The sequence below is a fragment of the Scatophagus argus genome, unplaced genomic scaffold (genome assembly GCF_020382885.2).
Source record: "Scatophagus argus isolate fScaArg1 unplaced genomic scaffold, fScaArg1.pri scaffold_37_ctg1, whole genome shotgun sequence".
NCBI classification, from domain to species: Eukaryota; Metazoa; Chordata; class Actinopteri; family Scatophagidae; genus Scatophagus; species Scatophagus argus.
The window spans coordinates 1-57,835 of NW_025421237.1; the positions used below are offsets into that span (position 1 = coordinate 1).

Here is a 57,835-nt window from a genome sequence, read left to right on the forward strand (position 1 = left end):
ATAGTAAAACTAGTGAAACTGATAATTTTGCAGTGGTCTCTTAAGTTGTTCCAGAGCTGGATACACCAATAAGAACATCATTGCTCCTTGCATTAGGACCCCTCAGAGATGTGCATCTGCTTACAACAACATTAAAACAAACTTCTGTTATCCTTTGTTTTTAAACACAGAATAGAAAGCCTTTGGCCAGAAGAACACCATTGTATGTACCTTTTTGTATGGTCCAGGCCCCAGCATGGAGGTCTTCAGATTCCCTGTGAAGTAGAGGTGGAGGTTGGAGCTGCTGAAGGAGGTGCTTGATGCTATAGATCAGGGTGCAGAAGCCAAACAGGGCATTTTTGTCAGCACATATGGTCACACAATTATTATTATCTTTGCCTTTAAAACAAATGGATGCTGATGACATGGATGAGGGAGAAAGGGAGGAGCGGGAATGAGGACAGTGGAAAGAAAAATTAAAAAATAAAAACATATAGTTTGAATTGTGTTTTTTATTATTACAGTAATCACGATTATAACTGTGGCTATTGTCATTCAACATTGTTTAAATATTGAAGTGCAAAAATAATACTCTGCCTATGCCTAACACTGGCAGTCATATCTTGCTGATGTCTCCAGAACAGTCATTTTTGAGAGGAGGAAGCTGAAATTAGTTTTCATGCCAGGGCCACTAGATGGCAGCAAGAGACTGCACATTAAGCCAGGATCATTCACTTTGACACTTGATGAAAAGCCTCCAGAAAAAGACAAACACATTAATGTGACTTGGATGTGGTGGCGGCCTACGCGCTGTGCCACACACTTGCACCTTTATATGCATTTGCAGAGATCACAGAGGTCACTGTTTGTGTGAGGTACAAACGGTTCTACATGGTTCTTGATTTTTATTCTTTGGCACGACAGTGATGCAGTCAGGATCAACGCACTTGCACCGAGGTCCGTTAGCATCGCTTTCTGCTACTTTTTATGTCCAACAGCAAGTAGATCCTCCGTAATGATGGCCATAGCAATCTAGATGTTACTGTGTACACACTGTCACAGGCTCACCACACCAGCTGAGAGAGAGGAGAGACGCATCCAGTGAGGTCAAAGCTGAACAGGAATATCATCCATCCATCCATTATCTATGCTGCTTATCCGTCAGGGTTGTGGGGGGGCTGGACCATATCCCAGCTGACTACGGGCGAGATGCGGGGTACACCCTGGACTGGTTGCCAGTCGATCGCAGGGCTGACACAAAGACAGACAACCATATGCTCACACACTCACACCTAGGGGCAATGTAGAGTAGCCAATTAACCTGATGTGCATGTTTTGGGGATTGTGGGAGGAAGCCGGAGAAAGATATATCACTTCAAGACATTTTTTCAAGACATTTTTAGGGGCTTTTGCTAATCAACCATTCTGTTTTTTTTCTGGGGATTTTTTTGTTTGTTTTAACATCAGGATTATCACAGACTTGTTGATTAAAAGCTGATTCCAGTGTAGGCTTATTTACTGTTTTGAGAGTATGTAGAATTGAAATTATAACTTGTATGAGTAAATTGAAAACAGCGCAAGGTGGCTGAACAAAATAAAAAAAAATTAAAAGTTATTTTATTCATTATTTTTGGATCTTTAATTGTACTTCCTGTTTACACAGGAAGTAGAAAGTCATTTGGTGGATGGCATTTGGACTGCATGGTGAGTTCTCTTTTCTCAGTAATCATACCCTGAAAATTATCAACCAAAATGGCTTAAAATGATAACCAAACAGGCTTATGATGAAAAGTCCTCATGTCTGTAAAGTTTTGTTGACTTCAGTCACAAAATTTTACTGTTTTTCCTTTTTTCTGAAACTCAGTGGCAGCCCCAGCCTGAATGGCACCCTGGGCGAATAGCCTCTGTGGTGCAGTCTGTCAGAGGTGATAGCCAGTCTGCAGGGTCTGTTGAAAGAGGCTCTTCCCCAGTGGCAGTTTAACTTTGTGGGGGTTCAGGCATTTCTGTAGAACAGCACATTTGGTTTGGCACATTATTCAAAGCACACAGCAGTGGAACAAAACAGGGTTTTAAGAAATAGCAAAACTGGATTAATCACAACTAATGGGAAAAAAATGTGTACAGGCAGGTAAGATTCACAGATAAAAACACACTGCTACTTCTACCTTCACACACACACACACACAAATGAGAGCAAAATACCACCCACCTATAGGCTCCTGCTGAGGAGAAGCAGCAGCAAACTCCTCATGGCCTTCCTGAGACATGGCAGGAGATGCCACAGAAGCCATAGCAGCCATAGAGGTGGATGGGATCTCCTGATCCTCTGCTACAGATGAAGCCTCTGTTGCTGGAGACTCATCCTGGGCAGGAGGCGCTCCAAAATATTTTAGCAGTGCCCCTGGAAAAGTGCATCAGTGTAAACATGCATGAACGACACCCTTAAATACATTAGCTATCACTTAATGCCATTACGCCTATTACATGCTAGTAACAGGTAAGTAGAAATGCTACATTGCCCAAATTCTATTAACGTTATACTGAGACAGACAGGGCAACGTCCGTCTTTTTAAGGCCAGCTTACTGCACGGAAAATCCCGACGGCCAAATACAGTACCCAGCGATAACCAAATGGTCACAAAGCAATGACAGCAAAGGTGGTGATAGCTTCACCGTAGACACATTTATTCCTATGTATGTATGTTAACTCAGATAATGTTCAGGTTAACTATAACTAGCACACCAAAGAGCAAACAAACTAATGACCGCTAAACAATTAACGTTAGCCCATTTTCATTACAGTCGTACGCTACAGAGGGAACATTAGCTACATACCTTTGTTTTTGGACCGTTTCTCCTTTTATTCTTTCCTTTTCTTTCCAAAATAAGCACCCGATAGCTTTGGCCTTTTTATGTCCGATATGTTTATTACCTGAATCTGAGTCGCCTCGGGAATCAACAGGTTACCCTACCCATCACCCAATGCCCTCTGACGCGACGGACAGCAGGGGTCAAGACTAAACCAACACATTGGTGGTGTACAGATCTCATTCTCAGTCTCATTTTTGTATAGGAAGGCTATATTATTGGCCGTCGCACAACCCTGACAGACGAAAACAAGAGTGTATGGAAGTTGAAACAGGCAGCTATCTAGTGTTATGGATGAAATGTACTTTAAGCACAATTAGGAGGATCCCCGTTCCCCCTCCTCCTTATTCCAGTGGTGTGACCTCTGTCAGTGATCCGACCTCCACCTCCCCACCTCCCTCTTGCGGAGTTGCAGTAACTGCAGCGGGGTAATTACAACGCCAAGGGACGCCAATTATTATTTATTTATTCATATATATATATATATATATACATATATATATATTCTTTTTTTGCGGGGGGCGGGTCCTCACATGCCGCCCCCGGCAAAGTGCCCTGGAATTGGTCGGCCGCCCAATTCGCCCATATGAGAAACCGCTACTGATGTAACAAAACAAATTTTGTGCAATTATAACAATGATTATTTTGGACCTGGTTACATGAGTACATTAAAAACAATGCAAAGTGTGCAGAGTGCTGATTTGAAATTTTATTTTCGATCTTTAATTGTACTTCCTTTTTACACAGGAAGTAGAAAGTCATTTGGTGGATGGCGTTTGGACTGCATCGTGAGTTCTCTCTCTTTATCAGTAAGCATACCCGGAAAAATATCAAACAAAATTGCTTAAAATGATAACCTACCTAAGGTTACAGACATAACCTTATGTCTGTAAAGTTTTCGGAAACTCATGTTTTGTTGTTGTTTTTTTTTTTAAACCAGTTAGGTTCTTAAATGTAGAAGCTGGGTGTTTTAACCCTTATATACTCACCAGCCACTTTACTAATTACACCTTGCTAGTATTGGGTTGGAGTCCTTAATTGCCGTAATTCTTTGTGCCATAGATTTAACAAAGTGTTGGAAACATTCCATTTTGGTCCATATTGACATGATAGCATCACACAGTTGCTGCAGATTTGTCACCTGCATATCCATTTGTAGAACATGCACTTTAACTGGTAGCAGCAAAGTGTGGTAACTTTTACTTTTACTCAATCATTATTTTATTTTTGCTGTATTTTTATTGTATTTTGTCAACTACTGATGGATACTTCTTTGGGGAGAAGAGTTTATTCAATTGATTCATTAAATTGATTAAATTAATTGATCAATTCATTTTTATCCTGTCTTATCTTATGATGTGAATCTCCTGTTCAACCACATCCCAAAGGTGCTCTATTGGAATGAGATCTAGTGACTGTGAAGGCAAAAGAAGTGGCACCTTCTGCAGCTGTCGCCCATCCGCTTCAAGGTTTGTGTGTTCAGAGGTGGTATTCTGCATACCTTGGTTGTAACGAGTGGTTCTTTGAGTTACTGCTGCCTTTTCTATCATCTCGAACCAACTGCTCATCTCCTCTGACCTCTGACATCAAAATGGCATTTTTGTCCACACAACTACCGCTCACTGGATATTTTCTCTTTTTTGGACCATTCCCCATGAACTCAGATGGTTGTGCATGAAAATCCCCGTAGATCAGCAGTTTCTGAAATACTCAGACCAGCCCATCTGGCACCAACAACCATGCCAGTTTCAAAGTCACTTAGTTCCCCTTTCTTCAGCATGTAATCTCCATGTCTAGATGCCTAAATACACTGAGTTGTTGCCATGTGATTGACTGATTAGCTATTTGTGTTAACAAACAACTGGAACGGGTGTACCTATATATATATACACCTATAAAGTGTCCGGTGAGTGTATACTGAGAAGTTGGTCTTTCATGAAACAGTAGAGTAATTAATATATATTTCTTTCATTTCTTTGGGCAACAGAAATACCTCATAGGATGGAAAACGTCATGATCAAAGTGTCACAGGCACCAGACTTTCCTGTTGCAGTAAGAAAGACACATTTGGCTATGTTGTTGGTCAAGTTGATTAAAGATTTACATGAATCAAATTTGCTTTGATTTTTAATACTCGCTTCTTCTCAAGCCTCCGTATGATGAAGGTCCTCTTCCGTACTCGATGGTCCAACCTCGAGGTCAAGACAGTGCAAACGAGCCAGTGCCAGTTTTTGTTTTCAAAACCACAGTAAGTGCAGTACATTTATCGACAAATTGCATACTTATGTTACAACTAAAACAACTACACTGACAGAATTCTTCTTTCTATCTTTTTCAGTGCTGCCCTAAAAAGTGGACCCAAAGTAACTGTCTGGCCTTGGCATTTATCTTTGTCTGTCTCTTACTCCTGGTGTTGTTCGGGTTTGTTCTTTACTCAGCTTACGTTAAGAGGTAATTTTGTTCAAAATGAAAACTGTTAAAAAAGATCACCATATCATAGTGCAAAAAAGCCTGACATTGCCCTACGAACCCCAAAAGAGAGTTTGTATAAAAGGTTAATTTGTATAATAATAAAAACTGTGGAAAAAAGTTCATTGTATGGCCATACAGAGATGGTGGGTCTTATGGGATGTTAGGTGTTAATGCATGAAAAAAGTTCACCCTATCTGCTGTTTTTCAGTCTGCTGTTGTGAGTGTTGTTGAGTTTACTAAATTTATATATACATGTATTAATCTTGCTCGTCTGGCCTTGTCGTGTCTACTCAGAGCCATTTTTTCCCTTTACCATCTTTATTTTTACACCATTAAGTCATCTTCTTGCCCTGGGTCAGTTGGGGACTTTCCAAAGGCCTCATTTTTGATTTATCTTGTACCTGCTTGTATATTCCTTGGCTGTTCCAGGGGTTTCCACTTATTTATTTATTTTTTAATTACTTCTTCAGCACAGTTTACACCAATGTTTCTGTTCCCCTGGCCTGCTTCCAGTTTTAGCCAAAGTTACTGCTGGCCTCAGACACTATTATTTCCGGGCCTCTTTGTATAATTTTTTTAAAAAAATAATTGTTTTATGCAACAACAACAAGCCAATGAACTACGGAAGCGTATTGCATATTTTTTCGCCCCCTGTTTTTCGGGGTAATTTTTTTTCTGAATTATCGAGATCCTGGAGGAACCAGAGTTTTTGATATGAACAAGAATGCCACTAAAACTGAGATTCTGTCACAAGCTAAAAAACTGTTCTTTCCTAATGAAAAGTGAACGATGGGAAAGTGGGAAGAGTTCAGTCACGATATAGTTAACTTTCAGGAAGCACAAGTTGATGAGGATGTTAGTTTGGGAAACTACTATGAGACACAAATTGGTGTTGTTAAGATTTTATTTGTACACAAAGACCCTGACCAGTGGAGTGGACCCAGAAGAAGGAGCTGATATACAGACAGATGAGCAACATGAAAACACAACAGAATCTGGACGAGGTGTTGAGCAGCTGACATCGAAAAGACATAACACTTTAAATCAAAAACACACAGTCCAAGATGATGAGCAAAGCACTGCCACAATGTCAGCTGTTGTCTGTATTGCAGCTTTGTCTAATACATCAGAGGTCATTTTTGGTGCTTTGACAGGTGGGTCACACTCATAGAATAGAATTGCAATAGAAGAAGAACAAATAAACACCCCCACCTACACCTCAACTCCTATTGATTCTGAGACAGCTTCTGCTAGACCACAAAGTCCTGCAAGTGAACTTTTGCCTGTGAAACTTCACAGAATGACACTCTTAGATCAACTGATTGCTCAGTTCAAGGATGAAGCAATGATGACCTACTCTGTGAAATACAGCTTTGTTGATGAAATGGGGGCAGATGCTGATGGTGTGTCCAGGGATGTATATGCTGCCTTTCGGACAGAATTCCTAGACTGTGCAGCAGGTTCAGATGTGAGGGTGCCATCACTATCCCCAAATTGGCAAGAGGAGGAATGGAAGTCTCATGGTAGGATGTTGGCCAAGGGACTGAAGGACCATGGGTATTTTCCATTTCGGCTGGCACAAGCCTTTACAGCAGCAGTTATATTTGGTGAACACTGTTTCACCTGATTTAATGTTTGATTCCCTGATGTTGTATCTTAGTCAGTCTGAGCGTGATCTCTTGTCCACTACTTTGCAAGAGGCTGTTGTCGGGGGTGACGAGGAAGAACGTCTTGATCTTATGGATCGCATGGGAGTAAGAGCAGTACCAACACAAGACAACTTGAGCAAGCAAGCAAATGATCCAGCACCCAAAATATGCTCAGGAAGTTTTTCCCAAGTGTAGAGGATATGAAGAAGCTGTATGAGGACATTAAATCAACAACTCGAAAGGTGATTAAGATGATAACAGCTTTTCCAGCTAATTCAGCAGAAAACCAGAGTTTGCGATTTTTCCATCAGTGTAAAAGAAATTCAGGTCACATTCACCTCTTTGGAAGGGCTAGCACGGCGGCCAATTGCCCATACTTGTGGCCCAACTGTGGAGCTGTCATCAACTTACAACAGCTACCCTGAGCTTCGAGCTGAAATGGAGGCTATATTGTCCAGCAACACTTATGAACACATACACATTTGTCTCTTCCCCATCAGTTCCAGTGACGTAAGTTTACACTGTGTGCATGTGGGATACAGCATGTAAGGAGAAAATGTGATTATCTCAGGTGCTGTGTGATCAGTGCAAAATTACTTTTATTACATTTCAAGATTTTGGTTTTATTATATCAAGAAACAATAACTTACTTTGTTATCAGAGCATGTAAGGATAATATGTGACTAGCTCAGGGGCTGTGTGATAAGCACAGATTGATTTTTTTATTTTAGATATTTTCTTTCTATCATACCAAGAAACAATTAACAATTTACTTTGATTTAAGACACTTTTGTTGTCAGTCTAGGATATAATATTTGGACATTAAAAATACTTTTGTTATACAGTATTTTCACTGTTAAATCATAATAGTATTTGATGATCATGCCAGATGTTGATGCTAACAGCGTTTGTGAATCTGCTCGTTACATTAAATGGTACTTTGAGGTGTTTTGTTTTATTTAGTTTTTTTTACAAATAGAATCACAGATTGCTGTCTTGTTTTGTACATCTGTCTTCAAACAGATTGTGTCTTTGCTGTTGAGTCATGTGGTTCAGGAGCAGGTTCAGCATTTCTGCATGAGTGAATTCTGTGAGTGTTCCAGAGGGTTCTCTCCAGTTCTCTCTGAAGATAAATAAAAACAGAAAGTGAGATGATCAGTTCACACATGATCATTAAACTAGCCAGTAATGTAATTCAAATCAGCTCCAACTTAAACATCTGCAATAATAAACTGTATTATGCCATTAAAAACATCAAAACACTGACTAGGAACATTTTATTGCATTCTATACTTTTCATACTTTAAGTACTTTGAATATATACTGCTGATAATAGGCTAAAACTGGAAGCAGGCCAGGGGGAGAGAAACATTGGTGTAAACTGTGCTTAAGAAGTAATTAAAAAAGAAATAAATAAGTGGAAACCCCTGGAACAGCCAAGGAATATACAAGAAGGTGCAAGATAAATCAAAAATGAGGCCTTTGGAAAGTCCCCAACTGACCCAGGGCAAGAAGATGACTTAATGGTGTAAAAATAAAGATGTTAAAGGGAAAAAACGGCTCTGAGTAGACACGACAAGGCCAGACTAGCAAGATTAATACATGTACCGGTATATATAAATTTAGTAAACTCAACAACACTGAACAACAGCAGACTGAAAAACAGCAGATAGGGTGAACTTTTTTCATGCATTAACACCTAACATCCCATATGACCCACCATCTCTGTATGGCCATACAATGAACTTTTTTTCAATTCAATTCAATTCAATTCAATTTATTTATATAGCGCCAATTCACAACAAAAGTTTTCTCATGACACTTTCCAATTAGAGCAGGTCTAGACCAAACTCTTTAATTAAACTGTAAATAGAGAGACCACAACATTCCCCCTTGAGCAAGCACTTGGCGACAGTGGCGAGGAAAAACTGCCTGAAACCTCGGAGCAGACCCCGGCTCAAGATGGGCGGCCATCTGCCTTGACCGGTTGGGTTGAGAGAGAGATAGAGAGAGAGAGAGAGAGAGAGAGAGAGAGAGAGGGAGCGAGCGAGCGAGCGAGGCAGAGGGGGTGGGGTGTGAGAGAAGGAGCACACAAGCAGAGATGCATAGCAGCAGTAATAATACAAGAAGTATCGGATTTGATAACAATAGTAGTAACAATAATAATGGTAGTAGCTGTACAGAGTCATAACAGATCTAAATCAGATTATGTCTAAACAGTAGTAATTGCAGTAGGTTTTGAGCAGGACGACAGCAGGACTGCAGCAGGAGGTCCAGTCATGATCGATAAGAATCTGCGGGACAAGAAAGCACAAGGACTCCAGGGAAGAAGTTGAGTTAGTAATATGCATTATGGGACATGAATGTGTGCGGAAGGAGAGGGAGAGGAAGAAAGAGCTCAGTGCGTCATGGTCTTGGTTTTCCACAGATTTTATTATTATACAAATTAACCTTTTATACAAACTCTCTTTTGGGGTTCGTAGGGCAATGTCAGGCTTTTTTGCACCATGATATGATGATCTTTTTTAACAGTTTTCATTTTGAACAAAATTACCTCTTAACGTAAGCTGAGTAAAGAACAAACCCGAACAACACCAGGAGTAAGAGACAGACAAAGATAAATGCCAAGGCCAGACAGTTACTTTGGGTCCACTTTTTAGGGCAGCACTGAAAAAGATAGAAAGAAGAATTCTGTCAGTGTAGTTGTTTTAGTTGTAACATAAGTATGCAATTTGTCGATAAATGTACTGCACTTACTGTGGTTTTGAAAACAAAAACTGGCACTGGCTCGTTTGCACTGTCTTGACCTCGAGGTTGGACCATCGAGTACGGAAGAGGACCTTCATCATACGGAGGCTTGAGAAGAAGCGAGTATTAAAAATCAAAGCAAATTTGATTCATGTAAATCTTTAATCAACTTGACCAACAACATAGCCAAATGTGTCTTTCTTACTGCAACAGGAAAGTCTGGTGCCTGTGACACTTTGATCATGACGTTTTCCATCCTATGAGGTATTTCTGTTGCCCAAAGAAATGAAAGAAATATATATTAATTACTCTACTGTTTCATGAAAGACCAACTTCTCAGTATACACTCACCGGACACTTTATAGGTGTATATATATATAGGTACACCCGTTCCAGTTGTTTGTTAACACAAATAGCTAATCAGTCAATCACATGGCAACAACTCAGTGCATTTAGGCATCTAGACGTGGAGATTACATGCTGAAGAAAGGGGAACTAAGTGACTTTGAAACTGGCATGGTTGTTGGTGCCAGATGGGCTGGTCTGAGTATTTCAGAAACTGCTGATCTACGGGGATTTTCATGCACAACCATCTGAGTTCACGGGGAATGGTCCAAAAAAGAGAAAATATCCAGTGAGCGGTAGTTGTGTGGACAAAAATGCCATTTTGATGTCAGAGGTCAGAGGAGATGAGCAGTTGGTTCGAGATGATAGAAAAGGCAGCAGTAACTCAAAGAACCACTCGTTACAACCAAGGTATGCAGAATACCACCTCTGAACACACAAACCTTGAAGCGGATGGGCGACAGCAGCAGAAGGTGCCACTTCTTTTGCCTTCACAGTCACTAGATCTCATTCCAATAGAGCACCTTTGGGATGTGGTTGAACAGGAGATTCACATCATAAGATAAGACAGGATAAAAATGAATTGATCAATTAATTTAATCAATTTAATGAATCAATTGAATAAACTCTTCTCCCCAAAGAAGTATCCATCAGTAGTTGACAAAATACAATAAAAATACAGCAAAAATAAAATAATGATTGAGTAAAAGTAAAAGTTACCACACTTTGCTGCTACCAGTTAAAGTGCATGTTCTACAAATGGATATGCAGGTGACAAATCTGCAGCAACTGTGTGATGCTATCATGTCAATATGGACCAAAATGGAATGTTTCCAACACTTTGTTAAATCTATGGCACAAAGAATTACGGCAATTAAGGGCTCCAACCCAATACTAGCAAGGTGTAATTAGTAAAGTGGCTGGTGAGTATATAAGGGTTAAAACACCCAGCTTCTACATTTAAGAACCTAACTGGTTTAAAAAAAAAAAACAACAACAAAACATGAGTTTCCGAAAAAAGGAAAAACAGTAAAATTTTGTGATTTAAGTCAACAAAACTTTACAGACATAAGGTTATGTCTGTAACCTTAGGTAGGTTATCATTTTAAGCAATTTTGTTTGATATTTTTCCGGGTATGCTTACTGATAAAGAGAGAGAACTCACGATGCAGTCCAAACGCCATCCACCAAATGACTTTCTACTTCCTGTGTAAAAAGGAAGTACAATTAAAGATCGAAAATAAAATTTCAAATCAGCACTCTGCACACTTTGCATTGTTTTTAATGTACTCATGTAACCAGGTCCAAAATAATCATTGTTATAATTGCACAAAATTTGTTTTGTTACATCAGTAGCGGTTTCTCATATGGGCGAATTGGGCGGCCGACCAATTCCAGGGCACTTTGCCGGGGGCGGCATGTGAGGACCCGCCCCCCGCAAAAAAAGAATATATATATATATATATATGAATAAATAAATAATAATTGGCGTCCCTTGGCGTTGTAATTACCCCGCTGCAGTTACTGCAACTCCGCAAGAGGGAGGTGGGGAGGTGGAGGTCGGATCACTGACAGAGGTCACACCACTGGAATAAGGAGGAGGGGGAACGGGGATCCTCCTAATTGTGCTTAAAGTACATTTCATCCATAACACTAGATAGCTGCCTGTTTCAACTTCCATACACTCTTGTTTTCGTCTGTCAGGGTTGTGCGACGGCCAATAATATAGCCTTCCTATACAAAAATGAGACTGAGAATGAGATCTGTACACCACCAATGTGTTGGTTTAGTCTTGACCCCTGCTGTCCGTCGCGTCAGAGGGCATTGGGTGATGGGTAGGGTAACCTGTTGATTCCCGAGGCGACTCAGATTCAGGTAATAAACATATCGGACATAAAAAGGCCAAAGCTATCGGGTGCTTATTTTGGAAAGAAAAGGAAAGAATAAAAGGAGAAACGGTCCAAAAACAAAGGTATGTAGCTAATGTTCCCTCTGTAGCGTACGACTGTAATGAAAATGGGCTAATGTTAATTGTTTAGCGGTCATTAGTTTGTTTGCTCTTTGGTGTGCTAGTTATAGTTAACCTGAACATTATCTGAGTTAACATACATACATAGGAATAAATGTGTCTACGGTGAAGCTATCACCACCTTTGCTGTCATTGCTTTGTGACCATTTGGTTATCGCTGGGTACTGTATTTGGCCGTCGGGATTTTCCGTGCAGTAAGCTGGCCTTAAAAAGACGGACGTTGCCCTGTCTGTCTCAGTATAACGTTAATAGAATTTGGGCAATGTAGCATTTCTACTTACCTGTTACTAGCATGTAATAGGCGTAATGGCATTAAGTGATAGCTAATGTATTTAAGGGTGTCGTTCATGCATGTTTACACTGATGCACTTTTCCAGGGGCACTGCTAAAATATTTTGGAGCGCCTCCTGCTCAGGATGAGTCTCCAGCAACAGAGGCTTCATCTGTAGCAGAGGATCAGGAGATCCCATCCACCTCTATGGCTGCTATGGCTTCTATGGCATCTCCTGCCATGTCTCAGGAAGGCCATGAGGAGTTTGCTGCTGCTTCTCCTCAGCAGGAGCCTATAGGTGGGTGGTATTTTGCTCTCATTTGTGTGTGTGTGTGTGAAGGTAGAAGTAGCAGTGTGTTTTTATCTGTGAATCTTACCTGCCTGTACACATTTTTTTCCCATTAGTTGTGATTAATCCAGTTTTGCTATTTCTTAAAACCCTGTTTTGTTCCACTGCTGTGTGCTTTGAATAATGTGCCAAACCAAATGTGCTGTTCTACAGAAATGCCTGAACCCCCACAAAGTTAAACTGCCACTGGGGAAGAGCCTCTTTCAACAGACCCTGCAGACTGGCTATCACCTCTGACAGACTGCACCACAGAGGCTATTCGCCCAGGGTGCCATTCAGGCTGGGGCTGCCACTGAGTTTCAGAAAAAAGGAAAAACAGTAAAATTTTGTGACTGAAGTCAACAAAACTTTACAGACATGAGGACTTTTCATCATCCTTGAATAAGCCTGTTTGGTTATCATTTTAAGCCATTTTGGTTGATAATTTTCAGGGTATGATTACTGAGAAAAGAGAACTCACCATGCAGTCCAAATGCCATCCACCAAATGACTTTCTACTTCCTGTGTAAACAGGAAGTACAATTAAAGATCCAAAAATAATGAATAAAATAACTTTTAATTTTTTTTAATTTTGTTCAGCCACCTTGCGCTGTTTTCAATTTACTCATACAAGTTATAGTTTCAATTCTACATACTCTCAAAACAGTAAATAAGCCTACACTGGAATCAGCTTTTAATCAACAAGTCTGTGATAATCCTGATGTTAAAACAAACAAAAAAATCCCCAGAAAAAAAACAGAATGGTTGATTAGCAAAAGCCCCTAAAAATGTCTTGAAAAAATGTCTTGAAGTGATATATCTTTCTCCGGCTTCCTCCCACAATCCCCAAAACATGCACATCAGGTTAATTGGCTACTCTACATTGCCCCTAGGTGTGAGTGTGTGAGCATATGGTTGTCTGTCTTTGTGTCAGCCCTGCGATCGACTGGCAACCAGTCCAGGGTGTACCCCGCATCTCGCCCGTAGTCAGCTGGGATATGGTCCAGCCCCCCCACAACCCTGACGGATAAGCAGCATAGATAATGGATGGATGGATGATATTCCTGTTCAGCTTTGACCTCACTGGATGCGTCTCTCCTCTCTCTCAGCTGGCGTGGTGAGCCTGTGACAGTGTGTACACAGTAACATCTAGATTGCTATGGCCATCATTAGGGGGATCTACTTGCTGTTGGACATAAAAAGTAGCAGAAAGCGATGCTAACGGACCTCGGTGCAAGTGCGTTGATCCTGACTGCATCACTGTCGTGCCAAAGAATAAAAATCAAGAACCATGTAGAACTGTTTGTACCTCACACAAACAGTGACCTCTGTGATCTCTGCAAATGCATATAAAGGTGCAAGTGTGTGGCACAGCGCGTAGGCCGCCACCACATCCAAGTCACATTAATGTGTTTGTCTTTTTCTGGAGGCTTTTCATCAAGTGTCAAAGTGAATGATCCTGGCTTAATGTGCAGTCTCTTGCTGCCATCTAGTGGCCCTGGCATGAAAACTAATTTCAGCTTCCTCCTCTCAAAAATGACTGTTCTGGAGACATCAGCAAGATATGACTGCCAGTGTTAGGCATAGGCAGAGTATTATTTTTGCACTTCAATATTTAAACAATGTTGAATGACAATAGCCACAGTTATAATCGTGATTACTGTAATAATAAAAAACACAATTCAAACTATATGTTTTTATTTTTTAATTTTTCTTTCCACTGTCCTCATTCCCGCTCCTCCCTTTCTCCCTCATCCATGTCATCAGCATCCATTTGTTTTAAAGGCAAAGATAATAATAATTGTGTGACCATATGTGCTGACAAAAATGCCCTGTTTGGCTTCTGCACCCTGATCTATAGCATCAAGCACCTCCTTCAGCAGCTCCAACCTCCACCTCTACTTCACAGGGAGTCTGAAGACCTCCATGCTGGGGCCTGGACCATCTACAATGGTGTTCTTCTGGCCAAAGGCTTTCTATTCTGTGTTTAAAAACAAAGGATAACAGAAGTTTGTTTTAATGTTGTTATAAGCAGATGCACATCTCTGAGGGGTCCTAATGCAAGGAGCAATGATGTTCTTATTGGTGTATCCAGCTCTGGAACAACTTAAGAGACCACTGCAAAATTATCAGTTTCACTAGTTTTACTATTTATGGTATTTAGGTATGTGTAAATTGAAAATTTTTGATTTTTGTGTTATTCTATAAACTACTAACAATATTTCCAAATTCCAAATAAAAGTATTGTCATTTAGAGCAATTATTTGCTGAAAATGACAACTGGTCAAAAAAAAAAAAAGATACAATGTTTTTAGACCTCAAATAATGCAAAGAAAACAAATTCATATTCTTTTTTTAAACAACACAATACTAACGTTTTAACTTAGAAAGAGTTCAAAAATCAATATTCAGTGGAACAACCCTGATTTTCAATCACAGCTTTCATGTGTCTTGGCATGCACTCCACCAGTCTTTCACATTGCTGTTGGGTGACTTTATGCCACTCCTGGCGCAGAAATTCAAGCAGCTCAGCTTTGTTTGATGGCTTGGTAATATCCATCTTCCTTTTAACCACATCCCAGAGGTTTTCAATGGGGTTCCGGTCTGGAGATTGAACTGGCCATATAAGGGTCTTGATCTGGTGGTCCTTCATCCACATCTTGATTGACCCGGCTGTGTGGCATGGAACACTGTCCAATCCTCAGAGTTAGGGAACATTAACAAAGCAAAAGGAAGCAAGTTTTTTTCCAGGATAACCTTGTACTTGGCTTGATTCATGTGTCCTTCACAAAGACACATCTGCCTGATTCCAGCCTTGCTGAAGCACCCCCAGATCATCGCTGATCCTCCACCAAATTTCCCAGTCAATGCAAGACACTGTGGCTTATAGCCCTCTCCAGGTCTCCATCTAACATCTAACCATTAGACAACCAGGTGTTGGGCAAAGCCGAACATTGGACTCATCAGAGAAGATGACCTTACACCAGTCCTCTATGGGACAATCCTTATGGTCTTTTGCAAACCTCAGCCTGGCTCTTCTTTGCTTCTCATCAAGAGAAGCTTTTTTCTAGCTTTGCAAGACTTCAGCCCTGCCCCTAGGAGCCTCTTTTCAACCATTTTTGCCGTGCATTTCACCCCAGCTGCCATTTGTGATTATTTTTGTCGTTTTCATCCTCTGCTGGTCTGTAGCTTTGTTGTCCCCAATGTCTGCTGCTTGAGCATGTTCTTATGAACCACTGCCTTTGAAATTTTAAGGATGGAAGCAGCCTGACACTCACTGTATCCCTCTGCCAGTAAAGCCAGAATTTAACCCTTCTTTTCCTCTCTCAAAACCTTTCTGTGTTGAAATTCAAGAAACACTTGAATGGAATGCCTGCCATACATGTAGAGATACTGATTTAAGAAAAATTTGGAGTGGTATTAGTGGTATTACTTAATATTTTCCGGAGCTGTATGTATCAGAATAAAATGCTGTATTAGGGCATCTGCCACACACTCCCAAGTCCATAACACTTTCAGTTCCCGAGATATAGGCCAAAATGTCTTTCCGGTAGAAAGGAAGGGGCTGAGGGGCTGTGTGTGAAAATTTGTCGCAGGGTGGCAGCCAAAACGTTTTCCCCAGAAAATGTTTAAGAGCATGTTTCTCCATTTGGAGTGGATTGATACCACTTTTGGAGGACTGTTCCCTAACCCTTAACACTTAATTTTACTGTAAAACTGTAACTAGTTCTTTTCAGTTTAAGGCAGGAATAAGCTCTGTTGGGTGGAGACTCCCCAGGATCATAGAGACAGGTACCCAATCAAAGGTAAGTAATCAAAGGTCAGTAAAAGTATGTTAATCGTTTATGCTTAAGGTACACTGATCAGGTGTAACACCGTGACCACTGACGGGTGAAATGAATAACACTGATAATCTCTTCCTCATGGCACCTGTTAGTGGGTGGGATATATTAGGCAGCAAGTGAACATGTTGTCCTCAAATCAGGAAAAATGGGCAAGCGTAAGGATTTGAGCGAGTTTGAAAAGGGCCAAATTGTGATGGCTAGATGACTGGGTTAGAGCATCTCCAAAACTGACGGGGCTATTCCCTTTCTGCGGTGGTCTGTATCTATCAAAAGTAATCTAAGGAAGGAACAGTGGTGAACCGGCGATAGGGTCATGGCCGGCCAAGGCTCACTGATTCACATGCAGAACGCAAGGCTGCCCTCTGCCCTGTGTCATCCAATCCAACAGACAAGCTACTGTGGCTCAAATTGCTTAAGAAGTTTGCTTTGTCAGTGCCAGTGTGCTCTGGCCCATGCTCTGCTGCGATAGCACAGTCTGTATTCGCGTCTTGCAATACTGACTGAGAAAGCAAATTGCCCGTGGGGGACAATAAAGCATCAACTGAATTGAATTGAATTGAATTAATGCTGGTTCTGATGGAAAGGTGTCAGAATTCATGCATCACAGTTTGTTGCATATGGAGCTGCATAAATATTTGTGTAAGTTTTAGTTTGAATGTATGTAACCATTTTTTTATCAGGTGTAGCTCACCTCCTGCCACCCCACCGACACCCCCAGCCTCACACACACCCACACTGTCCCAAATGGCTTGAGCCAACCCCCAGCATTCTCCTGTACAGCACCTCTCCATCTGCCCCTCCTCTTTCTCCCCCACCTCCTCCTCCTCCACGGAAGACATCATCAGCCCAACGGTGACTACAGGCCAGGTTAGGAGGCAGCTGGATGGCATCACACCCAGGATCCTGGAGACCTGTAACAGCCAGCTGTCTCGACACTATGGAAGACGTCCTGCCTGGTTCCAGTCCCCAAGAAGTCGATGCCATCTGACTCGGCAGACTACAGACCAGTCGCCCTCACATCTCATGTGATGAAGGTCCTGGAGAGACTGGTCTTAGCCCAGCTGAGGCCACAGGTGAGGATGTTTCTTGACCCCTTACAGTTTGCATACCAGTCCCATTTAGGAGTCGACAATGCTGTCATCTACCTGCTGCAACGAGGCCATTTGCATCTGGATGGTGGGGGAGGCACTGTGAGGATCACATTGTTTGATTTCTCCAGTGCTTTCAACACCATTCAACCTCTGCTACTGGGTGAGAAGCTGCGGGTGATGGGTGTTAACGACGCAAGGATCTCCTGGATTACTGACTACTTGACAGGCAGGCCACAGTTTGTCCGTCTGGGCAACGTCCTGTCTGATGTGGTGGACAGTGATGTAGCAGCTACACAGGGAACTGTGCTTTCTCCCTTCTTCTTCACCTTATACACCACTGACTTTCAGTACAACTCTGAGTCATGTCACCTGCAAAAGTTTTGCGTGCCTATCGTATACACTATATTGTCCATTGCACTAGTGATTTATAGCTTAATATAACATCTGTAAATATCATTTGTAAATTGTGTTATAGTTTCCGCCTACACTGGATGCACATTAAAGCACATATCCATCTGTATAGTATGTTCATAGTACTTAGAATCCCTGTATATTATGACAACAATCTGTATATCATATTTATAGTATACCTGTAACATAGACACCTGTACATACCCTGTATATACTGTAAATTACTGTATACCTGGCACTTACTGCTTATTGCACTTCTGGTTAGATGCCAAACTGCGTTTCGTTGCATTGTACTTGTACATGTGTAATGACAATAACGTTGAATCTAATCTAATCTAATCAACAGACTGGACTGGACATCTAACACCGAGGCTGTGTACAAGAAGGTGATGAGCAGGCTCTGTTTCCTGAGGAAATCCTTCAACGTGTACGGCAAGTTGTCGGAGATCTTCTACCAGTCTGTTGTTGCCAGCGCCATTTTCTTTGCTGTGGTGTGTTGGGGCAGCAGCATCAGAGCCAGCGACACTAAAAGACTTGATAAGATCATTAAGAAGGCTGGCTCTGTACTCGGTCTCAGGCTGGAGTCTTTTGAGACCGTGGTGGAGAGGAGGTCACTGAACAAACTGTTATCCATCATGGACAACGATCAGCACCCTCTCCATCATACAGTTGACAGACAGCGGAGCACCTTCTCCCACAGGCTGCTGCAGCTCCGCTGTCAAAGGGACAGATACAGGAAATCTTTCCTGCCACATGCCATCACACTGTGCAATAACAGCTAAACTCTGGTCATACATACAGTCACTAGGCACTTTATATGTTTTAAACACTCGGTTCACTGCACCTTACATTCTACTTTATTTTGCACAACATTACACTGCTTTTTGTTGGATATGCACTTTTTTATATTGCTTTGTATGTTGGTATGTTGGCTTATTATGCATAGTGCTGCTGCTGCTGCACTGTAATTTCCCAGCCTGGGATCAATAAAGTATATCTATCTATCTATCTATCTAAAACAATGACAGTCAGAGCATGTAATTTTTCATCAATATTGTTGAGTTTCTCCTGCAACACAGGAATATACCTGTTAGGGACTTCCTAACTCTGTTGTAGGTGTAGTGGGACTGAAATAGCCACACATAGAAAAGAGTTTGGTCTCGACCTGCTCTAATTGGAAAGTGTCAAGAGATAACTTTTGTTGTGAATTGGCGCTATATAAATAAACTGAATTGAAATTGAACATATAGTTTATCATGTTAACAGACATCTCATCTTTTTCATTTTACAGCTTTTACCCATTGCTTGAGCACTATAGACACATGCTTAAACCAAAGTAACATAATGTGAAGTTGTTACTATACCTGGTTAAAATAAGGGCGCGAATCAGAGATGTTAGCCTTGAAGATTGTTGGCCGCCGTCTGAATGTGTGCAGATCTGGTCTGGTAAGTTCAACACGGAGGACTCTACATTTATTTACTGATGTCACTTTACTAAAAGCCCAAAAACTGTACAAGTGACCGTATTGTAATAAATTTCAGATCGACTTGAAAAGGCAAACAAACATGCTTCTTTCATAGTTAGGGCATCAAAAAAGATCAGTGCTCACCACAAAAGTGTTTTCTATAATGTGTATGTGTGCAATCGATAATCCTATCTAAGCTCTATAGATCTTTGCATTACAGGGACTGATCTGTAGAAACTGGGCTTTGTTTGTGTTTCGTCTGATGAGATTTGCGTCCACCTTCTTTGCAAGACTACAGTGGTGTTTGGTAATGTTTGTGGATCCGGAGCGACAACACTTCTCTTTCGCGGGTTTGTATGCACAGATCTAGGTCAAATGGAACCTTGCAGAGTTTTACTTTAGGGGGACCTATAAGCTTAAAAATCTTCTTTCAATTTTAGATTAGACATTTCACAGAAAATAAGACTCGAAGAAGCAGCAAATAAACTTTTCACTAAAACAGTAATTTAGCAGAAAATAAGAAGGAGGATCAGATGCCACGATGAAGAAGTGACTATAATGTCTGCAAAAAACTCCTGCAAACATCCACAAAAAGATCAATGCTATGATCCTTTAACAAGACCATGGAATTAACCAATCAGAAGAGACTCCTCATCAACTCATCAGCCAATCAGAGTCATGGCATGTGACCCACCTCCTTTAAGAGAGGTCAGTTTGGGGCCAGTCAGTCTGATGATGGCAGGAGTAATGGATGTACCCAATTACGAGGTAAGCACTAACCTACAAATTTTCACAAAGTTTGACATAATTCACTAACTTTCACAAAATTTCATAAGCCACTAGATGGGGTTAGGGATAAGTCAGGACACTCATAACCAACCCTGCCTTAAGAAAAAGTAAACACAGGGACTTGTATATTCTGGACTATCACCTACTGCAGACAGAATTTAAAATTTGAAGCTTATGTGTGGTAAGGACTTGAAATGTTTGAGTAAACTATAAGCAATCTAAAAATGTAAATCTTAAATAATGACTTGCTTCACTACTCTAAATTGCCCCTAGGTGTGAGTGTGAGAGTGTGTGGTTGTTTGTCTTTGTGTGTTGGCCCTGCGATTGACTGGCGACCAGTCCAGGGTGTACCCCGCCTCTCGCCCGTAGTCAGCTGGGATAGGCTCCAGCCCCCCCACGACCCTGACGGATAAGCGGTATAGAAAATGGATGGATGGATGACTTGCTTCATTGCAAAGGTAATGACTTTAAATACATTGTGTACTCTCCTATTTTATTTAGGTATTTTGTTCTGTGTTCTAAAAATGTATTTTTATTTACAGCTTGAGCCAGAGCGACAAAGCGATGAGGCCAAGGGAAAGAAGAAACAGAAACGAGGCTGACAAGGACATAAATGTCCAATTTGTGGACATATGTATGCAGGCATTGTCCAGCACCTGAAAGGGACAGAGCAGGTTGTCAATAAGACAGAACTGCTCCTTTTGAGCAGACTTGCTCACCGACAGTATTTCATCTAACGCTTAGGAGTTTTCATTTGTTTTATATATTTACTGACTCTATGCATTTTATGCACCAATGTTTTTCTTTTTTATTTTTGCATTTCCACAGCTTCAGAGCAAATCTGGATTGCCCAGTCAGGCTCTGTAAATCCAAATACATCAATAGGCTTGATAAGCACCTGATGACAGTCCATCAACTGAAGGTAGATTTTTTTTTTTGTGATGTATAGCAAATTGCCATGTTCATGCTTTATGGTAGTGTAAACAGCACTTTGGAGACAAAATGTGAAATATACATGTGACTGATAGCAAATAACATACTGGTGATACTGGAATGGAGAACCCTGATACACAGCCCTGCGGCTGTCATTTGAAGAAAAAATTTAACTTAAAGCAATATTGTACATTTTCGGCAACCTATGGTAAAACTGTACATGGAGAAGGCAAAGGACCGGTTCATCGCGAGGGAACTTGCTCCATGCCAGCCCAGATCCACAGCCTCCACCACCTGCTGCTTCTCCCAGTGAGGGTCTCCACATTTTAGCATTTCACAAGACTGAAATTATAATAATGAAATTAGAATGAACTGCTGTATCATTCATGTATGTTTTATGTGCTGTTGAAAATCACTATCCTATCAATTCTATTCAGTTCAATTTCGGCCCGCAGGGAGAACCACCCCGCCGATAGTCGGTGCACAAAAGAATGAATGACAGGCAGATGTCAACAGTAGACACTGGGTTGGTCATAGAGTTCAACATGAAGATCTGGATGGAGAGATACCTGCAGAAAGATACAGAGAGTGAGAGAGAGAGAGAGAGAAAGGGAGGGAGAGACACAAAACTACGAGGAGAACTGGACACACAGTTAGTGACATAAAATAATGAACTGTATGTTAATCTGACGAGGGGAGAGGATAGAAGAGGAAACGGAGGAGGGGGAACTGCTTGGTGGATCATGTTTGTGTCCCCCGGCAGCATAGGCCTATAGCAGCATAGATATGATAGAGATTTAAAGATTAACACTTAGTCAGGCCTATTCTACCTGTGGCTATATATCATGAGGTGAGTGTAACTATGCCTACCAACCCTACACACTTTATTTGAGGCTAACTATATGCTTTACTAAACAGAAAGGTTTTAAGTTTAGTCTTAAAAGTGGAGGTGGTGTCTGCCTGTCGAACCCAGATTGGCAACTGGTTCCACAGCAGGGGTGCCTGATAGCTAAAGGCTCGTCCTCCTGTTCTACTTTTATGAATTCTGGGAACTGCAAGTAAACCTGCGCTCTGTGATCTGAGTGTTCTATTGGGAATATATGGGACTATTAGATCTTGCAGGTATGATGGGGCTAGTCCATTTAGGGCCTTATATGTAAGTCGGAGAATTTTAAAGTCTATTGTGAATTTTACCGGAAGCCAGTGAAGAGAAGCTAAGATGGAGGAGATGTGATCCCTTTTACCGATTCCTGTTAAAACTCTAGCTGCTGCATTCTGGATCAGCTGCAGGCTATTAATAGAGTAATTTGGACATCCTGACAATAGTGAGTTGCAGTAGTCCAGCCTAGAAGTAACGAAAGCATGGACAAGTTTTTCAGCATCACTCTGCGAGAGGACGCTCCTAATCTTAGCAATATTACGGAGGTGAAAGAAGGCGATCTTAGAGGTCTGTTTAATGTGATGGATAAATGACACGTCCTGATCGAAGATAATGCCGAGGTTCCTCGCAGTCGTACTGGGGGCCAAAGTAATGCCGTCCAGAGAGACAGTATTTTCAGCTATTCTAGTTCTAAGATGTTTGGGACCTAGAACAATGATCTCAGTTTTGTCTGATAAAAAATTGGAGGTCATCCAGTCCTTTATGTCTTTAAGACATGCCTGGAGTCTGGCTAATGGCTCTGTTTCTTCAGGCTTTAAGGATAAGCACAGCTGAGTGTCATCAGCATAACAATGAAAGTTTATGCCATGTTTCTGAATAATATTTCCTAGAGGGAGCATGTATAAGGTGAACAGGATCGGCCCAAGCATTGAACCTTGTGGAACACCGAGGTTAACCCTTATATATGAAGAGGAAACATCATTAACGTGAACAAAGTGAAATCTATCTGTTAAATATGATTTGAACCAGCGTAGCGCAGTCCCTGTGATCCTAGTCTCACGTTCTAATCTGTGTAATAAAATGTTGTGGTCTACTGTGTCGAAAGCAGCACTGAGATCCAGCAAAACGAGTATGGAGACAAGCCCGCGGTCCGATGCAATGAGGAGGTCATTTGTGACTTTAACCAGTGCTGTTTCTGTGCTGTGATAGGCTCTGAAACCAGACTGAAACATTTCAAAGAGACTGTTCCTGTGTAGGTGATCAATTAACTGATTTGCAACCACTCTTTCAAGAATTTTAGATAAAAACGGGAGGTTGGATATCGGCCTATAGTTTGCTAAGATGTCTGGGTCAAGTGAAGGTTTTTTAAGCAAAGGTCTAATGACAGCGGTTTTAAACGCCTGTGGTACATAACCTGTTGTTAAAGATAAGTTGATCTGATCTAAGAAGGAAACGCCAGTCAAGGGAAAGACGTCCTTGAGGAGCTTAGTTGGGATGGGGTCTAAGAGACATGTAGTTGGGTTAGATTTGTTAATGCTGGAGGTCAGCTCGGGGAGGTCTATGGGCCAGAGATGGAGTAGGATTAAAAGAGATTTCTAGAGATGGCACTATATCGGCTGTTCTGGGGAGATCTTTATTGATTTTTTCTCTAATGTTATTGATTTTATTGGTGAAGAAACTCATGAAGTCTTCACTACTAAGAGCTGCAGGAATACAAGGCTCAACAGAGCTGTGACTCTTTGTCAGCCTAGCTACAGTGTTAAAGAGAAAACGTGGGTTGTTCTTGTTTTGCTCTATTAATGTTGAATAATAGGCAGTTCTCGCTTCACGAAGGGCCTTTTTGTATGCCAATAGACTGTCTTTCCAGGCCCTCTGGGATTCAGCTGATTTGGAGGAGTACCACTTCCTCTCCATCCGTCTTGATGTTTGTTTCAGTGTTTGTATATTTGAATTATACCATGAAGCTAGCCTCCTATGATTTGTAACTACTGTTTTCACCAGTCAAAGCCTTAATTCAGTACGGAGGGCTGAATTGTGGGAATTGGGGAAAAATTACAGACTGTTTGCACCCCCAAAGCTGGATTTTATCCCACCAGAGCTGCAGCGGACCACAGAGGCTCTTGCCATCTCCCCTCTGTGGCCTCGGAGACGGAGGAGACAACGTAAACAAAAGCGGAGTAAGCGGAGCGGGCTGTGTGCTAGGCTACATGCTAACCCACACAGACCGGCTCTGCCCAGTCTCCTCCTCGCCAACGTCAGGTCACTCGTCAACAAACTGGACGAGATTCGAATGAGGATCGTCTCACGTAAGACGGACAGCTGTGTGGGGACCTTCACCGAGACCTGGCTGGATAAAAACATCCCCGACGCAGCGGTGGAGCTAGTGGGGCGCTCGCTGTTACGTGCCGACGGGACTGCAGCTAAGCTAGTGCTAGAGGAGCTATACTGCCTGATTAGCAGCCAAATGGACGCTAATCCAGAGGCGACTCTGATCGTGGCTGGGGACTTTAACCATGTGGAATTAAAGGCTGTTCTCCCCAAATTCCACAAATTCATAAACTTTCCGACCAGAGACTGCAACATACTGGATCAGATGCTGTAACATCCCAGGGGCATACAAGGCTGTAGCAGCTCCTCACTTGGGCATGTCAGATCACATCTCCGTGGAGCTGATCCCTGCCTCCAGACCTCTGATTTGCAGGACCAAACCCACCACCAGAACCATCCAGGTATGGACTGCGGAGGCTTCCTCAGCCCTACAGGACTGCTTTGAGCACACAGACTGGGGAGTGTTCAAAGCAGACGCTGACCTGGAGGAATACACGTCAGCTGTGTTGTCCTATGTTCACTTCTGCACTGATGCTGTCCTACCCACAAAGACAATCACAGATTTTCCTAATCAAAAACCATGGGTGGACGGCACAGTGTGGCCCCTGTTAAAAGCCCGGGATGCAGCCTATATGTCAGGAGATAGGCTGGCTTACAGCAGGGCCCGGAAAGAACTGAAAAAGGGCATCCAGGTGGCTAAACACAGGCACAAGCAGCGCATTGAGGAGCACTTCAACAACAACGATCCACGTAACATGTGGAAAGGCATCAGGACCATCACAGACTATAAGCGGAATGACCAGCAGGTCAGCCATGTCCCGACCCTACCTGACACCTTGAACAGCTTCTTCGCATGCTTCGGCTCTCCGAGCAGCAGAAGAACTGCTGACCTTCCTCAGCCAGAGGTGCAGCAGCAGCCTCTCGTCCTGCAGCTGCACCAAGTGACCTCTGCTTTGAGGAGGATCAATGTCAACAAGGCTGCAGGTCCAGATAAGGTGTCAGGGCGCACACTGAAGTCATGCGCTGACCAACTGGCAGAAGTCTTCCTGGACATCTTCAACCCGTCCATACAGCTGTCCACGGTCCCTGTGTGCCTGAAGTCCTCCATCATTGTGCCCGTGCCCAAGAAATCAACCATCACCTGCCTCAACGACTACCGACCTGTCACTCTGACCCCGGTTATTATGAAGTGCTTCGAGAGGATCCTCCTGAGATACATCAAGGACGCCGTCCCCGTTGGCCTGGACAGTCTGCAGTTCGCCTACAGGGAGAACCGTTCTACGGAGGATGCCGTCTCGCTAGCACTTCACACGGCCCTGACTCACCTGCAGCATCCTAACACCTATGTTAGGATGCTATTTGTGGACTTCAGCTCGGCTTTTAACACCGTTCCCCGGATATGCTGGCCCTGAAGCTCCACAACCTGGGTTTGTCAGACTCACTCTGCTCCTGGATCAGGGACTTCCTCACCAACAGGCCCCAGGTGGTGAGGATAGGGGAGTCTACATCAGCCCCACTGATCCTCAACACTGGCACGCCGCAGGGTTGTGTACTCAGCCCTGCCTTATTCATCCTCTACACACGACTGCTCTGCTATCCACCCCACAAACATGGTCGTTAAGTTCGCGGACAACACCACTGTGGTGGGTCTCATATCCAACAATGATGAGACCCACTACAGAGATGAAGTCCAGAACTTGACACAGTGGTGTTCCAGGAACAACCTCATCCTGAACATCAGCAAAACCAAGGAGGTCATAGTGGACTACAGGAGGTCCAGGAAGATCGATCACGCTCCTGTCTGTATACTCGGGGAGGCGGTTGAGCGGGTGGACAGCATTAAATTCCTGGGCGTCCACATTTCCTCTGACCTCTCCTGGTCAGTGAACACCTCACACCTGGTGAAAAAGGCCCAACAACGGCTTTTCTTTCTCAGGAAGTTGAAACAGACTGGACTGTCTACTCAGCTGCTCATGAACTTTTACAGAGCCACAATCGAAAGCATCCTGTGTCTCAGTGTGACTGTGTGGTATGGCAGTTGCACAGCACATGACAGAAAGGACTTAGCTCGGGTGGTGAGGACAGCACAGGGGATTGTGGGCTGCAGTCTACCAGATCTGGACTCAGTTTACACTGCCCGAGTCCAGAAGAAGGCAAGACGCATTGCCACAGACCCCACCCACCCGGGCAACGAACTGTTTGTACCGCTTCCATCAGGAAAGCGGTACAGGAACATTAAAACCAGCACCAACAGACTCAGGGACAGCTTCTTCCCCAGAGCTGTTAAAGCAATAACCCCCCTACAGTGAAACACTCACGTCCCACCCCCATACAGGACTTCACACATACACCCTCCCCCGTCTATCTGCATACACACACTCAGCATACACATAGTCTGGCACTAAGTGCACTTTTTTTATCTACCTCATTTTGTATTTTATATTTTTATATTTTTTTCTTAAGTGTGCAATTTTAATTTTCTCTGACTATTTATAAGTGTGTTTTTAAGCTGAGAATCTGCACAAAATTTCATTATGCTTGCATAATGACAATAAAGACTCTTGAATCTTCTTTTTCAGGGGAGCAACCATATCTAAAACTGTGTGCAATGTGGCTGCAGCGTTATTAACAAAAGAATTTAAATCAGTATGCTCTGTTGTACTGGTACATGGTGCTGAGGGGAGCTGTGGATTTAGGATTGCATCCCTAAATCTGTCTACACTATCTTCAGAGAGGCATCTGGTATAGTAGACCTTTTTGTTGTGTGCTATAAAGTCTGTTAGAGTTAGTTCAAAAATTACAAGTGAATGGTCTGAAAGGAGAGGGTTTTGAGGGACAACTAACAGGTTCTTAGTTTCTAGGCCGTAGGTGAGAACTAGATCGAGTGTGTGATTGTGGCAGTGTGTTGGTTCATTCACTATCTGAAGGAAACCTGTTGAATCTAAGAGTGAACTAAAGGCTGTCTTAAGACTGTCAGAGTCAACATCCATATGAATGTTAAAGTCACCTGCTATAATGACTTTATCTGTACTGAGTACTAAACTAGATAAGAAGTCTGAAAACTCTCACTCACCTCATGATATATAGCCACAGGTAGAATAGGTCTGACTAACTGTTAATCTTTAAATCTCTATCATAGCTAAGCTGCTATAGGCCTACGCTGCCGGGGGACAGAAACATGATCCACCAAGCAGTTTCCCCTCCTCCTTTTCCTCTTCTATCCTCTCCCCTCGTCAGATTAACATGCAGTTCATTATTTTCTGTCACTAACTGTGTGTCCAGTTCTCCTCGTAGTCTTGTGTCTCTCCCTCCCTTTCTCTCTCTCTCTCTCTGTATCTTTCTGCAGGTATCTCTCCATCCAGATCTTCAAGTTGAACTGTAGCCGGCTCTATGACCAACCCAATGTGTATTGTTGACATCTGCCTGTCATTCCTCTATGTACCGACTATGGGCGGGGTGGTTCTCCCTACGGGCCGAAATCGAACTGATAGGATAGTGATTCTCAACATCACATAAAAAAAAAAAAAAAAAAAAAGAATACATGAATGTTACAGCAGTTCATTATAATTTTCATTACTATAATTTTCTTATAACTTGTGAAATGTTAAAATCATATTGAGGTGGTAGCAAAAGTGAAACTAAACAGTTGAGATTTTGTTTTGCTTATCTTTTTAGTAATGTCATTTCTCATGTTGTTAATTGCTTTCCTGCCTGTACAACATCCATTGCACGTCTGCCCGTCCTGGGTGAGGGATCCCTCCTCTGTTGCTCACCCTGAGGTTTCTTCCATTTTTTCCTGTTAAAGGTTTTTCTGGGAGTTTTTCCTTAGTCGATGTGAGGGTCGAAGGGCAGAGGATGTTGCTGATGTTATGTTAAGCCCTTTGAGACAAACTGCTTGTAAAAATGGGCTATACAAATAAAGTTGACTTGACTTGACTTGACAGGAACTCCTCCTCCTCGGCCTGTGCCTCGAGGAATATGATAGTTAATATAACCAGATGGAGTTGATTCATTTAAACATTTAAACATACTCTTCATTCCGTAACCAAGTCTCAGTGAGACAGAATATATCGGACTGATGATCAATAATTAGATCACTGACTAGGAGGGATTTAGAGTGGAGGGATCATATATTTAATAATCCACATCTGATTGTCCTATTTTTTGGCTCTAAATATTTGCTAGTTTGTATTTTTATGAGGTTATTATGATTAACACTTCTTAAATTTTGTGCTGGTTGGACTATGGGAGGACGAGGCACTGACACTATTTCTATGGGATTGTTAAACTTAGTATTACTGTGTGCATTTATATTTTTATTTATTCTAATTTTAACGGAGGGCGGCAGTCCTACAGAAGCAGCAGAGAAGTGTGTAAGACAGCGACTATGCTTCCTGGCCTCGACCCTGGGTTGTCAGGGCGTTGGTTGTCTAATAAACTTGGCCATATTGGTAGAAATAAGAGCCGCACCACCCCAAGTGGGATGAATGCCGTCTCTGCTAATGAGGCCAGGTTTTCCCCAGAAATTCTCCCAGTTATCTATAAAGGCCACGTTGTTTTCTGGACACGAGCGATGACATGCGGCTAAACATGTCATCACTGGTCAGATTCGGGAGGGGACCAGAGAACACTACGGAGTCCGACATGGTTTTTGCTAAATTACACACCGACTCAATATTTACTTTGGTGACCTCCGACTGGCGTAGCCGAGTGTCATTAGCGCTGACGTGAATTATAATCTTACCATATTTACTCTTATCTCTCGCCAGCAGCTTTAAATTGCCCTCTTTGTTGCCCGCTCTGGCCCCCGGGATGCATTTGACTATGGTCGCTGGTGTCGCCTTCACATATCGCAAAACGGAATCGCCAATAACCAGGGTCGGTTTCTCAGCGGGTGTGTCACTGAGTGGGGAAAAGCGGTTAGACACATGAAGCGGTTGGTGCTGAACCACGGGCCTTTGTTTTGGACTACGCTTCTTTCGAACCACCACCCAACCTCCCTGACTTCCCGGCTGCTCGGGGGCTGCCGGGGGGCGGCTGACATCAGCTAAAGTAGCTAAAGTAGGCCGGTCCGCACAGGCTAACTGCTGCTGGCTAGCTGTCGGGACTAATGGACTATGATCTATTGCCTCTCTCCCTTGCTCTCTCTGTCGCTCTCCTGCTCTCTCTCTCTCTCTCTCTCTCTCTCTCTCTCTCAAACCAACCGGTCAAGGCAGATGGCCGCCCATCTTGAGCCGGGGTCTGCTCCGAGGTTTCTGCCTTCTAAAAGGCAGTTTTTCCTCGCCACTGTCGCCAAGTGCTTGCTCAAGGGGGAATGTTGGGCTCTCTCTATTTTACAATTTAATTAAAGAGTTTGGTCTAGACCTGCTCTAATTGGAAAGTGTCATGAGATAACTTTTGTTGTGAATTGGCGCTATATAAATAAACTGAATTGAATTGAATTGAAAATCTACAGTACGAAGCCGGGCCTCTAACTCAGTTAGCCTCGCCTCCAAGGCTATGAATAAGCTACACTTTCTACACATCTCACTCTCACTAAAGGAGGCAGAGGAATAACTAAACATTTCACACACCTTACAGAAGATGGGAGAGGGAGAGGCAGAGGGAGAGTGAGTGGAAGAAACCATGTTAGCACTAAGCTAATCTGAGCTGAACGACAGACAGAATGGGTATCGGGAAAGGAAAGAATCTGGATGATCGTGCGGTTAATAAACTTTTCCTAAAGTGCTTGTGTACTTATTTGTAAGAGCCAACCACAGAAAAAGCTAACACAAAATATGTCAATTGAAGTACACCAATGCCACCGAATGCCAAACGCTAGCAAGAGAATAAGTAGTGCAAGAACAGGAAGTGACGTAATACGCAATATGTTACCCAACGCAGGTCCTGAGAGGTCCTGATCCTTCACTCTCCTTCCTCCACAGCATCCTCCACCTGCTGTGTCTCCCGATGAGGCTCTCCACGTCCAGGCCAGCCCAGACCCACAGCCTCCTTCGTCTGCTGCTTCTCCCGATGAGGCTCTCCACGTCCAGGCCAGCCCAGATCCACAGCCTCCTCCACCTCCTGCTTCTCCCGATGAGGCTCTCCACGTTCAGGCCAGCCCAGATCCACAGCATCCTCCGCCTGCTGTTTCTCCCGATGAGGCTCTCCACGTTCAGGCCAGCCCAGATCCACAGCATCCTCCGCCTCCTGCTTCTCCCGATGAGGCTCTCCACGTTCAGGACATCCCAGATCCACAGCATCCTCCGCCTCCTGCTTCTCCCAATGAGGTTCTCCACATCCAGGATAACACAGATGTACAGCCTCCACCTCCTCCTCCTCCTCCCAGTGTGTGTGTCCTTGACATGGACCGCCCAGATTCCAAGCCTCCATCTCCTCTCCTTGACCAGGGCAGTCCAGATATACAGCTTCTTCCTCTCTATGAGGATCTGCTTGACCAGGTCATCCTTGATCCCCAGTCTCCTTCTCTTCCCCGCCCCCCCTTTCTCCCAAGGAAGGTCTCCACAGCAAGACCAGTCCAGATATACAACTTTCAAACTCCTCCACTAGCAAGTCTCTCCCTGACTCCACAACAGTGTCCTCCATAGTGTCAGCCACAGCTGAGACATCATTACGTACATCATCTCCATTGCAGCCCTCAGTGAGGAAAAAACAAGGACCAGCAACCAACAACCAGTTAGATCACCTGCACCTGGGTGCCGTAGCTGCCAGGTTCTCTATACAGAGCTACAGGTCGTGAAGCAGCTACTGGAATGCGAGCTTGAGAGGAACCATCAGCTCAAACAGCTGCATTCTTCAGCCAGTCGTTCTGTGAGTGTTTTATTCCTCCTATGGAAATGATGAGTGTGAAGAATTATGCCAGTTATGCTCAAGAAATTGATGAATATGCCTGTGTTTTATTTCAGGTAGCCAAGTATGGTCGGCGTAAGCACTTTTTGCCCAGCAAGGCACCACATGGTAAATATGTCCTGTCAAAGTATTTGTATTCACAGATGTAATGCAAAATTGGGTAATTCATATTGTGATTTATAAGAAGTTCAACAGATGTGGGACACAGTGGGTTGACACGGGTGTATAGTGCACAACAATGTAAGATGGCTATTCATATATTTGTTACCGGTTCTTTAAAAGTATTTAATTTGTCATGATCAATAATTCATTCATTAATCCATTTATTAATTTTTGACTTGTCCTGTCAGTGAAACTGGTCCTAGCTTTTCAAGGCCATGTAGAACAAAAATTCGAGAAAATGCCAAACAGAGAGCCACTCGTGACCCCTTTCCTCGAATTCATGGCAGATGGTGAAGTCCCAGCTATCAGCCTCCTTTTCCTACAAAACCATGGGATAGTTCGAGAGTAAGTATTAGATTTTTTTTACATGGATTGTCAGTGCCAATGTATAGGAAATTAACTGATCTTTATTTTTAAGATACTAATCTAAACTAATCTATTCTTTAAAGATTTTTAGCTCACCTGCAACAACAAGGGTTCAAACCCACAACGCAGAGAAGCTACCTGACAGATGTTGTGGCCTTTCTGAAATACGTCCTTAACATGGCACCACAACAAGTGCGACTCTCAACCAGGAGCATCAATGCCCTCTTGGTTGAAATAAGGGCACGTATCAGAGATGTTAGCCGTGAGATTGTTGGCCACCGACTGAATGTGCGCAGATCTAAGTCTGGTAAGTTCAACACAGAGGACTCCAAATGTATTTATTGCCATCACTTTACTAAAAGCCCAAAAACTGCATGAAGGACTGTATTGTGAAAAATTTAAGATCGACTCAAACAAACATGCTGCTTTCATAGAGAGGGCACCAAAAAAGATCAGTGCTGCACTCGGTATGTATGAATTCTCACTACAAAAGCTTTATCTGTAATGCGTATGTGTGCAATGTAATCCTATCTAAGCACTACAGATCTTTGCATTACTGGACTGATCTGTAGAAAATGGGCTTTATTTGCATTTCGTCTGATGAGATTTGCATCCACTTTCTTTGTAAGACTACAGTGGTTTGGTAATGTTTGTGTATCCGGAGCGGCAACACTTGTTTCGCGGGGCCATACCCACAGATCTACGTCAAATGGAACCCTGCAGAGTTTTACTTTAGGAACCTATGTGTACAAACTGGACTTTCACATATGGATCGGTATGTGGATGTAAATGTCCTCCATTTTAAACACTCTGTGGTCAGTGTGTTGTGTGTTTTGTAGTGTACCGCGCTCCTTTGTAGTGTACTTTGTAGTCATAACTATAATTTTCTTATAACTTGTGAAATGTTGAAATCATATTGAGGTGGTAGCAAAAAGTGAAACTAAACAGTTGAGATTTTGTTTTACTTATCTTTTTAGTAATGTCATTTCTCATGTTGTCAATTGCTTTCCTGCCTGTACAACATCCATTGCACGTCTGCCCGTCCTGGGTGAGGGATCCCTCCTCTGTTGCTCACCCTGAGGTTTCTTCCATTTTTTCCTGTTAAAGGTTTTTCTGGGAGTTTTTCCTTAGTCGATGTGAGGGCCGAAGGGCAGAGGATGTTGCTGATGTTATGTTAAGCCCTTTGAGACAAACTGCTTTAAAACTGGGCTATACAAATAAAGTTGACTTGACTTACTGCGCTCCTGTCCCATACTCTGAATTTTTACTGGAATTTTCAGAGTTCCTATCGAGTCTCGTCCTTAAACCTAATAAAGTAATTATCATGGGCGATTCAACATCGACGTGGACGATAGTAATGATAGCCTTTGCACAGCATTTATCTCCCTATTAGATTCAATCGGCTTCTGTCAGTGTGTACATAAACCCACTCACTGCTTCAGTCACACTCTTGACCTTGTTCTGACATATGGCATTGAAGTAGAACATTTAATAGTCTTTGAACCAAATTTTCTTCTATCTGACCATTGTTTAATAACTTTTGAGTTTGTACTATTTGACTTCATACCACCAAGAAAAAACTCCTACACTAGATACGTGTGTGTTAGTGCTGTGGCTAAATTTAAAGAAGCAGTTCTATTGTCATAAACTTCAGTATCATGTCCAGATACTAGTGAACATTACAGCAATCCCTCTCAAATGGACCATTTTGTGGACAGTGCTGCAAACTCATTAAGGACAACGATAGACTCTGTTGCCCCGTTAAAAAAGAAATGCATAAAGCAAAATAGACTTGCACCCTGGTTATAATACAGAGGTTCGCAAATGCGAACAAAAACTTAAAAGGAAATGGCATTCCTCCAAACCTATTGAATCTCGCTCAGTCTCAGTCAAGACAGTCTTAGATCATATAAGTAGGCCCTACAGACTGCCAGAGCAGCCTATTACTCGAAATTAATTGAGGATAACAAGCATAATCCCAGGTTTCTCTTCAGCACTGTAGCCAGGCTGACAGAGAGCCATAGTGCTATCGAGCCTTGTATCCCTGTGATCCTCAGCAGCAGTGACTTTATAACCTTTTGTAACAACAAGATTTTAAACATTAGAGACAAAATTCAACACCTATTGACCTCAGCTGGTACTGATATAACATCAAACACTGGTGCCTTAGAAACAACAGTAGAAACAGATAATCATCTTGACTGCTTTTCTCCTATTGACCCTCATCAGCTACATTCACTTATATATTCATCCAAGTGCAGCCATCTTGCACAAGAACTTTGCACTACTCTTTTCATTTGCACTACTCTGCCATTTGCACAATACCACCGTAAATATTATTGTCATCCCAGACATATATATTTTTTTTTATTCTGGTAATTCTTATATTTATATAGTGCTGTTTTATGTTTATAGTAGTTAGTATTGGTTATTGGGCTTATACCGGGACTAGGGAAACTAATTTCGTTCCACCTCATGTTTCTACATGTGTGAAATGACAATAAAGCTCCTTGAATCCTTGAATCCACAACAACCAGCATGAGAGATCATATTTCTCCTGTACTGGCTTCTCTACATTGGCTAGGCCAGCCCCTAGTTATGCTGCTATAGGCTTAGACTGCCGGAGATCTCCCATGATGCACTGAGCTCTTTCTTCCTCTCCCTCTCCTTCTGCACACATTTATGTCCCATTAACACATATCACTAACTCAACCTCTTCCCTGGAGTCCTTGTGCTTTCCCTTCTCGCAGGTTCTCATGGATCGTGGTCGGACCTCCTGCTGCGGTCCTGCTCAAAACTTACTGCAATTACTCCTATTTAGTCATAATCTATTTTAATTCTATTGCTACTCTGCTGCAGCAGCTACCATTATTATTGTTACTAAAATTACTATCATAATCACCATACTTCATTGAAATTATCATTATCTACAGTTCCAATACTTCTAGTGTTATTACTGCTGCTATGCATCTCTGCTTGTGTGCTCCTTCTCTCATGCTCCATCCCCTCCCTCTCTCTCTCTCTCTCTCTCTTTGTCTGTCTGTCTCTCTCTCTCTCTCTCTCTCTCTCTCTCTCTCTCTCCCCCATTCAGATCAGATCAGATCAGATCAGAATTCCTTTATTTATCCCTGGAGGGAAATTCTTGTTTTTACAGACATTGCACATGCAGTATTCCCGACCAAGAAAGGAGAAAAGTGCAGAGTATAAAAAATAGGATAAACTTAATAAAGATAGGATAAACAAAACTAAAATCTCAAAGTACAGGTATTTACAAAAAACTGTATTCAAATTTTTAAGAAATTTTAAAATACAGGTATGTACATATGTAAAAAGCCAATATGTACATTGTATATATACAATGAGTGTGTCCGTCACAGTGCTGAGTTTAACAGTTTGATGGCGACAGGCAGGAATGATTTCCTGTGTCGCTCTGTGGTGCATCATGGGAGTCAGAGTCTGTTGCTGAACGAGCTCCTGTAGCCGATCAGCACATTGTGGAGAGGGTGAGAGGGAAAGTCCAGTATAGTTCTTATTTTGGACAACATCCTCCTCTCAGACACCACTGTCAGAGAGTCCAGTTCCTCTCCCACAACATGGCTGGCCTTCTTGATGATTCTATTGAGTCTGTTGGTGTCCCTCACCCTCAGGCAGCTGCCCCAGCAGGCAACGGCATATGTGATGGCACTGGACACCACCGACTCATAGAACATCCTCAGCATCGTCCTGCAGATGTTGAAGGACCTCAGCCGCCTCAGAAAGTAGAGGCGACTCTGGCCCTTTCTGTAGACCATGTCCACGTTCTTGCACCAGTCCAGCTTGTGGTCTAAGTACACCCCCAGGTATTTGTACTCCTCCACCACCTCCACAGTGTCCCCTTTGATGTTGATAGGGGTCACTGGAGCCTTAGTCCTCCTCAGGTCCACCACCAGTTCTTTGGTCTTTGTCACATTGAGCTGTAGGTGTTTTTTCCCGCTCCATGTGACAAAGTTGTCCACTACCGTCCTGTACTCTCTCTCATCCCCCCCAGTAATACACCCAACCACTGCAGAGTCATCAGAAAATTTCTGAAGATGGCAGGACTCTGTGCAGTGCGTAAAGTCTGTGGTGTAGATTGTGAAGAGGAAGGGAGAGAGGACAGTCCCCTGTGGAGCCCCTGTGTTGCTGATCACTTCATCTGACAGGCAGCACTTCAGGCGTACGTACTGCGGTCTGCCCGTCAGATAGTCTGCGATCCAGGACACCAGTGGGGCATCCACCTGCATCGCTGTCAGCTTCTCAGCCAGCAGAGCCGGCCTGATGGTGTCAAACGCACTCAAGAAATCGAAGAACATGATTCTCACAGTGCTTGCCGGCTTGTCTCAGGTGAGTGTAGACTCTGTTCAGCAGGTAGATGATGGCATCGTCCACTCCAAGGCGGGGCTGGTAGGCGAACTGAAGGGGATCCTGAAGCGGTTGGACCATGGGCCTGAGCTGCTCCAGGACGAGTCTTTCCAGGGTCTTCATGATGTGTGACGTCAGGGCCACAGGCCTGTAGTCCTTGGGGTCGCTGGGACGCGGCGTCTTCGGGACAGGAACGAGGCATGACGTCTTCCACACCACGGGGACCCTCTGGAGACTCAGACTCAGGTTGAAGACATGATGGAGTATCAGCTCACCTTGTCCTCTTCAGTATCTGGGCCTGCAGCTTTGCCTGCATGGAGTCTCTGCAGCTGTCTTCTCACCTGGTCAGCTGTGAAGGTCATCGTTGGGGTGATGGGTGGGGGAGGAGTGCTTGTGGTACCCAGGTGAGAGTGGTCCACCCAGGCTTCTGGGGACGAGGTGTGAGCGAGGCCATCCAGATGGAATGTGGGTGGAGGGAGAGAGGCTGGAGTGGCTGGTTGCTGCAGCCGTACTGCTGAGGAGTCGTTTGAAGTGTGAATTGGGGTCCCTGTGTCGAATCTGTTAAAAAACTGATTCAGCTCATTCGCCCGTTCCACACCGCCATCAACTCCTCCGCTGTTTGGCCCGTAACCTGTGATGGTCCTCATGCCACTCCACACCTCCCTCATGTTGTTCTGCTGGAGTTTCCACTCCAGCTTCCTCCGGTACCTCTCCTTTGCCTCCCTGATCTTTATTCTCAGGGTGCGCTGAATAGCTCTCACCTCCTCCCTATTGCCTGCTCTGAAAGCCCTCTTCTTGTCATTGAGGATGGCTTTGATGTCCTTGGTTACCCACGGCTTGTTGTTGGGGTAACACTTTACAGTTGTGGTTGGGACAATGGTGTCCACACAGAAGTTTATGTAGGCAGTGATGCACTCAGTGAGCCCATCAATGTCCTGGCCGTGGGGCTCACAGAGTGCCTGCCAGTCTGTCACCTCAAAACAGCCCTGGAGTGTCTCATTGGCCTCGTCTGTCCATCTCCTCACAGTCCTTGAAGTTGTGGGCAGACGCTTTACGAGAGGCACATAGCAGGGGGAGAGGTGGATCAGGTTGTGCTCAGTGAGCCCATCAATGTCCTGGCCGTGGGGCTCACAGAGTGCCTGCCAGTCTGTCACCTCAAAACAGCCCTGGAGTGTCTCATTGGCCTCGTCTGTCCATCTCCTCACAGTCCTTGAAGTTGTGGGCAGACGCTTTACGAGAGGCACATAGCAGGGGGAGAGGTGGATCAGGTTGTGATCTGACCTGCCTAGTGGGGGGAGGGGGGACGAGCTGTAACAATCCTTTGCATTAGCATACAGCAGATCAATTGTTCTTCCCTCTCTGGTAGGACAGTTCACAAACTGAGTGAAAGTGGGGAGTGTTTTGTCCAGGTTAGTATGGTTGAAATCACCCGAGATTGCAATGAATGCACTCGGGTGCTGAGTCTGTATCCGGGCTATTGCAGAGTGAATAGTGTCACATGTCCTGCTGGGGTTTGCAGAGGGGGGAACATAAACAGTTACCATGACAACATGTGAAAACTCCCTGGGCAGGTAATATGGACGTAGTCCAACGGCACACAGTTCCACATCCGGGCTGCAGATGCGCTCCTTCACCGTGATGTGAGCTGGATTACACCACCGGTTGTTAACGAGCACGGCAAGCCCCCCCCCCTTTGTGCTTACCGCTGGTAGCGCAGTCTCTGTCCGCACGAACCGTATGGAAGCCCGTTACCGTCACATTGTCGTCGGGTATGTCCTGGTGCAGCCATGTCTCCGTAAAGCACATCAAACTGCACTCCCGGTATTCCCTCTGACTCTGCGACAGTGCCGTCAGTTCGTCCATCTTATTCCCGAGTGACCTCACATTTCCCATGACGATAGAGGGGAGACACGGCTTAAACTTTCTAGTCATAAGCCTCCGCTGTTTCAAAGCTTCCCTCTTCCTCCGTAACTTTTTATTTCCCCTGCATCCCCTGTGCGTTTTAATCCAGCATTCAGCAGGGATTACTCTCGGTGTTTTCCCTGGAGCGGTGGCCGGCTTCAGGTCCATCAGCTGATCCCGAGTGTAAACAATGCGGGCAGCGAGGAGTTTCATCGCCGCTCCGAAAAGTGTAGTTCAGCGACGAACAAAACACCAAAAAGACACACAACTTTCCTGGTGTGTGGTAGGTAGAAAAACAGTGTAGTCCAGAGTAAAAGAAAGTAAAAGGAGTCGCGAAGAAATAATAAAATAGTAAAAAACAGTGAGAAAGATCGGGAGTGTCTGTAACAGGCTGCACACGTATCGACGCATGCGCACTATTCCCCATTCCTCCTTCCCCCAGACAGCAAGGAGGCACTGAGGGGTTTTTTTTGGACTCCTGGGTGGGTTTATCATCGCAATAACTGGGCACCGAAAGGGGGTTGTCATAAATATGACCACAGAAGAGGTGAGAGAGGCAGAAAAAGACAAAGATGGTGCTCGCATCATCTGTGTAAGTACAAAGAGGATTATAAAATGACAAAGTGATGCAGGTCACATTGTGATATACATTGTTTAATCAGTTGGTCTGTGACTACTATGTCCTTTGGTACGATAGGTGGAACAGCACAAGACCCAACGCTATCACGGACAAGCGGCTGTTCCCCTCCACCGTCACGAGTATGCCTGGATGCAGCGATACAACCAGCTAAGAGGTCAAGTTGAAGGAGTGTCTGCAGAGACCTTTTTTCACAACACCAATGGGGGGGGTCCTGCTCAAGCTGCCAGAGCTCTTTCAAGCTGCTTGGAAGTCGATGAATTTGGGGTCTGCACCCACTTTCAACATGTTGAGGTGATCCTACAGCACTTATGTAAGACAAGTTCTAATCTGTTTTTAGCACAAATGTTCAACTGGTTTATTTTCCACAGCGGATGATCCGACGGAGGATATTCTTCAGAGCAGAGCACTGACAGTTCTGGCCATTTCAACCTATGCTCTGAAAAAAGGGGCCAAAGGTGGCGAAAAAGGTTCCAACAGAACGAGATAGAGACTTCTGGCCAAGAGGAGCAGGTGAAACAAGGCCTCTGCTGACATACAATCATGTACAATATTATATCTTACACAGTAAGGGTGGCCACAACAATTAAGGGAAGGTTTTTTGTTCCATTCCTGCTCATTCAACACAGCCAAGTATCTATCTAGTTATCTATCATTCACAAGAGCATGTTTTGGGAGCTTTAACAGAGATAAAAACAAAATCACAGTATCAGATCCAAAATCAGCATAATGTACTAATGTACTTACTTACCTATAATTAGGTGGAGGAGAAGGAAGAAGAGGAAGACCACGAGGCAGAAGAAGAGAAGGAGCAAGAATTAGAAAGATCTTATGACCTGCGCAAAAAGGAACCCGTGCCTTCAAGCCAACAAAGACAAGTGAGTGTTTTAATATTGTGAGCTTTCACACAAGACAAATTTTTTATTAATCTCCCTTACTCTACCGCTTCCTGATAACAGTGAGTGAGCTCGTCTGAAGAGGACAAGGTGAGCTGTTAATTTTAGTTATTCCATACATGACTTAGAGACTTAGACTTAGAGACTTAGACTTTCTTTATTTGTCATTTGGATTTTCATCACAAACGAAATTTTGGTACAGTGGCTCAAGCATAGCAGGAATTACCGACATATTCTTTTTAAAAGAAAAAAAAAAAGTAAAAAATATAATATATACACACAATAAATATGCAGTAAAAAGTACTTGAATACATACAAGGTTCTTTTAAGTTTTAGATAGTTAAGATATAGAAGTTTAAGATATTATAATGGAATATTTCATGAAATTTAGGAATATATATCTTTCTCAAAACAGACACACATGTACCCCATTCTACAAAGAGTTGTGTCGTCATCCACTGTAATGCTCTGAACATGCTGAAAACTTTCAATTCATGTTTATAGCAACTTCTTCTTTTCTATAAACAGAGAAAAAGCTCCTCTGAGGACGACAGCCAAAACGAGTGCCCCATCCTGCGAAGAGAGGTGGGTCATCATCCATTGTAATGCTTCAACATATAATGCAATGGAATCATTTCATCTCAATATCTGAAACATAGCAATCTTTTCTAAAAACAGAGAGAAAGCTTCTTTGAGGAGGACGGCCAAAAAGAGTGCCCCATGCTGCAAAAAGAAGTAAGATTTGTCATCACTTAATACTGAAAACACATACGGGAATCTTTCTGTGCAAAGTGTGTAAAAGTATCGCTTTTCTAAAAACAGGTGCTGTGTGCAGCTGAGGTGGCTGTTTCACTTGATCTTGTGACTTTAATGACACCCACAGTAAGTATGCTAAACAGTACACCAGCTCTATCAGTTAGGGGACATATGTTCAGTAACTGATAGAGCTAGTAGAAATTTGGTCTTTCCCAGTTGCCTTATTTTGTTTATATATATATATATATATATATATATAGATATAGTTATATATATGTGTGTGTGTGTGTGTGTTTATTTATGCATGTGTCTATATACACACATTTCTTTGACCTGGGTTCTTTCTTCTTCCCACAGAAGGACAAAGTTGCAGTAAAAGTACCCTCTGGTGTAAGTGTGTTCCAATTCAAATTTAAAAATTTCACTGCAAAACTAGATGATCTAGTTTCTACCTACGGGGGCAACAATTATTTTTTTTATTTTCTGTATTCTTGCTTCTTCTCTTCTGCTATTTTCAGATCCAGCAGGCCTTTGTTAGTCCAGGTACAGCAGCGATTTTAAAATGTCCTCCACAAAAAACTTTTCCTGACCCAACCGAGAGGCAGAGCAAGCTTGAGCAGTTATTGTTTCATCAGTGAAGCCTATGTAAGTTAAAATAAGAAAAGAAAGAAGAAGAAGAAAGTGACATATTTTAAATAAACCTTTAAATAAAGGTTCCATGGGGCAAACACCATGCCAGAAGAGGTTTTCAGACAGGAGTATAGATGAAGAGGAACAAGCAGAACAAGCAAGGAGGAGGGAGGATTTAGAGGGGATGAGGAGGGAAGATGAAAGAAAAGTGGGGGACACCGAGAGTAGGGAGGGAAGCAATTTGGTTTAAGAAAGTGCCAGAAAACACATTTACTGAAATGTATGGACACACTGGAAGTTTTGTCCAAGTGTTTCAAGTGTTCAGTGTTCAATAAAACTATTCAATGCAAAACACAAGTTTATTCCTTATTTCTTATTTTGTTGTTAAATTGCTGATCTAAACTATTCCATACATTAAAACATAATTCAAGTACAATGAGGTACCAGCTTCTGCAGCATATTTGACTGAAGGAAGGCCAAGAAGACTTATACCTATAAAAATGGGTGTAATGAGATGTCACTTCTGTTGAAAGGCTGAGGTATAGCTGAAACTGAGGACATATGACTTGTCCATCTAACAAGACAGGAAATGACTGACCTTTGCCTGAAGTGTTAAAAAGATCAGTGAAAACCATCTTCTCAGTATGTCCTGGCTGGAACATTCAAACTTTACTTATAAGTTCCTTGATTGTAGAAAGTGCAATGTTAAACTCCAAATGACCTCAATGCTTTCAGAGGAGACTTTTGGAGACCCCAAAATTCCTGAAGTCCTGAGGAGTTATGTTCATGGTCATCTCTCTCTCTATATATATATATACCAAACTGCTTAAGGCAGATGGTGGCCAATTCTGAGCCTGATTTTATAAGATAAGATAAGATAAGATGAACTTTATTGATCCTGCAGTGGGGAAATTCACTTGTGGCAGCTCACAAGGACAGAAGAGGAGTGCAAAAAGCAAAGAGGGTGCAAAAACAGTTACAAAAGAATGTAGAGGTAAAATAAATTAACAATTTACAAGATAAGCAAAGAAAGACCTGCGGTAGCTCCTTCCTGCACTGAGGGTGTAGCAGTCTGCCGCTGAAGGAGCTGCTCAGAGCCTCCACTGTCTGATGCAGAGGGTGACAGGTGTTGTCCATGATGGATGTCAGCTTGGCTAACATCCTCCTCTCACCCACCTGCGCCAACAATTCTGTGCATTAAAAGGAGGTTGTCACTTCTGAGCTTTGCTGACAAAGAAAAAGACTGATCCCCGATGCAGAGCGTTAAGGGCAGGCAGGCGAGGCAGAGGTCCAAGCAACAGTCTTTATTTAATAATAACAGAAAACCAACTCAGAAAGGCACACTCTCACCATGGCAGAAGAACAACAATAAACTGTGGCAAAAACTCCTGGCAAAAAGCATGGCAAACGAAACCTGGCATGACATGGAGTAAACGCAGACGCTCTGACAAAGGTGACTGGGAAGACAAGGACTAAATAGACATGACAACGAGACACAGGTGACACACATCAGGAGGGAGAAGGCAATCAGGAAAACCAAAAGCAAAGTTACAAGAAAACCGGACACACAGGGGAAGTGAAGCTTTTCAAAATAAAACAGGACATGACAAAAACCTTGAACATAATACATGGAAACAAGACACACATGGACCATGACACAAGGACTCAAAAACCAAAAGACAGAGAACCAAAACGTGACATAAACCTGAACTTAAAACATGAAAAACATATGAGACTCAAACATAAAACATGGAAACACAAGAAACGTGACACATGGATTCAAAAACAAAAGGACAGAAAACCAGGACGTGACTGAAACCTGAACTTAAAACATGAAAAACACATGGGAGACAAACATGGAACATGGCACGTGGACTATCAAAAAACAAAGTGTAACCAAAAAAACAGGCATGACAGAGGTATTTCTTCACCACTGTCACTTGGGTCTCTGTAAATAATAGTATAAAGAGTATGGTCTAGACCTGCTCCATATGTAAAGTGTCTTGAGATACTATTTGCTGTGAATTGGCTCAAATAAAATTTACTTCACTTGTTTTGGGACTATTTACACCTTGTGTTCGTTGAAGGGCTAACCTTTGTCAACATACAACTTCAGTGGCATTTGGCCATGGCTTTTCTGTAATCAAATTTTGTCTTGGATGTCTTTGGCCTCAGTCATTATTGCCTTGTGTTCAGTCACTGGATGTTGCAGTTCAGTGATCTCCTCACCTTGCTTTGTCACCACCATCATGTTGCTCTCAACCAGGTCTTTCCCATTTAGAAGCTTGTAAGGAGATGTTGGGGTTTTTACTGAGTACATCTCAGTATGAAACCCAACATCTCAGTATGAGACCCTTTGTACAAGTAAAAGGGCCTTTACAGACGGGTGTTGAGATGTTGGGTTCATAACACCCAACATCTCCATATTGTACTTGGAATCACCCAACATCTCAATGCTGTTTCCTGACCTGTTACCCTAACTCTACAAGAAAGGTTTTAAAGTCTTGCTAAGTTTGTCTAAAATGTATTACCATTTACTCTTAAAAAACATAAGTCCACATGTTTGAAATGTCTTTGTTTTATTTGAACATTAAAACACAGAACTGTAAACAAACACATTGTTTTCTTTATCAAAACCAGTCTGAATTCTGTTTGTCCTCGAGGGTGTGGCAGTTGCATATCCCGGTCCTCTTTTGTGACTCAGTCTTATCTTTTTGACTGTTACACAAGCCAGCATCTTTGAAATGTCTCCATTTTATTTGAACATTAACAACAGTACTGTCAACAAACACATTGTTTTCTTTATCAAAAACAGTATGAATTCTGTTTGTCCTCGAGGGTGTGGCAGTTGGTTGTCCTGATCCAGTCTGCAATCTTTTGGGCTGTGGCACAAAAATGAAACAACAACATTTAGGGCATGTGTCAAATCTCTGATTTTAGCTTTCACATCTAATTTGGTGTGAGATAAACCATAGCCAATTCATGTACTATATAATACTCACCTTTGGTCCACTGCAGGTGCTCACACAAAGTTCAATGCATCTATATTCCTCAGCTGTTGTTCAATCCAGGACCACAGCTCCTAAAGATAAAAAGTTGATTATTTCTTTTTTTATTATTGAAGGCACACATGCAGAAATTGGCTTTTTACTCTCACTAACATCCTGTTGCTGAAGTTTTCACCACTAGTACATACATCGGGTTGAGTCTAACACACTGAAATGTAAAGCAAATCACTGATTTCTAGTCCTCAACACCAAGAACACTCAAGATTTTCTTTTCCACATTATGAAACTTAGTTACATCAGGTTTCTTTAACCCTCTAAACAGCAGCGCATTGTAAGGAAACATGACACCCTCTTTCCTATTGGTGAAAAATGCATGATTTCAACCACTCAGATTATGTGTATGGCAACCCATTTGGTTGCTAAGGAAAAGCTGTGGGAGAAACGGCGGCTAATGAGAGATAGTGATAGCAATAGCAGCAGCAATAGCGAGTTTTGATATGTGAGAGATTTATGACATTTTTGACATTGTTTGGAGTGTATGGTTAGTGAGTAGTGAGTGTGTTTAGTGTATAGTTTAGGCGACTACTGAATGTGGAGCAGGCAGCGCAGCTCTTCTTTGAGCTGGGAGGTGCAGAGTGAGACGCGGAGCCAGAGCCTGAGCCAGAAAGTGAAGACTTTGACGACAAAGAAGATGATCCCTCTTTTGTTTTGGAAGAGGAAAGAGAGAACGAGGAGCCACCGATGTGCGCACAGAGTGCTACTCGGAGGTCTGCACAGAGGAAGGGACGGCTTGGCACACCCACCAGGTCCAGATGTCCGCTGACTCTGGCAGCAGAGCCACGCCTCCTCTCTGGGCCTTGGAAGACAAAGGAAGATGCTGACACTGCCCCATCTGTAAGCAGGTTTCAACCATGAAGAACCACCAGGAGTCCAGGTGGAGACACTTTCCCCCCAAAGTCCAAAATATCTTTTTCTGTCGTTTTTTTTGCCATTGACACAGTTAGGACAAGCTGCTGTAACACCAACAAAAGTGCTGTAAAAAACTGGGAAATAGGGAAGAAGTACAATTGGACTGACATAGAGACAGAGGATCTACATAAGTTTTTCTGTCTTCTGATCTACATGTCGTTGGTGTCGCTGTCAAGTCTCCAAGGTTACTGGAGACAGAATCACATTTTGTCTGTGCCTCTTCTAGCCAAAGTGGTGACAAGGGACAGGTTTCGCTATTTTGGAACATCCACCTCAGTGATCCTGAGGAGGATCTAGAAAACAACAGCAAGAAGGGAACACCAGGCCATGACAAACTGTTTAGAGTCAGGCCTCTTTATCATGACATTCTGAGTGCCTGCCAGGCTTATTACCACCCGAGAAGAGAGGTGGCTGTGGATGAAAGGATGGTGGCAACTAAGGCAAAAACAGGCATGACATGAAGGACAAGCCAACTAAATGGGGATGAAACTTTTTGTATTGTCTGAGTCAAACTGGCTACACCATCAGATTCAACATTTACACATAGTCTATAACTGCAAGTGAGCATGGACTGTCTTATGATGTTGTCATGAACCTTATACAGCCATTCTGTCTTGGCATTGGGTACCATATTTACATGGACAATTTTTACACAAGTCCCAAACTGTTCATGGACCTGGCCAGCATGAAGTTTGGAGCATGTGGCACCTACAGTGAGAGCAGAAAAGGATGCCCCAGAGGGAGGGCAAATGCGCTCACCAAAAAATGTGAAAGAGGATCTGTGAGATGGATCAGAGAGGGCCCACTTGTTTATGTAAAATGGATGGACACACAGGAGGTGTCTGTGTGCTCCACCATCCATCCTGCATTTTCAGGAGAGACAGTGCCAAAAAGGGTGAAGAATGGAGATGGACACTGGGCTGTGAGAGACATTCCCTGTCCTACACCAATCATGGCCTACAACAAGAATATGGGTGGTGTTGACCTGTCAGGTCTGTGATCTGCCCCTCTGTCTTGTGGTGGACAGGAACTGCTTTTAAGAGTGGCACAAATAACTCGTGGTGTATTTTTTTTGTGACACCTGATTGTGTTGTAAATAGCTGTACAAAAAGGCATTTACTGCATTTTAAGATAAATTGTTGTAAATAACTTGTTTGCTAAATTTGTACATATTTTGTTGACATTTACTTGTATATAGCTGTATATTGTACTGTGTTTACTGTACCTTGTAAACTGTTAACTTATTTTACCTCTATATTTTTTCTGTTTTTGCACACTTTTTGCTTTTTTCACTGTTCTTCTGTTCTTGTGAGCTGCCACTGTGGATTAAAAAAATGTTTAACATGCCTTATTCTGTTTTATGCTATATGTTTTATGCATTATTAATGGTATAATTGATAATGTTATAATCATGTAGAACTGGTTGTTTGCCTCAGGACTGCACACTCTGAGGGAGATAGAGGTATCATGCATAGTAGGAGAAGGACACCATATCTCAAGTCACTCTGACCGACAGGAGAAGACACTGATACACCACCCCTCCCCTCTTGTGTGAGTGTAAAGGTGTTGAGACTAACAACCAGTGTTATCTTAAGGTATATATAATGATGTACTTCCTTGAGTGCTTCAGATCCCACTTGGCGTTTGGCTGAAGCAGACTTGTGTTCTGAGGTGGGATCTCCAAAGATCTTTGTTTCTAAAATAAATAACTCTGTTTTAAGGCTATTCAACGACTCTGTTTTAGCTCTCTCACATCAACCTACTCGGGGAAGCAAGTGGGCTTCAACAATTTGGGGGCTCGTCCGGGATGTGAGGAGTTTTTTGATCTGACCTAAAACCAAACTGCACACCGAGGACACAGCGCTGTGGTCGACCTAAAACAAAGGTAAAGCAGAAACCTGTTGTAACGAATTCTGCATATTGAATACTCTCAAATAAGAAGGCAATCTGTGTCTGCAAGTGTGAAGTTTCCAAAATTCAGAGTCTGTTGAAAATTCAGAGGATAAAAAAAAAAAAAAAATAAAGTGTGAATGAGTGAAAAACAAAGTAAGGAACTGGAACAAAAAAAGAAAAGAAAAAAGAGGTTAAAAGATCAATTGTAGATCTTGTCCTTGGTCGTGGCGGACCCCACCGTCCTCTGACGAGGGGACGGAGCCAAGGAGGCAGCTGGGTTAGAGTCCCGGGGAGGTGAGGACCCCCGAATTCTGAGTTAGAAGAGCAGTGTCTCTTCAAATATTGGGTTAGAGTCCCTAGGAGCGGCGTCTCCTTAAAAGCTGAAAGGATAAAAGTTCCAGAGTTGGTGAGTATTGAATAAATGTGATATTGTGTGTATGTGTGACATGTCTGGGTAATTGGGGATAAAATAGATAAATAATAGAATTCAGCGGTGTCTTAAGTGCAGAGCATTACAACAGTGTCGTGACAAAACTGTTCAAAACAGACAGCGGAAACCTCACGGTGTCAACGAAAGCTGGCTGAGCCGCGGAAACCTCACGGTGCCAACGGAAGTGGCCGGTTTATGTCACAAGGGTCAGTTGCTCGGGTGAACTCCATACAAACTGACTGGCTGTTTTGCTCTGCTCACTGAATAAGACTTGTGGCTCGGGTGGACCCCATACACACCGGCTGACAGCTGAATTTAGATTTTAATAAACTATTGGTTAATTAATTACTTAATTAATTAATAGATTGGTATAACATTTTTAAGGATGGAGGGTGAGTTTAATAAGGAGTTACATGACGGAGGTTGTGGACCTGAGGGTCGGTGGAAACCTCTGTCAGCACAACTAGAAAATATAATACTGGCAGGGACAGGGGTTACTGAAGAGAAAGAAAAGGAGAAGAAAATGGAGGGGGTAAAAAAGAAGGTAGAAAGATTAATAAAGGAGACAGGGAAAGAGTTAAAGGACAGAGTGTCCTTGGGAAAATGTTATGGGAAAAGGTAGCAGAGTCGAAGGCTAAAAAATAGAAGCCAGGAGGCAGGAAGAAGCAGCAAGTTTATTGAAAAAAAAAAGGAAAATGGAGGAAGGAAGGGAAAGCATATGAGGAGGAGAGGAGAGAATGGTCCGAGTTGGCGGTCTGGTGGCAGGGTGCCGATCATCAAAGAGAAGAAAGAAGAGCGGAAAAGCGAGAAGAAGAAGGCCAACACACCGGTCCGACCCCCACCCTACGCTCCTCCACTGCATCATGTGAGTCCCCTCAGGAAAGGTACCCAACAGAGAAAATAGAGAAAGGACAACTTTTCGTAAGTATACCATACCCAACACCCACCGCCTCTGCAGCCAAATGAGTGTTAGATAAAGCCTCAGTCTCAACACAGTCACTAGAACAGACAGATAACGAATCAGCAGTGTCAGAATATTGCGCACTGCCAAGACAAGGCCATCGATAGAATAGTACACACCGTACACACACTCCTACCAGGCGAGGATGAAGCTCCCATGAGCAGCATAAACACCCTATGACCTTGAAATAACACACACACTCAACTACGATAATTTTCCCCTTAATCACCACCAGCTAGGGAGTCAAATACAAATCATTTGGACTAGGTGATGTGCAAACAATAGTTGATAAAATGCCCCAGTGGCAGAAGGCGGAGGATTGTGGTTAAACAACTAGATAGTCTCACTGCAGGACAGACTCTGGCGCTTGGAGACTTTAGAGTGGTGGCAGCCAGATGCATGACGGGAGCAGACCTGAGGGAGATTTAGGAGGAGGCTAATACGAGACGCCCTCCTGATAACACACCATTTACTAGGGTAAGCACTGACATAGGCAAAGCAATGAGAGAGAAGTATCCATTGCCCAACGTGGCAATGGTTCCAAAATTACAGTGGGCGCCTGAACAGCACCCATGCGAGTTTCTAGATAAATGTAAGGACACGTGGATCAAACACACAGGTGTCCACCCAGGGCCAAAAGGGGTACAAAGGGAATGGTACAGACACGCGGTGTTAGAGGGTGTTCCAGAGGAGGTTAGAGAAAGAAAAAAAAACATTTAGTGTATCACCTCACTTGAGCACAAGACGAACAGCAAAAGGAGCGGGACACTATTAAAGAGCTTCAGGGTCAATTACTGAAGCTACAACTGAACGAGGCCAGACAAAGAAGGTAAATGACAAAAAGAGAATAGAAAAAAGTGAAGCTGTGAAGGTAATGGTCACTGCTGAGAATAATGATACTCCTGATTTGTTTCCTGTTCCCTCTTGAATAGAAAAAAAGCTGCCCGAGATACCCACCATACGGCAGAGGAGGAGGCTCCGGGGGCTGGCCACAGTGGGGAGGAGAATGGACGAGAGGACGTGGGGGAAGGGGCGGACCGCCAAAGGGACAGCCAGGAGGAAACGTGTGCTACTACTGCAACAAACCAAGACACTGGGTGAAAGACTGTTCCAGTATACCGCAAAGGGCCGAGTCGAGGCGATCCACCACGCCCAGGCCTGACGCAGGCACTCAATCACCAAGCAGCACCTACAGTATCCAGTATCCCATGGTGAACTGGGATGACTGGGAGGAGTGGGGAACACACCACAGAGAGACCACGACAGCAGACCCAGTGCTGTCTATAAAGTCAATCTATTGGGGAGAGATCTCCTCATCAAACTGGGGGCGTCCACACTGTGTAGCCTGGACAGACTCATAGTGACATTGCCAGCTGAGAACCACAGGGCAATACCTCCTCCAGTCTGTGGAAGAGCAGTATGCGGACATCTACTGGGCTCTGTTGCAACCTGAAACGCCTGAGCACAACGGCATCCTCTCGGCCTACCTGCAGTGGAAACCCTGGCTCTCACTGCTCGAGGCCTACATCTCTCCTCCTGACCCAGCCCACGTGACCCTCTTCTATGACAGACTGCAAACTGAGTGGTATCAAGACGGGTTCCAAGAACAGCTACAAGGTAAAAATTGGCGAATACACTCCACCAACATATATGTGGCTCCAGAGGGAGTTGCAGCAGCGGTCACACGCGCAGCAGATCAACTAGATTGTCAGAAGAGGCGGTTCCTCACGTCTCACTAGCATTACATCCTAAACATCAGGCAAAAGAACTGGGAGGTGTGGTTAAACACACTCTGGCTCAGATTGATTGGACACTCACACAAATCCCTCATCTTCACTACTAAGCTAAGACATATCACATTGATTGACATGCGACATGGCTAACCCTCACACTCCGCATGGAACACCCCTATCCTGCCAGTAGAAAAGAAAGGGACAGGTAAATACAGAATGGCACATGACCTCAAAACCATTAATAACATCCTTTCTACTACTACGGTGCCCGTGCCTGATCCATATGTGGCTCTGACTAATCTGGATTCATCTCATTCATGGTTTACATGCATTGATCTGGCTAATGCATTCTTTTGTCTCCCATTAGCAGAAGAGTGCTGTGACATTTTTTTCATTTACCTACAAGGGTCGACAGCTGGGGTACACCAGGCTACCACAAGGGTTCACACTGTCACCAGGGCTGTTCAAACAGGTCCTCATATAGGCTTTAAGTGACTGCATTCTGCCAGACAACACCACACTCATTCAGTATGTAGATGGTCTCTTCCTGGCGGCGCCCACAGCTACTGTCTGTTTTACAGCAACCAGCTCTGTCCTGCAACACTTAGCCAGAAAAGGGTTTAAGGTAAGTAAAGCCAAATTACAGATATCTAGGAAACAGGTTTTATTCCTAGGCAGAGTGATCTTCCAGAATTGGCTACTGCCACTGAATTGGCCTTACCAGACTACACGTTGCCATTCTGCCTTGATGTTTCTGAAACAGAAGCAGTTGTTAATGGCATTCTGTTCCAGAAAAAAGGGGGAGAAAAAACAGCGCTAATGTACATAACTGCAATAAACAAATCCATCAAACACGAGGCAGAAATGAGGGAACAATGCAGCAGATTATGCAGCAAAGATGGCGGTTGGGTATCAGGTTAAACGAGAACTAATGTGTTCAGAAGAAGAGATGGAACTGAACCAGAACTAATTGACATTATAAGATTGCAAAAGGGGGTCTCACCACAGGAGAAAACGCTCTGGAAAGCCAGAGGAGCTACGGAGGTGGGAGGACTGTGGAGGAGTCCGGATGGACGTCTTATTCTACCCCAGGCATGAGAAAAACAGCGCTAGAGGAGGCGCATGGAGTAGGACACGTGGGAGCGGCACAGATGCTGAGAAACCTGGAGAACTAGTGGCATCCTCACTTGAAAGATATGGTAAAACACTGGGTAAGAACATGTGAACTTTGCACCAAGTACAATGCCAGACCGACCATCAAAACTCGAACCGGGTAAGTATCCTCTCGAAGTATGACCAGGGAAAGAAATTATCATAGATTACACAGATATGATAACCGCAGTAAGAGGGTACAGATATGTTGATGTGTGTGGATGTGTATACAGAGTGGCCGGAGGCGTGGCCAACAAAAAGGGAGGATAACAAGTCAGTGATTAAGTTTCTGATTAATCACTACATTCCTCGACATGGGTTCCCAGAGAAAATTCGATCAGACAATGGGACTCACTTCAAAAATCAAGACCTCCAGCAGGTGGAGGCAATGCTAGGGCTGAAACATTCATTTGGCACTGTTTACCACCCGCAATCACAGGGCAAGGTTGAAAGAATGAATCAAACAGTTAAGCACAAATTGGCAAAAATATGTGCACAGACTAACCTGACCTGGCTAGATGCCCTACCCCTGGTACTCATGTCCATTCAAAGCTCCATTAACCGGAGCACAGGGTTCTCTCCTCATGAGCTACAAACAGGGAGAGCTTTTCCAGGTCCCATGACAAAATTGATTGGGATTGGTGAAGACAAACAAAACCTGACCACAAGAGCATATTTTAAAGAACTGCAGGCTTTCGGTTCAGCTTTTGCCAAACAGGTCACGGACCGACACTAGGGGGCGCACGAGGCTTCGTCACCAGAGGTGAATTGGGTCCTGTTGCGGGTAATCAAAAGCAAGTGGTCGGAACCAAGGTGGACTGGACCGTTTCAGGTGGTGGAGAGAACTTCGCATGCAGTCCGACTGAAGGGTAAAGGAGACACCTGGTACCACTGGAACCAGTGTGCAGCAGCGGAAGAACCGCAGTGGTCCCTCTTCGAGGTCCACCAGGACCTCCAGGCAGCAAACACTGACCCAACTGGGTTGGGCGTGAGTCACACACACAAAGGGGCAGAATAATCCCCGTGTGCTGACTAGGTGACAGGGCAGTCTACCCCTGGCACTGAAGAACAGAAGAGAAGACGTCACGGGAGGAGGTGAAATAGCGCTCCTCTCCTGCATGTGGCGTGCCAAGCCACCAACCTCCAAAACAGACACCTCTGAAACCTATGAATACAACAATCAGAGAACAAAACAAATTGACCGAGCAGGTGGTATCACTCATACAGAGAACAGAGTTGATTAAAATCTTCTCATTCAGGTATATTACCAACACTTGTGGGTGGCAGATAAACTTTCCAATTGGGCTTTTCTATATTACATATACGTTGGACGAAATCCGAAGGTGAAACGGTAAGATTTGAGAATTTAAGAAGTTAAGATAGCACGCAAAGATGTCCGACTGTCAGTTATCTTTCTTTATTGTCTGTTGGTTTATTGTATGTGTGGCTTTCGCTCTTGCTCTAATAAAACTCTCGCTGTGCGGTCATACCAGACTATAAACAGGATAAGTTGTGCAGCCTCGTGGCTGCTAGAATTGAGTCATAATTCATTTAATATTGTATCTGTGCTATTTTAAGTGTAAACTGTTGCATAATCAACTTCAAACCATTGACAGGGTAAAGAAAAGAGAAGTGATGTATGGTAATGCTAAATGGCTAGCAGGACTCAGCCTGCTGGCCGTGCTGATTGTATCTTTAATATTACTCTTGTGTGAATCCACTGACAACACCAGCCACAGACAGCCACAAACCCACACCTACCCCTGACATCTCATCCAATGACATTGTAGCTATTGATTATACCACACTAAAACCCCTAGATATAATACAAATCTCCACAGGATACAGAGATAGTAACCTCTGGAGGAGTGGATGACAAATATGTTTGGTCAGTGGTTTAATTTTGTCACTTATCACTCTCTCTATTGCGACTTTTGTGGGAATTTTAGTTACTTGAGGATGTTGTTGTGTACCCTGTATTCGAGCTCTCACTGTTAGATTCATCACAGCCACAGTAGAGAAGGGTAGCGCCCCTGTTCCAAGGCACATGATGCCGTTGTTGCAAAAGATGGACTCTGATGGGGAGGACGAACAGGATAGGGTCATCAGAGAGTTTGAATTTGACATTTGTAAGTGATCTCTTAGTAGAGATCAAAAGGGGGAATTGTGGATTAAAAAAATGTTTAACATGCCTTATTCTGTTTTATGCTATATGTTTTATGCATTATTAATGGTATAATTGATAATGTTATAATCATGTAGAACTGGTTGTTTGCCTCAGGACTGCACACTCTGAGGGAGATAGAGGTATCATGCATAGTAGGAGAAGGACACCATATCTCAAGTCACTCTGACCGACAGGAGAAGACACTGATACACCACCCCTCCCCTCTTGTGTGAGTGTAAAGGTGTTGAGACTAACAACCAGTGTTATCTTAAGGTATATATAATGATGTACTTCCTTGAGTGCTTCAGATCCCACTTGGCGTTTGGCTGAAGCAGACTTGTGTTCTGAGGTGGGATCTCCAAAGATCTTTGTTTCTAAAATAAATAACTCTGTTTTAAGGCTATTCAACGACTCTGTTTTAACTCTCTCACATCAACCTACTCGGGGAAGCAAGTGGGCTTCAACACCACGACAAGTGAATTTCCCCACTGTAGGATCAATAAAGTTCATCTTATCTTAAATAACTTGTTTGCTAAATTTGTACATTTGTACATTTTGTAGAAATTTACAATTTATATTTGCATTCTAAGATATAAAAATGGTTCGTTAAACATGTTTGTTTCACGGTGAAAAATCAAACTTTTTCCCAAAACAGACAATTATATTAATTATAATGATAATTATATTATCGGGAATGAAGCACATCACAGGGATGAAGGGGAAAGACAGGCAGACATCAGGGAGCCTGGACAGAGCAAACCAGTTTAACCAGGTTTTTAACAAGTTTAGCTCACCTCCTGCCACCCCATCGACACCCCCAGCCTCCCACACACCCACACTGTCCCAAATGGCTCGACCCAAGCCCCAGCATTCTCCTGCACAGCACCCCTCTATCTGCCCCTCCTCTCTCTCCCCCACCTCCTCCTCCTCCACGGAAGACATCATCAGCCAAACAGTGACTACAAGTTAGGAGGCAGCTGGAAAAAGTACATCAGCGGAAGGCTGCAGTTCCTGATGGCATCACACCTAGGATGCTGAAGACCTGTGCCAGCCAGCTGTCTCCTGTACTGGGACATCTGTACAACCTGAGCCTGGGTCAAGAGAAAGTCCCGACACTGTGGAAGACGTCCTGTCTGATTCCAGTCCCCAAGAGGTCGAGGCCATCTGACCCGGCAGACTACAGACCAGTCGCCCTCACATCTCATGTGATGAAGGTCCTGGAGAGACTGGTCTTAGCCCAGCTGAGGCCACAGGTGAGGACGTTTCTTGACCCCTTGCAATTTGCCCACCAGCCCCATTTAGGAGTCGACGATGCTGTCATCTACCTGCTGCAACGAGCCCATTTGCATCTGGATGGTGGGGGAGGCACTGTGAGGATCACATTCTTTGATTTCTCCAGTGCTTTCAACACCATTCAACCTCTGCTACTGGGTGAGAAGCTGCGGCTGACTACTTGACAGGCAGGCCACAGTTTGTCCGTCTGGGCAACATCCTATCTGATGTGGTGGTCAGTGATGTAGGAGCTCCACAGGGAACTGTGCTTTCTCCCTTCCTCTTCACCTTCTAAACCACTGACTTTCAGTACAAGACTTAGACTTAGACTTAGACTTTCTTTATTTGTCATTTGGATTTTCATCACAAACGAAATTTCGGTACAGTGGCTCAAGCATAGCAGGAATTACCGACATATTCTTTATAAAAGAAAAAGTAAAAATATAATATATACCCACAATAAATATGCAGTAAAAAGTACTTGAAAAGTGAGGTAGTTTGTATAAAAAGTCAGTCAGCATATATACATATGTAATTATTATTGCACAGTGAGTATTTGTAATAAATAGTACTTTTGTGGATGTACAGAATATAAATATATTGCACAGTAAATAAATGGGCTGTAGTCCTGAGTGGTGTTTGTGTGGTTGAGGAGGGGAAGTGATCATGAAGAGTTAAGTAGTCTTATGGCATATGGAAAGAAGCTGTTTGCGAGTCTGGTTGTTCTGCACCGCATGCTGCGGAATCTTCTGCCAGACTTCAGCAGTGAGAACAGACCATGGTGAGGGTGGGAGGGGTCACTGGTGATGTTGTGGGCCCTGGTCAGGCAGCGTTTCCTTGCAATGTCCTGGAGAGGAGGGAGTGGAGTCCCAATGATTTTCTCCGCTGTCCTCACCACCCTCTGTAGTGATTTCCAGTCAGAGGCACTACAGGCCGCTGACCAGACTGAGATGCAGCTGGTCAGGATGCTCTCTATAGTTCCTCTGTAGAAGGTGGTGAGGATGGGAGCGGGTAGTTGTACTCTCCTCATCCGGCGAAGAAAGTGCATGCGCTGCTTTGCCCTCTTTACCAGAGTGCCAGTGTGATTGGACCAGGTTAAAGAGTCAGTTATCTGCACCCCCAGGAACCTGGTGCTGCTGACAATCTCCACTGCTACATTGTTGATGGTGAGAGGGGTGTGGCTGGGCCGGTTCCTCCTGAAGTCCAGAATGATCTCTTTTGTTTTAGAGACATTCAGGATCAGGTTGTTGGTGTCACACCAGACTGCCAGGTGTTTCACCTCCTCTCTGTAGGCCTGCTCATCGTTGTTCGTGATGAGGCCCACTACTGTTGTGTCGTCTGCGAACTTCACAATGTGGTTGGTAGTGGACCTGGCGTAGCAGTCGTGTGTCATAAGTGTGAACAGCAGCGGACTCAGGACACAGCCCTGAGGGGAGCCGGTGCTCAGAGAGATGACACTGGAGACGTTGTTTCCCACCCGCACACGCTGAGGTCTGTTGGTGAGGAAATCAAGCAGCCAGTTGCAGAGGTGGGTGTTATATCCAAGGGGGGCCAGTTTATTTATCAGGTGTTGTGGAATGATGGTATTGAATGCGGAGCTGAAATCCAGAAACAGCATCCGCACATGTGTGTTTTCCCCTTCCAGATGCTCCAGGCTCCGATGGACTGTGGAGGAGATGGCATCCTCTGTGGAGCGGTTGCGGCGATAAGCAAACTGGTACGGGTCGAATATTGAGGGGAGTCCAGAAACCATGTGGTCCTTTACCAGCCTCTCAAAGCACTTCATCATGATTGGTGTAAGTGCAACTGGGCGGTAGTCGTTGAGGGAGGAGGTTGTGTTGTTTTTGGGTACCGGTACGATGATGGCAGTTTTGAAACAGGATGGTACCACAGCCTGGTGAAGTGATGTATTGAAAATGTCTGTGAGAACCCCAGCCAGCTGGTCAGCACATTCCTTGAGCACTCTTCCTGGTATGTTGTCAGGGCCAGCTGCTTTCCGGGCATTCACCTTCCTCAGGGTTCTCCGGACATCAGCTGAATCCAGGCGGAGTATCTGCTCACCTGGGCGAGGAATGGATTTTACTGCTGAGGTGGTGTTCAGTGCCTCGAACCTCCCAAAGTGTTTGTTCAGTTGGTTGAGGAAGCTAGTGTTGTTCTCACAGGAAGGGGTAGGAGCCTTGTAGTCAGTAATAGATTGGATGCCCTGCCACATCCGTCTGGTGTGGCAGGGCAACTCTGAGTCATGTCACCTGCAGAAGTTTTATGATGACTCAGCTGTTGTCGGGTGTATTAGAGAGGGAGAGGAGGGAGAGTACAGGACACTGGTGGACAACTTTGTAGAGTGGTCCGAGCAGAATCACCTGGGACTGAATGTCAATAAGACCAAAGAGATGGTGATCGATTTCAGGAGGAAGAGGGCTCGCCTCATGCTCGCTTGACTAGGCGAGCATGAACTGATGAAGCCTCTTGGATGAGAGGTGAAACGTCCTCAAAGACAAATAACTAAGTCCAGTTGCATTCGATTGAATTTCCTTGAGATAACCATGACCTGGATGAATGCGAATATTCACTGGCTTATTTATCTATCTATATATACACACAGGACTCGAGAGGGTTAACCACCCAAGGTCAAGCAGACAAGTCATGGCTAAGAGAACACATTCAGAACCACCACGCTACATTGACCACAATGAAGGTACTCACATTTCATCTTTGACATGGCCCTCCCCATCAGCTTTGCAGACATCAATCTCTGACACGTTCTCCTCCCTGGGTTTCTGATTGAAAAGATACATTGTGGAATTTGTGCTCTGCCTTTTGCATTTAAGGTGCTCATACAGAGAAAATGGGTAGTTTTCTTCTGCTCAAATGTCAGAATGGTTCAAGCTTTCATCAACACATTCAGTGTTTTCAGAGTAGTAAGACAGTGTCTCTTTATTTTGTAACTAAAAAATCTCAAAAAAGCACACACTTACTGTGGGAAGGGATCTAGGATAAACCGTGGTGAAAACACTTGGTGTGACAAAACATGGCATGGAGACGAAACAAAAGCATAAGCAATTCCTGACATGAAGACAATGCAAAGCACTGACAAAAGGTGCTGGGGAAACAAGGACTAAATAGACAGGACAATAAGACACAGGTGCAACACATCAGGGAAAGGCAAGCAATCAAGGGGAACTAAAGCAAATATACATGAAACAGACACACAGGGGAAGTGACAAAAACCTGGAACATAAT

The 57,835-nt window shown here is 43.5% G+C and overlaps 6 long non-coding RNA genes across 12 annotated transcripts; 4 read left to right on the forward strand and 2 right to left on the reverse strand.

The window, feature by feature from the left end:
• The first annotated feature begins 2,829 nt into the window (after positions 1-2,829).
• LOC124055970 lies at positions 2,830-4,284 on the forward strand. The gene is made up of 3 exons (XR_006842908.1): positions 2,830-3,275; positions 3,595-3,656; positions 4,236-4,284. It is a non-coding gene; the product is annotated as an uncharacterized LOC124055970 (long non-coding RNA).
• Positions 4,285-4,858: 574 nt separating this feature from the next.
• Positions 4,859-5,512, forward strand: LOC124055971. The gene is made up of 3 exons (XR_006842909.1): positions 4,859-4,899; positions 4,997-5,095; positions 5,186-5,512. It is a non-coding gene; the product is annotated as an uncharacterized LOC124055971 (long non-coding RNA).
• A 3,885-nt stretch (positions 5,513-9,397) lies between these two features.
• LOC124055973 lies at positions 9,398-13,302 on the reverse strand. 5 transcript variants are annotated; one of them, XR_006842914.1, is made up of 6 exons: positions 13,171-13,302; positions 11,227-11,267; positions 10,505-10,585; positions 9,922-9,986; positions 9,726-9,824; positions 9,398-9,635 (listed from the first exon to the last, which is right to left on the reverse strand). It is a non-coding gene; the product is annotated as an uncharacterized LOC124055973 (long non-coding RNA). The 5 variants fall into 5 exon arrangements; XR_006842913.1 differs by having other exon boundaries at positions 11,206-11,267; XR_006842911.1 differs by lacking the exon at positions 13,171-13,302 and adding an exon at positions 11,573-12,011 and having other exon boundaries at positions 11,206-11,267.
• LOC124055974 lies at positions 12,618-18,831 on the forward strand. The gene is made up of 3 exons (XR_006842916.1): positions 12,618-12,659; positions 12,864-17,607; positions 18,383-18,831. It is a non-coding gene; the product is annotated as an uncharacterized LOC124055974 (long non-coding RNA).
• Positions 18,832-31,855: 13,024 nt separating this feature from the next.
• LOC124055975 lies at positions 31,856-41,507 on the forward strand. Of its 3 annotated transcripts, XR_006842918.1 has the most exons (12): positions 31,856-32,116; positions 32,213-32,276; positions 38,534-38,683; positions 38,789-39,022; positions 39,100-39,241; positions 39,490-39,606; positions 40,153-40,209; positions 40,303-40,359; positions 40,447-40,506; positions 40,738-40,770; positions 40,899-41,025; positions 41,094-41,507. It is a non-coding gene; the product is annotated as an uncharacterized LOC124055975 (long non-coding RNA). The 3 variants fall into 3 exon arrangements; XR_006842919.1 differs by having other exon boundaries at positions 38,538-38,683; positions 40,899-41,507; XR_006842917.1 differs by having other exon boundaries at positions 31,857-32,116; positions 40,899-41,507.
• Positions 41,508-43,661: 2,154 nt separating this feature from the next.
• On the reverse strand, positions 43,662-45,226 carry LOC124055972. The gene is made up of 3 exons (XR_006842910.1): positions 44,822-45,226; positions 44,013-44,092; positions 43,662-43,892 (listed from the first exon to the last, which is right to left on the reverse strand). It is a non-coding gene; the product is annotated as an uncharacterized LOC124055972 (long non-coding RNA).
• Positions 45,227-57,835: the final 12,609 nt, after the last annotated feature.